Raw genomic sequence first — 71,031 nt, forward strand, 5'->3', positions numbered from 1 at the left:
GTTCCATGTTAGTCTTGTTCATTCTCATCTGGGCAATGGCCTCCGACGATGTTAGTGAAACTCGTGTAATGATAGATAACAGCATCTTTGTACTACAACTAGCGCTTTATGGAACACTCGTGGCGTTTATGACCGGTGTTTATACAGTCGTCTCTCATAATTCCTTATGGACTGCCATTGTTGTTTGTGTCATGTGCTCCCTTGTTGCGGTTGCAAGTAACAAGAACATTCTAAATGGACTGGTTAAAAAGCTCATTCCCCGTACAAGAAAGTTATTAGCAAAAGTTAATTGCATGCACCGTTGAAAGCATTACATATGGATTATGGGGAGTAAAAGGAGAATTACATCTTGATTGGTGATGGAAGCCATACTACCATGGAGAGCTGCAGAACACACAAACGATCCCAATGCAAATTATGGATGTGTTATACCTTCCATCAATTAGCTTGGATTGTTATTCTCGGCTTCCATAAGTCAGTTTTTAACTATTATCATTTAGCATCCCCCCTATACAAATTGGTGAATTGTCCATACTCCATCTGTATATTATGTTTGTGGTGAATTGTTGTCCAAGTGCCTGTTGGTGTCGAGCAACTGTGGGAATTTCATCGTCCACCGGAGGTTTCAATCTTATGTACTTATGGACATCTTGCCCAACTCTTCATTCTATTGCACTAATGTTTTTCCCTTACAAAAATTGGTATACAAAGATGTTTCTAACTTATCTACTAGACTTGTATGGTAACTTGTTTTGTAACACTACTATGATTCTCTTTATTTTAAGTGCTTGTTTAGTATATATGGGAATTTAATTTCTGTAGGAAGTTTTATTTCCTAGGAAATACTTTCCTTATGTAATTTTTAGAAAATGGCCTAACTTTATTTGGTTGACATCAAGGAATTTGCAATTCCCATGAATTCTAATTGATCAAGGGAGGGTTGGGTAATTAAATTCCCACATTATATAGGAATTTCCATTGCACCCATTTTCTCAACTTATTGTCAACCAAACAACTTACCAAATGAGAAAATCATGGGAATTTTCATTGCCTAAATAAATTCCTGTCAAACAACGAGCACTAAAGGTATCTAGTTTTATGACTCGTGTGATGCTTACTTTTTTTTTTTTTTTTGTTATTTTGGATTTATTAGATTCTTATGTTGTCATGACATATCTTTTTTATAGTTAATAATTTTAAAGTGTAAGGGCCTGTTCTCCCCAGCTAATTTTCAGTTTAGTTCAGTTCAGCTCTGATAAGTCATATTTATATATAGTTTTTAGGTTCATTTAGGTTGCATTTTAGAACATTTAGTTTCATATTTAGGTTCACTGTTGCATTATATTCTTAAGTTATAGTTTTCTACTCCTATTCGGTATGTTTTCTTGTTTTTGATGATTTCAGGCATTGAGGACATATTTGGAGTATGATTAGCTAAGCTTGAGGATTAGGAGCATGTGGAAAGAAACTACAATGAACAAGGATCGTATGGATATGTCATAGTACGAGTTTGAGCAAAAACGAAGCGGAAAATCATTAGAAGAAATGTGAAAAAAGAGTCATGTCTACTCTTCTGATCATAACTTTTGATATGCTTATTTAAATCAAGTAATTCCAGCGGATTTGGAAACTAGACTTGAAGAGCTTTCCAACTATAGGTGGCACGCCCCAAGGAGACTTCTGGTCAAGGAGTTATGCCTTTCGGAAGATTGCACTGTTTCTGCTGGAATCTGCCACGCGTACGCGCGGATCACTAATCCGCCTATTAATGATTTAATTAAGACTTTCCTTATCTTGTAAATTACTTTCCTAGTCATATTAGGTTAAAAGATATTATTTAGATTAGTTTTCATTCTTTTTCTCTCTCCTCTCCCCTTTCACGTTATTTTTCATTATTTTTCTAGGTTTTAGTTTTCTCTTTCTTCCTCTTTTTCTCTCTAGTTTTTAGTTGTAAACCCTAGTTTTCATTTCCTTCATTAATTCATGATTTCTTTTAGTTTCTTTCATTGATTTCTTTGATTATGTTTTCTTTCATAGTTTTAGATTTCATTATTTATTTCATGATAGAGTAGTTTTTATATCTAGGGTTTTGGGAATCCATGTTTATATGTTATGATTTGATTGATATTTATTCATGGTTTGATTGGTTATTGATTTCTCTAATTGATTAGTGTTTTATTGTTAATCTTGCAATCTGATCAATTGTCTGATTAAATATTGCTAATATCGAGTCATAGATCGAGAGATAGTACTCTTTAGAGGCTTACCTACAATTAGCAAATCTGATTATGTTGAGCGACCGTACTAGCATATGTTGATTTGAGAGCGTTAGTGCCTGACCAAGGATTAACTTGTGCTCTAGATATATGATTAATTGAACTGTGATAATATTTTGATAGTTTATAAGTATAAACATGGTGAACCATTGCCCTAGATCTTTTTAGTTTGATTTTCGTAGTTTGATTAGTTTAGAACATTAATTCACTTATTCCTGATCTTGTTTAGTTTCTCCATATATTAGAAGCTAGATTAAAACGACCATCTCTCTGTGGATTCGACCCTACTTACCCTACTACATTGTTAGAAGGTTTTGCAGGAATTATTTTTGACGGGTGTACGACAACCTATCAAGCTCCAATCAATTCAGTTCAATTCAATTCAGTTCAGCTCAGCTCAGTTCAGTTCAGTTCAGCTCCATTCTTTTATAACCATTTTGTTAAATGTTATTATTATGTTGGTATAATTTATTTTACTAATTACTCTTATTATTATTATTATTATTATTATTATTATTATTATTATTATTATTATTATTATTATTATTATTATTATTATTATTATTATTATTTATTTATTTTTATATCATTACTATTAAGTATTATTATTATTGTTGTTGTTGTTGTTGTTGTTGTTATTGTTTTTATATATTATTTTGTTTATTATAGCTTTACATATTATTATTACTATTATTATTAGGAGGAACATGGTTTAGGTCAAATCACAAACAAACCCACGTTTTTTAGCCCATAAACCAATCAAATCGCATCAAGATGGTTTATGATGTAATTTTCGCGGTCCAACCCAATCATTATTTTTATTACTAAATATTATTATATTATTAAATCTAATTATTAAAATAGTAGTATTAATTTACTTCTTAGATATATTGTTATTATATATCATCATCAAGTATTAATATATTAATACAAAGAATATAAAATAAATATTATTAATTATCATTATTATCATTAATCTAAACAAAACCCTAACAAAATCAAACAAAATAAAATCTACTCATCAAACAAAACCCTAACAAAATCAAATCAAACAAAATAACAAGCTCACCGGCGACTGCGAGTCGGCTGCTACTGTGCTCCGTTGCGTTCGACTTAACCGCGTCGTTGTCGTATGTCATGTCTGAAGATCTACTCACTGGCAAGATCTACCTGTCGCGGCGTTGCTCGTTGCTAGTTAATACTTAGGGGTTTTTCGCGAAGGAGAAAGAGAGAGAAAGAGGAAGTGGTATGGGTTAGTTCGCGTGTGAGAAAACGCTTCAAATGAAAAAAAAAAATCCAGAAATAATAGTTGGTCAAGTGACCAACAGTGACCCTAAGTAAATCTGCCATTGCATACTACCACATATACAAAGAGAAAACTTACTTCAACCACTTGTGAGTAAAATATATAGGTATACATATGAGTTTTCTTCTGACCTAAATCATCTCATCTTCATATCTCACTTTTCTCTTCTTTTTAATTTTAATAAGGATACATATGTAATTTCAATTTAGACTTGAAAACATGTCAGATTCGAATGTTGGAGTACTATAATCTGAGGGACTATTTTAAGAGAAAGCAGGAATGCAGGATTATATAAAAATTAGTGGGCAGTCCTTCCTTGGGTATACCATCCTTCATTGACTTTACATTACGTCAACAATCACATGAATGTGTAAGATTTAAAAAAAAAAAAAATACATAGGAATCGGGGTATACATAATACTTCTTCCGATAGGGTTGACTTTTGCACTACATCTTTTTTACCTTATTTTGTGCTTTTTACATAAAAAAAAAAGATATAATCATATAAAATCTTGTTAAATCGTCTCCATATATATTCAAAATATGACCTTTTTATAATTTTTACATGTAGCGAATTAGAAATATTATTCTTAAATTATGTGTAGATAAGCATGCTTTGAGGGGTGTGTCAAGCAGTGGCAAAGCCAGGATTTTCACTCAGGGGTAGCATAGTATAACTAACCAAAAACGGTTCATAATATAGAACATAATTCACGTTAACCTACATTTATAACCCTTTTAAAAATACGACACTATATTATTATATGGTTCATAATTCTATATTCTTGTAAAAACTCTACGTACCCTACTACTCTGTCGTATCCCTTATCAAGTCGGAGAATTTTCTCTCTCATATAATGTAAGTTTGAAAAACTAATAATGAAAAACTAATGAAAAACCCAAAGTTGAATTGACAGAGTGGTACAATATAGAAAAAAATTCAAAGCTACAATTCGAAAAGGAAAAAAATATATAGCGTAGAAAATGGAAAAATACATGGGTACTATATAAAAAAAAATCTCTTTATAATATGTGATTTAAAAAGTTGAACCTTTTTATTCGAAATTAGGAGAGTGTGATATATTAATAATTGTTAAGAGTAAAGCCCACATGTGAGTTAGAAATAATTGTCCCACATTGAAGAATTAGAGAGAGAATGACTAACATATAGATTGGTGGGTTACTCCACCTATTACCAATTGATTTTAGGATGGAACCCTGCCAACCTTGTATGTGGTCACTCTCTCCTCCAACATGGGCACGAAAAAAACGAAAAAGGGCAAAAGAAAATGAAAAAAAAAAAACAAAAAATGACAGGTAGTACTCGAATCTGAGATCTCCAGGTTCTGAGATACGCAGACTTAGTGGCTTACCACCGCGCGGCAACCTCATTTATACAATTATATATATGTATATATATATGCTATATTATATATATCTGTTCATTTCGTTTTCTTGTCCCCAGCGTAATTTTTTTTTTTTTAGGGGTCGCATAAGTAGATCCGTCCCACCAAGCAGGATCCAAAGCTCCACCAAATTACGTGCTAAAGCACTAGTACTATTGAGGCAAATGGATCCAAAGCTCCACCAAGCTGCAGCTACAGGAAATCTAATCTTGTTTCAGGAAGCTCTTGCTAGTTGCATTACTACTGCAGCAATAGATGAGTATCTTCTCTCTCAAAAAACTGATATCAACGATAATATCATCCATGTTACTGCCGACTGCAGCCCCGAAGCAGGAGCTTTCATCGTCAGTGAAGTTATGGAGAAAATGCAGCTGCCTCCTTTGGTAAAAGTAGCACTTATTTGTCAGCAGAACAAACATAAGTCCAACCCACTTCACAAAGCTGCAACAAAGGGTCATCTCCAAAATGTCAAAATCTTGATTGAATCTTACCATAAATTCTCAAAAATTACGAACGATGAAGCAAACACAGTACCAGAAACACGAGTGACGGTTGGAGATGCTCCAATGGATGATCTTCCGGCACCATGGTTAGCGGTAAGTTATAATGGAAAAACTCCTCTACATATGGCTATAGAGGAAGGACATGAAGAAGTTGCAGCTTATATTCTATCACAAGATCTGGAAACACTCTGTAAAATGGTAGATTACTTCCGTAAGAGCCCTCTTTACCTTGCTGTGGAGAAAGGGATGGAACGAGTTGCGCTACAGATCTTGACATCTGATTGCTCTTATAGTCTTGGTCATCCCTTTCATAAAACAACTCTTCTCCATAGTGCATCCCAAATCACAGGTAAGCCAGTACAATGCACTTCTTTTGCTTCGATTTCGATTTCGCTTTTGGTTCCAAGTATCCAATATTAGACCTGTTTAAACTTTAACACAGTACCCTACTGGTTCCGTTTTTAGAAAGTTGTTAATGGCAAGTGGAACTGGTTTCATCCAGATTCTACATTTTGTACCCAAAGCTGAAACTGTCAGATCTGGATCCAGATCTAAGTGTAGTCATTACTCATTCCTATCAGTTCGGTTTCCAACTATCTTGTGGTCGTATTTGGATCCTCTAGAGGTATAAAATAACTTTACAAGGTAGAGTTTGAGCAATATCAACCATTGAATAAAAAATCAATGGCTTATATATTCTCTTTCCAAAATCCTTCTTATTTTATCTCATCAAAATCAATCCCTAAATCTTTCCCTTTCCACTAATATGAGCCCTTGATTTTAAAATGTATGGCTCAAATACATTTCTACCTTGTAGAATTTTACTAAAATTTTAGAGGATCCAGACTCCTTGTGGTCACTCCTGCTCAATGATCTCTTTATGCAAAAAACACTTATATGGATCTAATAGAATACTGGTAGTACATATGATTTATGAAAAAAATATCACTATGTTAAGAAATAGTAGTACTAGATATAAATATGTTGTTCTAAATGATGATTATATACTAGAAATAAAGTTTATTATGTTAAATTAATGTAAGCAAAAAAAAAAATTATTGTAAGAAAATGTGATTGTATGAAAAATAAATATCACTATGTTAGATACACCCTTCGTCGTTATTTACTTTTGAAGTCAAAGTTTATCAATTTTGAGGGATTATCTTGATTTTTTTTATAGGTAAAAATATAGTCATATGTAGTCTTATTCGACTCATCTCGATATGTAGATTTATGTTATCGAATTTTATATTTTTACTTAGATGGAGTAAGAGATATTCAAAGTCAAAATAATATCTTGAAAACTGTGTAAAAGAAGATAAATAAAGAAATGAGAGTAGTATATATGAGCAACTATGAGTTGAAAAAGGTGATTATATAAAAAGGAAAAAAAGGAGTTACTAACTTACTATGACACATGTGTGACTTTGGCTCCGTTTGGTAGGGCGTAAAACGTTTTCCCGGAAAACTGTTTTCCTCTATTTTGAGTTTTACATTGTTTGGTTGGCAAAAGAGTGTAAAACCATTTTCCCTTGGGGTAAAATTACTCTCCCAAGGATGGAAAACCATTTTCCTTTCAAAATGAAGGGAAAACTATTTTCCTTCTTTCTCTTGTACACTCCTCTCACTACCTCCTTGCTTCCCCTTTCATTTCCTTTCATTTCATCATTTTTTTTACATCGAACCAAACAACGGAAAACTAAATTTGGAATTGTGTTTTCCATTGTAAATTGTTTTCCATGAAAATCATTTTACACTGAAAATATTTTACGCCCTACCAAACGGAGCCTTTGATCCACATTGATATTAGCATGAACTAGGTCCATACGAGACTAAGGCCCTGGTCTTTTGGAGACAGTTTCATTTCACTTTAGTTTAAGTACTTTCAGTTCAATTCAGCCCAAAATAACATGGCTCAATTAAGTGATTTATTGAATATTTGCTTTTCGAATTTCCAGAACAAGTCGCCAAGATACTTATTGAAAAGCATGCACAACTTTTGAGAGCTCAAGATTCATTTGGCGAAACGTTTCTTCATTGCTGGGCGAGTAGAGGAGAACTACAGCCATTACAATGTCTTCTGAAGGACAACATTCTATCAACTTGGAGTGGCGACTACAAGAATATACTCTCCCTCGAAAATAATTCTGGAAACAACCCACTACATTGTGCTATATATTCTAATAAAGTGGAAGTGGTAAAACGCCTAATTGATGCTTACGTCCAATTATCTGGACCAAATGAAGGAGACTTGAATGATTCGCCATTGGTACATCAAAATTGTTATGGCGAAACACCTCTACATAAGGCAATAGGACGTGGTTGTGTAGATATTGCACTTTACTTGCTTTCCTTGGATTCCAATTTGGCTTCCATTAACATTGTTATAGGCACGAGCCCACTTTTTCTCGCCGTGGAATGCGGATGTACTGAAGTTGTCGATGCACTTATTCGCGGACAAAATGAAATCACGATTTGCGGTCCTAGAGGACAAAATCCTTTGCATATTGGCTGGAAATGCCCAGGTACGAATGTGCGCTTTTTTATCTCCAACAATCCAAACAATAATTTTTTGTTTCGTTTCTTTTCTTTTTCGAATGTTGGCTAAAAAACTGTGAACTAGGAGTATTACCATTCGGCATTCACCAATAAAAAACTGTCAAGTATATTCGAAAAGATATTATCCTATCGATATTTACAATTTGTATTTGCTTGTAGATATAACTTGCCAAAAAGTCATCAAATTTCCCAAAACTTAGGTGAAAGAAACCAATCAAGGCAAATAACATGAACCACATCATAGACCAGCAACGAACCAAATGGGAGTGTAGCTCAGTATATACTAATGTAAATAGTTTGTTACATTCTGTTAGAAAGTAGTTAGAAGGTGGTTAGAGTTTGTTATGTAGCTTGTTGTTTACTCTTTGTAAATAAGCATATAAATACTCTCATAGATTGTAAATATCATTTTGGGAGATGAATACAAAATACTTGAGAGTTACATTTTCTCTCTCTAAGATGATACAGTTCATCTTACATGGTATCAGAGCTAAGCATTAATCGAAGGTTTTTCGATTTTCTTGAATCAATTTCATTAGTTTTGTGAAATTGAAATCATTTTCTTCTCCAGATTTTCGTTTCTACAGAATCAACATTTCTAAAGTTGATTATTCTTCTTAAATCTCCAGAAATTTTCTTCAAATTCTTGAATTCTTCTTATTCTTGAATCATTTTTCCTTGATCTTATCATTTCCATTCTTTTGATTCATTAAAAATGACGGAAACATCTGTTAATTCTGTTTCTCAAAATCAGAGTAGCATTGTAGGATATACTGATAAGTATTTCCTAGGTTCTGGTGATCAACCTGATCAGCATTTAGGTACACATAAACTCAATGGAGATAATTTCTTAACCTGGAATCGAGGAATTCGATTAGCTTTAGGAGCTAAGAATAAGTTAACATTCATTGATGGTAAAACTCCAAGACCTCCAAGTGATTCTGAAGAATTACAAAAGTGGATGCGCAATGATTACATGATTCAATCATGGTTATTGAATTCTATGGATAAACTAATTGCTGAAGGTTTCATTCTTCAACAATCTGCCAATCAGTTGTATGAAGAGATTCTTGAAAGGTATGGCCAATCTAATGCACCACAATTGTTTGAATTACATAAACATCTTTCATCTATTCATCAAGGTTCAGATTCCATAGTTCAATATTACTCCAAATTGAAACGTGTTTGGGATGAAATACAACTGTTAGATGGCTTTCCAGATTGTGATTGTGGTGCTTTAGCTAAATGTTCTTGTGGTATTCTAAAGAAAGTTCTAGCTGCTAATGAGAAACAAAAGTTAATTCAGCTTTTAGTTGGATTAGATAGAGGATATGACACTGTTACCACAAACATATTAAGCATGGATCCTTTACCTAATGTAAATAGAGCTTATTATATGCTGTTACAAGTTGAAAGGCAAACTAGACTGAATATTCAGCAAGACACTTCTCTACAGACTAGTGCATTTAATTCTATGAAACAGTCTGGTTTTCAACATAATAATGCTCATATTCATCCTTCTCAACCTGAGAGGAGAGATGGTAAAAGGATTAAATATGACAAGGCTAGTAGGAAGTGTGATTACTGCAAAAAATCTGGTCACACCATGGATCAGTGTTTCAAGTTGACTGGTGTATATCCAGAATGGTTTCTTACCATGAAGAACAAGTCTCTTCCTCCTAGTTCTACTTCAAAGTTAGCTGCACATGTTGGAGATACTACTGGAGAATATATTGGTGCAACTCCTTTAGATATTGTCCCTTCTGATCATTCACATCAACCTTCTGCTCAAGTTGATTCTGCTCTAGTACAAGCTGTTTACAAGGAAATGCTTAAAATGGTGAAAGGACAACCTCATCAAGCCCCTTCTGAATTCACTTCCTCTGTGAATTTTGTAGGTATTATGTCTGTTTCTACTGTTAATTCAGTTTCAGAATCTCATGACAAATTTGCTTGGATTGTAGATACTGGGGCCACAGATCATATGATCTGGGATAGAAAGTTTATATACTTCTTTTACATCTTTGATAACACCTATCAAAGTTGGTTTACCAGATGGTACAACTAAAGTTGTTTACATTACTGGCATTGTTCATCTTACTGCTAAAATCATCTTGAAAGATGTGTTACTTATTCCTGATTTCACACACAATCTTCTCTCTGTTAGCAAATTATTATCCCAAAATAATTTGCTTGCTATTTTTACATCTTCTTCTTATCACTTTCAGGACCCTACAACTAAAGAAATTCAGGCTATTGGCTCTCAACAGGCTGGTTTATACAAATTCAGTTCTGTGCCTACTGTTTCTTCTGATGTATCTTCTTCTTGTTTTAATAAAAGCTTTCATGTTGGCACTTCTGTTCCTAATTTTAGTACTCTTCATGCTAGATTAGGTCATTTGTCAACTCAAACAATGTCTAAGTTGTCTCTTCCTTATAAGCCTAATAATACATCAGACTTTTGTTGTGAACCTTATGTGTTTGCTAAATCTCATAGTACATCTTTTCCTGTTTCACATTCCCATGCTGGTGCTATTAATTTTTCAGTTAGTCCATGTGGATCTTTGGGGCCCTTATAGGCAACCTTCCTTATCTGGAGCCTGTTACTTCTTAACTATTCTTGATGATTATTCAAGAACTACTTGGACACATTTGGTCTCTTCCAAATCCCAAGTTCCTACTTTGTTACAAGAATTTATTGCCTATGTTGAGAATCATTTTAACACTTCTATTAAAATTATTAGAAGTGACAATGGTACTGAAATTTTTCAACAGCTCAGTCAATTCCTTAGTGCTCCTAGAACATCTCATTTCTTGGCTGCACAGCATGTTCTAAGATACCTCAAAGGAACTCTACATCATGGTCGTTTTTATTCTGCTGATTCAACCTTGCAAATTCATGCCTATTGTGATGCAGATTGGGGTGCTTGCATTGATTCAGCAAGGTCACTTACTGGTTATTGTGTGTTTCTTGGTATTTCTTTAATATCTTGGAAGACCAAGAAACAGAAAGTTGTGTCTAAAAGCTCTACTGAAGCTGAGTATAGGAGCATGAGTCACACTACTAGTGAACTCACATGGATCACTAATCTTCTTTCTGATTTACACATTTCTATTCCTACTCCTATCCCTTTGTTTTGTGATAACAAAGCTGCACAACATATTGTTGCTAATCCTTGTTTTCATGAGAGAACTAAACACCTTCACATTGATGTTCACTATATCAGGGAAAATGTTGCTTCTGGTTTTATTGCAACTCATCATGTTAGTTCTCACCTACAGCTAGCAGATGTGTTAACAAAGTCTCTTGGGGCCTCTCATCATAAGTTATTGATTTTCAAGCTTGGCCTTGTTTTTCCTGATGTCTCTCCAATTCCAGCTTGAGGGGGGGCTGTAGCTCAGTATATACTAATGTAAATAGTTTGTTACATTCTGTTAGAAAGTAGTTAAAAGGTGGTTAGAGTTTGTTATGTAGCTTGTTGTTTACTCTTTGTAAATAAGCATATAAATACTCTCATAGATTGTAAATATCATTTTGGGAGATGAATACAAAATACTTGAGAGTTACATTTTCTCTCTCTAAGATGATACAGTTCATCTTACAGGGAGACCAACTTTGTTTCACTACACATAATTCGAGACACTCCCCCAACACCCCAATTGTAAAACTTAATTTAAACTTAATGATTTTGGAGACGATATTACAGAGGTAAAGAGTGTTATCCGCAACCCCATCTCCTTTTGAAAGTTGATCTATATATAATTATTCTATAAATTTTACATCTGTAATACATGCTTATAAAAGTGAAAATTCTGAAAGATTATGTAGGGTGTGATGACTGATGAGTACACATATATGGTTATACAAGTGAAAAGCTGAAAGATTATGTAGTAAATGAGTCATTGATATGTTGACTCATTGGTAGGAATTAGCATGTTTAATATCAGGTAAGAGCTTTTACGTAATAGAGGAGTGTATGTAACGGACATACTTTTCATGCCATAGATAAGTTGGCACCATATTGAAATATAAATAGGCTTTAATTAAAAAATTATGGTGGCTACTGGCTACATTTTTTGTTGTGCACCTATTGTAGAATTATCCTAGATCTCAAAAAGTGACTTTTAAACTCCTCTCACTATATAACACCCAACAGATTGTTGGGTATATGGCGTGATATGAAGCTCATGGAGGTGTATGGGTGTGGAGATGAGGTTGCGTAGAAGGAAAATGTCATTTGGACATAAGGCTGACTTTGAATATACATATCTCTCAATCTATAAATGATTTTTAGGTGATTCAAATTGGAGGTGATAGCTTGTTCCGAGAGCTTTCCAACGATAGGTCATATGCCCGATTCCGGTGAGAAACGAGAAAGTTATGACTGTTTTACGAAGAACTGACAAAACTGTTTCGTTTCGCCCGGGCACTTTCAGTCGGGCGTGCAAGCAGCTTTGGAAAAGTGAAATCCCGCCCGGTCAGGCGGATTTCGCCCGACCAGCCGGGGCGATTCGGCGTTTAGTCCGAAAAACGTGTTTTTAATGCGGGAGTATAAATAGATGTCCTAATACGTCTTTTATTGGACCCCCTAAATTCAGTATTCATCATTATTCACAGATTAGAGAGAGAAAAGGCTATAGAGAGAGTTCTTGAGCGCTTTTGTAATTTTTCTTGAATATTCATCGATTCCTAGTGCATATTCGTGGTTTTCTACCAGTTCTTGGGTTTCCACGTAAAAGTTCTTGTGTGTTCTTTCTTGCTTTATTATTTGTTGTTCCATTATTGTTTGATATTATTTCTAGATTGATAGTCAATAGAACTTAAACAGATGTCCTCGATATGCTGGTTGAAATGCTGGGTAAAGATCTAATAGAGATGAAGGATGAAGCTGGGAAGGCTCCTCTTGATTATGCAGCAGCAGTAGGTGAAATAAATCTAATGAAAATGGCATTTAATCATTCTGGTATACATAGTGCCCCCTATGCTTGGATTGAAGCCTGCAAAGGCGGCCATATGGATGCATTTCGCATATTCATGAACAGATGTAATTTTAGGCAGCTGTGTATTGACCAAAGAGACACACCACTACACCACATGAAATTGGAAACTAAAGAGGAATACCAAGAATTCCTTCAAATTCCACTCATGGAGCAGCTAAAGAATTCAACTGATTCTGATGGCGCGACACCATTGCATAGAGCGATTGAACGAGAAGACATCGTCCTTGTTGAGCTGTTGCTAGGGACTCCTGACATTAACTGGACCATCAAGAATACCAACGGCCAAACAGCCTTGGATTTGCTTGCAAAACAATGTGATGAACTCCCTGATTGGGTAAGTATACAAATCTTTTTAAGATCAGTTGATTGGAACTATATAGTAAAGCATGCATTCTTCTGCTTCTTTATTTAAGATCCGCATAACAGTTGAGGTCAACTTGGACTTTGAAATGCACTTAATAAATATTGTATCAAGGTAATATATTGCAAATTAGTACGTACTTGGTACTACTTTACAAGTACATCCTACCTCTATTTTAGTATTTTTATTTTAAGATGCAATATTTGACTATTTTAATCTCTGATAAAAACTCAAATATAGTAACATAAACCTTAGACGTGATCATGGACGGGAATGTTTCGGGCCTAAGCCTCGACTAGGCCAAGCTTCGGGCCTACTTATCCTCGCCAAAACCAGCTATTACCGGCTAGGCCAAATTTAGCCCTAAAATTGCAGATTCGGATTGTCCATTGCCCAATATCCGTGCCGGATTGGGTCGAGCTTGAATCTCAAGCTGGTATTTTATCCAAAATCCAGTCTTTTTTGCTGCTGTGATCACCTCTATACTAAATATTATAGCTACTACAAAAAATATCAATATTAGAGTTTTTTTTTTTTGGAGAGGATATTAACTCCCTAGAAACAAAATAAAGTTTCTTGTACAAAAGAAAAAGATACCAATATTTTCAAGGGCCAAGGGGTACTCGTACTATGCATTTTAGTTTTATAAGTGTTCATTTTTTTATCTTCATAACTTCAAATTGGAAGAAATTTAAATCTTGAATAGTTGAATGCCCTCTTCAATCCAATAATAATAAATTAATAATGAAAAAATGCTTATTTATAGAAGTTGTTCTAGGATATATGTAATGGTATAATCTTAACCATTTGTGTATCTCATAATATTAATCATAAGAGATCTATATGAAGTTAAAGCAAACCTTTGAAAAATATGCATGCCATATATTTAGAAATGTAGGGAATATATATGTAGTAATATCTACTCCGGCTATACCTTGTTTCTTGTAGGTTGCAATGTGCAAGCGAATTGGAATAAATCCAAGAATAAAAACCACCTATATTCCACTTAAGACGAACTTAGCAGAGGTAAGAACCACACTTTCAGTAGTTGCAGCCCTTTTAGCAACAATAACTTTTGCAGCAGGATTCACAATCCCTGGAGGCTTTAAAGATGACGGATATGCTATATTTGCAAGGAACGCAGCTTTTATAGTGTTCTTACTATCAGATACTTATGCAATGTGTTGTTCCATGTTGGTCTTGTTTATTCTGATCTGGGCAATGGTCTGTGATCCCGACGAATCACTTATACTCATTGATCGCAGCATCGTCATACTGCAGCAAGCGCTTTACGGAACATTGGTGGCGTTCATGAGTGGTGTATATACGGTAGTCTCTCATAATTGTTTATGGACTGCGATTGTTGTTTGTGTCATGTGCTCTCTTGTTGCGGTTGTAACCAATAAGAGTGTTCTTTATAGATTGCTTAAAAGGTTTGTCCCCTCTACAAGATAATTACTAGTTTTTACCTTGATGACATGCACAATAGAAAGCATTAGATAGGGGGAGTAAACAAAAATCCATCTTGCTTGGTGATGGAAAGTAGAGAGACTAAAACACACAAACAATCCCGTAGGTGTGTTTTGACCCTATTTCAAAACATTGGCATATTGTTCCAATCATCCTTAGCTTCAAATCAAACAATTGGATTGTTATTTTCGGCATCCTAAGCAAATGTTCTTAATATCAGCACCCGCCATATAAGAATTGGTGTATTTTCTCCATTTGTGTGTGATGTCTGTGGTGAATTATTGTAACAAGGTGTTTCCTTTGTGATTGTATTTGCATCCAATATCAACAAGAGAAGACATTTGGTGTATGTGTACACACTTATTTGTTGGTTTTTAGTGGAAATGTTTGGTACTAGCACACATATGGTAGCTTTTTCCGCCCACATTGGATTATCCGCATAATTCTTTGTATTTCAGTGTCTATATTATCGGTTGTTTATGGGTTTTATATGTGAATTTTTTAGTACTTCAGCTACTTGGTTCATCTATGTTAGTGGTGGTGTACCGTATAGTCATCCCTTTTGCCACACAAAAGGAGAAAGTGCTACTAGCTTTTGCTCGATCTTTGTTCAATCTCATTGATGTCCATATGTGAGTGTCCCATATTGGAGAAAGAGGAGAGACTAAACCACTTTATAAACTTGGACGTTACTCCTCCTATCACCAATTGCTTTTAGGATGGAACCTCTTTGCGCTTATAACTACACCAAGGCAACATGCCCGTACCTAATTAGGGTACCATTGCACCAAATCATATTTTTGCTATTTGGTTTTACAAACGATTTAGAGACAATATAGAAATAATGATAAAATAAATGAGTTTTCGATCCGAAATATGGCTTTTCATTTGTAATATGATCCGTTTAGAAATTCAGTCTAATAGTCATATATATTAATTATAAATGTTTTTTTACTTTTTATAATTTACACTTCTACATAATTTAAGATATTAATGCTCAAAGTTGTTTATTGACAAGCATGCAAGTACCAAGGGTAAATATAAAAAAACGAAGGAATATATAATCTTAAAGAATGTGTAATGTATAAATATGTGACATATGAATCGTCTACGGCAAAGTGGTTAATTCATTCATAAGATGGTGGACTTATACTTTGCATTCCATATATATTATTGCCAAGTTGTGAGCATTACTTTAATTTTGGTCCGCACCTTCACTTCCAAAAATGAAATCTTGGAGGCCCTATAACAAATTGCAGGTCATACATGTTCCTAATCCGGCTCTCATTGAGAATGAGGGTTATTTAGTTGATATCTCACATATGCCATCGAGTCCGAGGGATGACAACTAGGTTGCACCAATACGGGTACGGATACGGGTACGGGTACGGGGACGGAAAACGGCAAAATCAAAATTTCAAAAAACGGGTACGGCTTGGATTCGGCAAAAAAAAAATATTTTTTAATGAAAAATATTAAGTTCAAATTTTCCTACATCTCCATTAAATTTTTGTACAAAAATATCAAAGACCTGCGTATGAAACTATTGAGAAAAAGCTTTCCTTCCTATAAATAATTTGATTTTAGGTAAAAAAAAAAAAGCAGTAACATACTAAATAAAGTTGTGCAAAGACCAAAGACAGCTGTAAAGTAGTATAATACACCACTCACTTTCACGTTTCACGTGCCTTTTTTAATCACCTTTACCTTTACCCTTCCCCTTCCCCTTCCCCCACATACTGTACAAAAGAAAAAAAATAAACCAGAAACTGACTTTCTCTCTCCCCTTATCTTCTTTCCTTCTCTCTCCTCTGATCTTATTTTTCTCTCTCCTCTAATCTTCTTTTTCTCTTTCCTCTGACGAGAGGGTTGTTCCGGCCTGCGTTGAAGAAGAAAACCGGCGAGAGGAAACCGGTGAAGACCTTGGGTACGTGGGTGGGCTTAGTGTGAAATACGTACCCAGCCCGTCCCCGCGTTCGAATTTTCCGTCCCCAACAACAGCCCACGTACTTGGCTCAATGGATTCGTTCTGGGTACGAATCCGTACCGTACCCGATACGTACCCGTACCCGGTACGGGAAACGGTCCCTGGGAGCCGTACCCAGGCATCATAGGATGACAATTGGACCACTATGGCTCAACACCGTGAGGTAAGTGTAGATGCCTCAACTAACACACTTTTGAGTCCATATATCCAAGTGCATGACAAACTCTATTGTTTAGATCATCCACTCAAGGCAGATAACGCAAAGCCAAATATTACGAGCATGAAGGAAAGAAGATCAATTCCATGGCGAAGAAGACTGGTTGGACAAATTGCTCTCCAGTCCAATCCTCAGTCTAGAAAACAATTTAGGAAAAAGAACAAAGGTGACCTCCGTCATGTCGGATCAAAACGAAAAAGTGCTACTCCACTCTACTCGGACCTCCCTTACCATGTTCAGAAAAAACATGTTATTCTTGTTTGTTCTTGTTTTAATGTTTGTAGGTATTATAGTCTCAGTCCAGTCGAGGAATCCACAGTTCTAAAGAGTGGTGTTAGCAAAGATGCAAGGATCCTCTAATACACTAGGTTGTATTTCGAGTTTTTTTATTAATGTCCATTTTCGCGATATCAAAAAAATAGTTTTGGTCTTCACAACTAGGGGTTAGAAGCATTTTAGACTGTAAACATTATCTCCCTGAAAAATCAGGTAAACATTCATCAATAGATGGATTAAAATTTAAAAGGCAAATTTCATATTCATCCCCCAGTTCTTCATCAGATCATCACACAGCTCGAAAAAGAAAACAAGTGAAAGAAAAAAGAAAAAGGCTCAACAATAACTATAAACTTCCATAGAAGAAAAAAAAATGTTGTTAATACATTGCCAAAATTTCAAATTGGATTGAAGAGACTTCACTACACTTCCCTTGCCTTTCGTGCGTGGAAATACAAAATTTCACATTCAAGATACAAACCTTTTTTTATCTAAGTGAATGCTTCTTATTAGTATTATTGTCTACATGCTCGTATAATATATTATATATGACTATGTACAAAAAAGAATCACCAAAAATATACTAAACAGGGTTGGAATTTTCCTCCCTGTTTTCTGAACTTGTAGAGAAAGAATGACATAAAAAGCTAACCTTGAGCCTTCAACTGCTTCAATAAACTATGTAGGCTTTCAATTTGTTGACCAAGTTCTTTGGCGCGATCAAGGAGTTGTGAGGAATCCTTTGATTCACCGATGTTTGCAATCAGGGCAGCACATTTGGATTCTGTATCCTCCAGTTCCTTGTCAAGCAAGGTCACAATGGTTCTCGATGATGGATGTGGGCTATTCCCCAATCCATTTGAAAGGCTATGCTCAAAGACAGCATTCTCACCTCGGGTGAGCTGTTTTGGGGTAAAAAATTTATCCAGGCCTTCACTTCCTGCATGCCACGACATATAAATACCAGATCAGTGAAGAAATGAAACAAAGATAAGATGAAATGCTACTCTGACACAGATCCTAATGCTAACCATAGATAATACCCCGTCCTGATTTAATTGTCACATACTCACATTACCAGCTTAAATTACACTATCAGCTTGACATTTATATCTGCAGAAGGGTATTTAAATATGACAAATTTAACTTCACATGATCAAGCACCTGAGTTACTAAAAAAGACTAAGAAGTTAGAGCCTGTAAATGTTCCCTCCCCCCCTACCCCCTACTGCTAAACAACACTGTAGATATCAACTTCAAACTGCTAAGATGTTGACTTAAAAAATCAAAGAGCAGCTTTCAATTAGTGTTAGTCTACTTCACAAGACTCATGATTATCCTTCTAAGGCATGCCTGGATTGAGGTAACCGTCAGAGGGCTGAACTACACAATGGTGGTCACTGGTCGCTGTATTTTAATGTTTGTACTGGAAATAAGAATTATGGAAGATTAACAACTCTTTTGCTCTGTAGTCTGTACCAATTAAAAAAAGGTATTATAAATAAAAACAAACTCTTTCTGGCCAGACGTTGAGGGAATTATTGTTGAGGTAGTATGTAGTCAAAGTTGACTGGTTTAGTAGATCAACAATTCACCCTATACAACCATAAAAGAGAAATTTTTTTTTTAAGGAAAGAGAAAACCTTACTACCCACAAAAATGTACCATAATTTGTGCCAACACAAGCACAATACTCATTGATCTATGTGGTTTACTACCTTCATTTTTTGCATATTAGTGCCTCCGCTTAACAAAGATTTACTCACTTTCCTATTTCATACATTTCACAAAGATTTACTCCCCAAATGCTACCCCCATTCAAAAAACTTGCCCTCATGGTGCTGTTTCATGATAATTGGCATTTCTTTGATGTCTAAAGCTAATGTAAGCCCCTCACAAACATACATTACAACCAGGCTTCTAAGCTACAGCAAGATTTTGAAATCCTTCTTCGCCACATAGCGTGAAGGTAAACAATCATTTGCCTTTCTCTCTCTCTCTCTCCATTTTCTTCTTTTGGGTAATTACAAATTACTCAACAAAGTGTCAATATTTCTACGTCATAGCACACCTGGAACATCATAACCCATACAACAGTACTGATAAGACAATAGCATTATAGCACCCAACCAGTTACACAGCCAAGAGGACTATTTACACTTTTATCAACCTATATATTTGGGACAGAAAATTAAACTGCTGAATAAGAACTTCAGAATATACCAAGGTTATTTAGCTGATTAATGGTTGCTTGGCCTAAAACACCCTCCAGCTTCAGAAGCCGCAAGACTCCAGCAGCTACTCTTCCAAAAGAATCGACTTCAGATTTGCAAAGAAAGGCAAGATGCTGTAGCTCATTCTTGGTAACAACAGCCTCAATCTACAGAGAAATGCGCCCAAGCAGCAATGAGTATGAACGTCAAAAGGCATACAATAGTTGGTTAAAAGCATATATTGGTCAATTAAGATACTTATACCGGTTGTTCAACTGAGAACTTAAGGTTTTCAACCATCCAGTTGCCTAATCCGTCTTCAATATTATCTTCAGAGACAACCACACGAGCCTCAACATTTACTCCTCCCGCTTTCTTCATATCTGCTTCTCTAGTAGCGCTGGCAGGAAACTCCACTGCATCGATGCTTGTTTGGACTTGAGGTTTTAAGGTCTGCAAACCTTCAACGCCAATCTGTGCACATTGCACATCAGTGACCTTACATAAGCTGTGAATGACAAACATGGGATACTGACCTATGCTACTCAGTACTCAGACAGTCAGACTCTCCGAAGAACTATGGCCATGAGTAGGGATCACAGGATCCAAGAGTTGAGTTTCAGATTTTAGGAGACACGAAAAAGATCACAGGTACCTAGATACTGGTCTGCGGTATGACTCGTCTAACATTGTCCTAGGGTTACTTAAAAAAAGATGTAAAAAGCAACCAAACAAAGGGTTAGACAAAATAATCTTACTTCCCTTATAAATCAGAGAAATTACTTTAAATAAAAAAGGCCCGTGTACCCATAAAAACAAACATCTAGAGACTAGAGAAAAAAAAAATTACAGACACTTCGCTGCTCTAATCTTTCGTCAATCCAAGTCTACATAGAGAGCATAGAGGTTGCAGAAAAAGAAAAGAGCTAACAGATGAAATAGACACGTCCTTCATGCAGACAGCAGCATAAAAAACTTCGCCAGTAGAGACTAACAGATGCGACTATCTGTCAATAGAGAAGACGGCAAGAGCAGTGATGGTATTAACAATGAATGAAATAAAAAATGCACAATCTAACTCACTGCACGATCATCATAAAAATTCCTAAATTTTCAATGTTTGATTTAAAAATATCATCTTTAATCAACAGATCTACTCTGCTACCATTCGAATCCTACATTTAAAAACTATATTGCAGCACCATTCTTAGCTATGTACCCTTCTATAGGAAAGGCAACATCAAAGAAAATTACGGCCCGTTTGGTAAGAGGTCATAAATGGTGGAAATGGTAATGCATTATAGTGTAAATTTGTACTAGAAATCCAATGTCATTACATATAGTGATGCTACTCCATCCCAAAATATCCATTTTCTTCCTAAAATGTCATTACTATCCATTACCACTTGGGAAGGTGGTATTGGGTGGTAATGGAAATTTATCAAGGAAAACTCATGTTTTGTGATAAAGTTTCATTCTCATGGTCATTGACATGAGAACTTTAAAAATTTACACTAAAATTCATTACCATTACCACTATTTGTAACCAATAACCAAACAGGCAGTTAATGTTGGTATGCCAATCTGAGATTACTCCCTCTCCTCTTTTTTCCTTGTCAATTCCATAGTCATAAACTTTTAGGATGTATCCCAGACATACCAGCATCATATCGCCCACAGTGTTGTGTGAATGTTGGAACCTAAGGGTCAAGGTGACGAGTTGGCAAAACCAAGAACAATGCTAATCACACAATTTTCTCGTACTATCTTGTAAGAAGCAGGAAACATATACATTCAAAAAACCTTGCAACCAAAACATCATAGGGATATTAATCCTTTTTCCATATTCCATCCTCGCCAATCTGTTGAAACAATACGTGACATACACCAGCTCTTTCTTCTAGACGATTTAGTCCTTCAGAATTGTCATATCCAAAGCATAATCTTTGACCAACACTATTAAAAGATCAGTACAAAGATTGCATATTGACCATCCTTGAATTTTTATTCACATTATTCTTAAGAAAGTAATATTTGCACTTTGACTTAGTTACCTGCAGTCCTCCCTACGAGCACAACTCCCAATACAAGCTTCCTCAATTAAAATTGTAGGACACCCTTTTGGGAAGTCAAAATAACAACTTCCAGGTTCTCAAATGTGCAAATGATTCTCAAAACAAAAAGAAGCAGAATTGACATACAAGAAATAGATGCTTAATTCCGGCAGACTGGTAAAAAATAATCAGATGGATCAGAAGATTAAGCTAAACTACCATTCTGCCAAAATAGACCCTTTACTTAGTTAAGCATCAGTATTTGCATAGAAAAAAAGCAACCAGGGGATTTGCAGAAAACGAGTTTTGGGGAAAACAGAAGACACAGGATGAATCCTTACCGTTATCAGTTCCACTGGATATCTGTGAACGCCGTTGGACTTCACATTGTATTTTGTTAGGTCCTTTGGCTTTGGACTATTTTTTGCCTTAATCTTCAAGCTCTTAAAAGTAGTATGCCAAGACCTATCTTCCCTATTAGAATTTTCACCATTATTAACACATGAGCTTTCTATCATCTCTGCAGCGCCTTCAAGAGCAAACAACCAATTTCTAAGATCAACCGACACATCCACCTCATCTGGCCTTCCCAGGTGAGAGAGAAAACTATCATGGTTAGTATCACATGTTCCATCTGCAAAATGAAAAAGATTATTTACAAAAGGTTTTTAGAAATGCCAAGAATTCAAGCACGACTGCACTCGGATTAGAAGAACGAGGGCAAGTACATATCATATGAGATGAGTTCATGCAAGATTTTCAGTTCATGCACTACAAATAGATTAGTAAGACATTTCTCATACTTTCTTTCACGTGATCCACAGCATGAGATGGTGCCTTGAAGACCTTTGACAATGGACTGCTAGACAAATTCTCCAACCTTTTCAAAAGTCCTTCACTAGGGCCCCCATCAGCCCCAAGAATACCAAACTGATGCAATAAAGCTTCAGAATAGTTCATTCCTCCACCCAGACGAACACCATCAATACAAGCTGACACATTTAAGCTATGACAATCAGCATCTTGAGCTTGGGAAGGAATCACATGCACAATGTTAACATCGAGGAACGGAGAAGCATGCTTTGTCCTTCCCCTTAACTGATTCTGATCTTTTCGCTCTACCCATAATACAGCTCTGAGCTGTGGACATCCATTTGCATTTACCAGAGAACCATTTGTACAGGAAGTTGACATTGCACCATTTGCAAGCGCGGAGTTACCCTCCACATCTAAACAATCCAGTTCCACAGTTTCCCAGCGTATATTAGACGAGATAGCAATGGCACCACCAAGGGTTCGATGACCTACTTTAATAAACAGATCTTCCCCCATGAATTGAACCAAAGGCTTCCCTTGTGTAGTCTTGCAGGAATTTTCCAGAAATCTTAGTTGAAGGCCCTTTATGATAAAGCTCACTGCGGTATCACTGGGAGCCTTAGAAATAAGCTCACCATTCCAAGATTGAGTTCTTTGGATTGTCAGTTTACTGCTCTTTCCTACTAAAGCTATCTTCTCACTTACTTTTCCGAAATAAGCGTAGAGATCCAGGACAAAAAACAACTGCTCAACAGAAGTATTGGAGCAGTATTGCTTGCATGCAATACCAACTCTCACAATACCCCCGGGAGGAGGAACATGAACTAGTAGGCTTCCATCTAGAGTTGCCATAGCTACCTCAATACAGACCTCCTTCACCTCAACACATCTCCACAATCTCAAAGAAGAATCAGAAGAATTTTTCTCAACATCTGCATCATCTGATTTTTCAAGAGATAAACTTATGTATGAAGCTCCAGCAGACCATTTTTTCTGGCTCCCATCAATAGGTTGATCATCCCAGAGGCAGAAACAAGAAGGATCCTTCTCCAACTCAAGCACAGTCATACGTAGTGCAGGGCATTCGGACAGAAACAGATTTTCTATGTGAAGCTTAGCTTGAGCAAACAAGTCCTGGAAAGCAGTCTCACTATTGCAGGCATCATTAGCTGCCTTTGCAGCGTCCAATGGAACTGTAAGATCTAGTTCTTTTAGAGTGAACCTAAGAGAATTTATGGAACAATCCGGCAAGACAGAACCAGTATTGACTGCAATTCCGTCAGCTAAAAAGGAACATATTCTCAAACAGGACTCTTCCTGAAGATGGATCTGCACACAGAGAACCAAAGCTGCAGTTTACACTGCAGAACCATAATCTAACCCAATATAAATTAGAGATATGATAACTGAAAGCATACCATAAGAGGCAGGCAGGCAATTACTGTCTGTGAAGCTAACAATGGAGGAGCCGGCGAGGGCGTCACCTGCAGAGAATGGATGTTTATAAACGAGGCAGCCTCATTCAATTTCCAATGTTCATCTCCCAGAGGATATATTGGAGGTGAAAAGTCCTTTGCTGCCCAAAAGAAGAGATAGAATCAGACCTAGACAATTAAGGTAAGAAAAGTGCCACACACTCACAGAGAAGGGGGTGAGGGACTTTAGAAAAAATTTCCTTTTCCGAGTGCTTTTTCATTTTACATAATTGTTTTATAAGTTCTTTTTTTATATTCTGCCTGACAGAAAATTCCAGGATAGTCCACCACTCATAGGCTCCAATTGCAAACCAAATTAGCCAATAACTAGTATTGGAAGCTTCCTGACTTTAGGATATATAGCTAATACATAATTTGAACAATATTTGGCGAACTTTATAAAAGAAACAGAAAACAGAACCACTGATACCAAAGTCAGGAATCTGCTGAAAGTCGTTTCCTAATGCCTGCATTGATGGTTGGATAAGAGTGCACGGAGGTCGAGAAAATGTATCCCTGCATTGTAAAAATCCACGAACACGTCACATACCCCTTCGTGGAAATAAATTATAACTCACATCTAAACACATATTAAAAGGCATTGCTTATAACAAATGCACGCCGTGTGGTAATCCTCTGTATCAAAGTCCATTGTTCGCAAGACTATAGTATTCTATTGTCTCATAAAACAAATATGATATAAGTTCACATACTACGACTTGAATCCTCAACCTATAACAAAAAATTCTCATATACGAAGTGATTGTTCAACATTAGATCAGAAAATGTCTAAAACTCAAAATCAAAAATCAGCGAAAAATCTCTTTCTAGTTAATAATTACATATAGAGCCTACCTGCAAGTACAACCCAGCCATCCAATTTTGGCTATAATTATTTTATGTATTTGGGGGAGGGGGGAAATCTTGAGAAAACACTCTGCAGCCATACTACAAAGCTAAAGGTAGGAGCTAAAACTCGAAATCTTACAGCCGCCAAGCCTCAAAGAAAAATCTCGAGGATCACCCACAAACTGATTAATCGTAATAGGAAAACAGTCAATAGTAAGTCAAATGAACATGAACACCCCAATATAAATTTATTGAACTGGAATCCCGATGACCTAGTCAAATCTAAAGGTAACTGAAAAGTTGAGAAAGCAAGTATTTCTTTAACGGCAAAAACTTGATAAGATATGATTTCCAAAACTCAAAGAATACACAATGAAATTTAATTCCCACTGATGAGTGATTTGCAAGTAAATGGTCAAGCTAAAAGAGATAATTCACATGAACGTAATCGAGCAATAAAAAAAATATGTAGGCATTAAATGGTTTAGGTACCAAACTATGGTGATTTATAAACCCCAATAAACCATCTGGAAATATGGTATGCAATAAAAGATATTCAGAGACCAGAGATTTCTCCCGGTAAATATTTCTGTAATGCATAAGGCCAAATACAATATGAAGTTAACACAAAAATCAAGGAAATCAGAGGGCGAAAGACAAACAATAGATAGATATGGAGTTTACCTCAAAAAAAGTCCACCAATCATAACTTGGGTCAAGTTTTTGGCATTTTCTCCATCAGATGTACTTGCCTGACAAAAATAGTAACACCAATAAGCGGAAGCCGTAGACAAGTACATCCACAGAAATTCAGTATAAGATTTGAACACAGTAAGTAAAAGAAGACCAGTAGATGAAGACGACTGCTATGGGTTCTGCATGTGAACTTATCTCAAGTGACTTATTAGACATCATTGGACCTTATCAGACTTAGATTTCACCTGATCTTTACACTTGATTTGGGCCTGAAGAACCGTGACTAGATATGATCACCCCTTAAACTTCCTTTTTTTAAGACGAAGAAGATGACCCTAAGATCACATGTACCTTCCTGATTAAACAGCAAGTTTTTAATGTCAAATTTTCCAATTATCGTTGCTTATTTTGATGAGTTGCCATCATTATCCATCTCTTACTTCATTTTTTGATACAGCTAACAATCATTTGCCTCAACACCTTAACACCTCACCCCCTTTCATCTTCACAGTGAGGGTACCCTGCTTTAAAATCCAATACACAATCTCCTGTTTGTGAACTCATTGTACCCAATAATCATGAAGACTTTTCCTATGATTGAGGCTAAACCTGTCTGGCACGATGAGCAGAACTATCCATCTATTACAAGTAGAAGCATATTTGATCACCCATTCTAGTAACACTGTCTAGCTGCCTTGCCAGTATTTTTCATAATTTTAGCATATCTGATAATGGCTATAAAATGCAGTTCTCCAAATCACTCAACCTGCCCTTACACATAATTAAAGTCCTAAGTCTCTGCTTGTTTGAGTGCAAATAGACCCGGGAAATTCAGGTTCAAAGAAAAAAACAAGAAAGAGAAAATACAATGTTCAGTAAAGTCACTTCTATCAAACTAAGAGCCTATGTAATTCAATTACCATGGAGCTGGGAATTGGTCACCAAGGAGATTCACATGTACATCTAATACACAAAGTACTACTTAGCCCATGAGGATCGTCTTCATTTTTCTAAAGCAAATCCTTGGGAGCTGATCCATGAACCAAATGAATTCCCAACGTAGGAAAGTAGAGATGATTGAACCAAACATGGCGTAAGCAACAGACAACTGTCTCTACTTAATTTATCATCCTTGTTGATCAAGCATTTTGCTAGCTTTGGCCATGTGACTTTAAAGACCAAATGTGTGTTTAGGTAATTAAAAAAAATTGGATAGTGTAATGAACTGGGTATGTTGGCAGAAGAATAAAGGAAGAAGATGATGATATTTGATTGATGGAAATGCAAATTACAGAAAATAAAAGGATAATTATCAAGTTTTCGAGTGACTTGACCAGGGGAAAAAAACTCGGTCGCGGTCGCGTTTGCGGGAACGGTAACGTTGTCGCGGGAACGGCTTGTAACGGGCAAATAGAACGTTTCGCGGCCGACGTGGCGTGAATTTTTTAAAAAAATTCACATAAATATGTTTCAACTTTATTTGCACTTTTTAGTTTATGAAGCATTATTACAACATAATATAGTCAAATCTAATAGAATATCATGTTTCATCAACTATATAATTAAATCATAGAACGAATATGGCCAATGTTTTAAAAGAACGGATGTAACTGGGATAAAAGCGTTCTAATGCGGCGAGTTTGCGTTACGGAACGGACAACGCGGCGAGAAGTATGTGAATTTTATTATGGCATTCCGTAACGGGATTTCGCGGAACGGCAAATCCAAAATCCATTACAGAACGGCCGTTTTGTAACGGAACGGGAGAGTTTTAATTCCCTGGACTTGACACACTCCCAAAGCTAACCACTAAAATAAACTCTCAAATATATTCTTCATATCCCCCCCTTAACACTAATTCCTTCTATTTATAGAGTTATTTACTTACTTACTCCCCAAGCTCACCTAATTATATTATACTACCCATATTATCCCTCCCCCTAAACCAATTTATTACAGATAGCTCCTGTTCAAATATGTACAGGTCACCAAAATCCACCAGGGATGACAATTTAGTGTGCTTCTATAGATCCATGGAGTGAGGGTATGGACTAAGACCACACTAGAATGACAGGAAGCCAACGCAAGGCAGCAGGGAGAAGAGCTAGAGAGCAAACAAATGAAAAGCAAGGGGATCGGAGATAGAGAAAAGATTCTACCCACCACCAAACTCAGCAAAGAAGACCAAAAAAAAGGGAAAAGTGAGCTGAAGCGTCAAACAAATAGAAAGAAATAGAGGGATGAAGATTGACAAAATTGTTAGAAAATGGCAGATATTTCAATGTGAATATGAAAGGCACGATTCAACAGAGGATGATCCTGAACAGAGAATAATTTCAAAGGCTAATTTGGAGATAATGATATCTGACTAACATGTGTTCATAAAGATCCAGCAGTGTCTCCATGATTCATGCATCTTATGAGGTAGCACCAATTATCAGTAGTCAGTACTCAGTACATTGTTCCCAGCGAAGTTTGACAGGCAGCTCCTGCAAATAAGTTCTGCCCCAAAGCAGTTGACTTCAGTCCCTTCACACTTTCTTACCAGGATTGGTTTATCTATCATCACAAATACTACTTGCAACCAAGTAAATTAGCAACTTAAACCACTTCCACTAGCTTAACAATTCAAGACCACAACACACAAGAAGAGATCCAGGACTTCCTATTGTGCAGAGGTGAACTAGGATATTCCATCCCCAGCCACCAATATGCAAACTTGGGAGTTGGGATTCCCTTTCTGTTTTACGTGTGCATCTAAAAGCACCAGTCCACTGAGTCTGGAATCTTCTTTATTTTTCTTTGGCTAAGATCTGCTGTAACCGCAATCAAATTTGTGGTCTCTCTGTAAGGAAACTACGCTAAATCTTTTACCAAATAAGAGAAGAATCAGACTCATGATGATCGGAAATTATTTATATGGCTTCAACCGCATTGCCCTTTTTTTTATTTTTTTGGAGGATTCAGATCCCTCAACAAATATCCTTCTGTTCTAATGAGAATACTTAATTCACCACAATACAAGCAATCAAACATATACAGAGAAGTAACCAGAAATAAAAAAGTTAATAAATTTATTGTTCTGATTTTTGGCATCACTTGTGTAATTTTTGAATGTTCAGACCAAAACCACCTTCATCAGAAGTTAGACAAGACCATACCCGTGAAAAGCAGAGCGACTGCATCAACAGTTCAAGCCTAAATTCTGCAAGAAAATTAAAATGCCAGCGTGTCAGATTTTAATCATATACTAGAAGTCGAAGACACTATTGACATCCAATCCATCAGTTATACTATTGACATCCAATCCATGGGTTATACTAGCATTGCAAGCCAGAGATGAGAAAAAGTTGAACAAAGTCTGAATGAAACTGACCTGTGTCTCTAATGCAGAGAAAAACATGATCAACAATTATGGAAATTAATGAACATCCAGCTGCTTCTGTAGATCGCTGAGGATACAAAGGTAACATTTAATAAAAGCTAGACAACAATAATTTTAAACTAGTACGAAAGGTCAGGCAGAACCTTTTGTGCCCTTGGATCCACATCTCCTCTATTAAGACAGACGTATAGTCCCGTCAAGAAGCGAAGAAAAGCTCGTAGTCCTGGTCAACAGAACAGTAGTTAACTACAGAGAGCACGTCAGAATGAAATATAACCAAAGCTTGTGTCTCACTTACCTGGTTCACTCAAAGCAGGACAAACAGCTTCAGTTATATGCAACCTGGCCTCAAGCCCCATAGGATCATTTAGTTGTGTCCTTTGTACAGTGATCTGATGGGAAAACAAACAAAATTTTATAACTGACTTCTTAATGATATCATTTACAGATGCATGCAAATTCAAATGAGAAATAAAAATTACATAAGCCTGTCCCGATATCCCCTCGAGAAAGCGCTCTCCACCAAAAAAAGAACGTTTTGCTCCATCATCATCTCTCTTATTTGATCCCTCTTGAACACGGACATCCATAAACATGTCAGGGTGAGGAAGGAGATCAATGGACAGAGATCCCCATTCAAGTTTCTGGCAGATAAGAAAAGAGAATAAATTGTGATTCCGTGGGTTGAATAAGTATCAAAAAAGAGAAATTTATGGATATGTTAAAGTTAACACAGGAACTGAAAAAATAAGACAACAATATAATGAAACTGAACACTTAATATCATAAGTTGAAACATGCAAGCTGGCTTATTTACTTTGAAAACATAGATGAAATCCTTGTTGCTGGAGAAATCTCTTGCGTCTTTAAGATTTACAACCTGACAGAAAACAATTGGATGTATAAATATTTGCATGAGGTAAGAAAAAAACAATAGAGGGTACCAGTCCACTGACCTCCCAGTTCTCATTAGTAGTGTAAAGTAGAAGGTTACGAATAGTAATGGATGCCATAGGAGGCGTCCTACAAAACATAATACAATAGTGATATAAATATACAGCCATCAGCTAGAATGTGAGGGTCAAATGCAGCTCGATTTTCCAGTATTACGAATATTCGCAAACGAGATTTATACTAAAGACAAAAAAATAACATTACCATGTTGCTCCACCTTGACGACGACCAGCTCCTCGAGTTTCAAGTAAAAGGTTGACAGTTTGTACTTCTATAGTCATCCCATCAGCAATCTGATGCAGCAAAGATAGTAAGATATGGAGGAAACAAGATGTGGTTTCTGTTGGTAAGGCTGATGGAGAAACGCAGTCAGGAATTCACTAATGCTCATGGCGAAAAATAATCTATACTAATATAGTAAAAGGTGTTCTTAACGAAGGAATGGCGCCATGTAGCGCTTTCCCTTGGGTTGTTTTACTACATGTGATCCATATACAACAAAAACAATAGTAAATGCATTATATAGGATTTGATCCCATGACTTCAAGTTTATATACTAAAGTCTTAACCACTAAACCAAATGATATTTGGTGATATCATTTTAAAGTAAAATATTATAATGAAAACTATAAGTTCCTGGGACATGGCCTGGGCCTACAAACTAGTTGTCCATTAAAAGAAGCTTCTTCCACCAAATGCACGCACAATAAAGCATGACAATTGTCAAAGTTGAAGCAAAACAGCTACTCAATAATGATAAAAGCATGAATAAAACTTGGAATGCAAGTTTTGTAGGTTACAATTTTCAACCACGTTTCTTGCGACTATCAAGAAGACAACAATCATTCGAGTGAAAAAAGCAAAAGAAAAGACATTAGAGAGGAGAGGTCCTAGACCAAAGGGATTACTCCTCGACGTTGACTACGCCAATTATAATATTACCGCCTCTAGCTGGTTGGTAACAGGGATAGACGTCAAATGCTAATTTTTTAATCAACGCATTCCACTATTCTTCGCTCTCTCAGATCTCCTAAATTTTTCATGGAAAGTGAAATGACAGGTGATAAGTGATTATAAAACCATCCTTTTTGATATAAAGCACATGATGGTAGTCCTCACTTCCCTCAGCTGTAGCCAAGTGACCCTACTAAACAAAGCTACGTGCAATCTGTGTAGAACATAGACACGCTATGTGGAAGCAGCACTTTATGGTAAATAGTAGGGACTAGATTATGATCCAAAAAACAACGACCTCAATGTCGAAGATGTACAAAGATCCATCCCATGTTGTCTCCACCACTAATATGGACTTGTTACCATTGTCAAAAGTGATAACAGATAAATACACAAAGTCCTAGGGATATTTGAGGCGATTGATAAGTATAAACCAGATGATAAATCTAACAAGATGAGGTTTGCTTAAACATACATAAAACACGAGAAAACTAGAGCTTATTTACACTGCCAAATGAAAAATCTAGAAGAAGAAATTGACAGTGACATATTTGTCCTGTCAGCAAACATCGATGAGATGTCGAATCAAAAGATAATTATGCTAATTCTTCTACAGCTACCACAAGTTTCTTTTAGCATCCATATATTATAACGCAAACCATTTGGATCTCACATAAGTCAAAAGGATCATTCCCATATTTTCGTTATCATGCCTAGTACAGCAAGGTGAACCAAAAGTACTAGATGTTCCTACAGTAAAGCAGACTAGATCCAGTACATGTATGCTGCAAATATGGTTTTTGTGTACTCGACAGTCAACAAGGTTATTGCAGGGAATATGGGTTCTGTGTATTAGACAGTCAGCAAGGTTATTGCAGCAAATATAAGTTTTGTGAATCAGACAATCAACAAGGCTTGCATTAGGGATAGGAGGTCGCCTGAACAAAAATGACAGCTTCAGAATGCTCAAGTCGTTCACTGACATTTAACGAATGTGTGTTAAGACTAAAGACAGTACACAAAAGTTTAGGATCAAGAAAAAAGCAGCATTAACATATCGCAGCGCATTCAAGCTATGTTCATTTTTCATATATGATAAAGCAACACGATTATTGTCACCTGCAAACACTTTTCTGAACTTGTCACAATTCACAACTTAGTCTTATTCTATTTGTAAAATGAACTTGGTCAGGGGCGGATCCAGGATTTTGAATTTGGTGGGGCACCAAATTACAAAAGAAAAATCATAATATCATATTTTAAAACAATGCATCACTTTAATTTTCACAACCTTAATAAATAATATTAAGTATTCAATACTATCTCCATTTTTAGTATATTTAACATATTGACTTTCACATTCATCAAGAAATGCAACTTTTATTTCAATTTGTTACTAAAGTTTATAAGAAGCTGATATAAATTTATTTAATGTAAATAGAAATCAAAACAAAATTTTAAATAGTAAAACTTATTTTTAAGTATTTGTAAATAGATCTTGCTCATAATTAATATATTTGAATAATGTTGAAAGTCAAATTGTTGCATTTATTTGTAAATGAAAGAAAAAGTAATCGTTATATCACAAACAAAAAATGGTTAAACTTAGAGCTATAATTCACGAAGATGGATACTATTTAAAATATGAAATGAAGATTCGAAATGGCGAAGAAAAAAATGCTAAATAAAGAAGAGAAAGAGTAAGAAGTAAAAAAGAAAAAGAAAAAACAGAAGAAAAGAAAAGAAAAGGTATCAAGCAAACGAGAAAGAAAAGAAAAAAAAGGAAAGGAAAAAAGAAAAAGGAAAAAAAACGAAAGGAAGAAATGCGTGTAGTAGGGGGAGTCGAACCTGGGCCGCGCAACAACTAACAATTACAAGTTACTAAGAGAACCACTGGACCAAGTTGCATCATATGCAATTGTTGTGTGCGTTTTACTTTTAAGCTATTGTAAAAATTCGCTTGACATTAAAAGTCGAAAGAATCCGATTTTTTTTGGTGGGGCACGTGCCACCCAGGACCCTTAATAGGTCCGCCCCTGAACTTGGTAGTCCTTATCTAAACTAGTTTAACCTGAAGCTTTGTTTATAAGGTGAAAAGATTAAGGCCACAAAAACCAGCAGCTCACAAGAAAAAAAAATTTACCTTATCAGCAAATCCATAACCGCTCCCCCTTCCTGAACTACTAGTGGATTGGGCACTGCAAAAACATACTTAATTATACTCCAAACATGTTTGCAAAAGCAAACTATAGGTCACATACAAGCTATAGAAATGCATCACTTGTTTTAATTCGAATTGAGAAAGCTATGATTATACCTGCTGTTACTTTGACACGTATCTGCATCTGCATTCTCTTCAAGAACCAAATCAAGCCTATCTATCTGCACCACAATTGGCTCTACTTGCACATTGCTTACTGACGGTAGCTACATTCAAAACAACCCCCAGAAAAGAAATCGAAAATAAAAAATCTCAATCTATAAAGTTAAAAGGAAATTTCCAGTAATATACATTTTACACGTACATAATTTCCCCCTATTCCACTCCCTTAATATCTATCTCAAGCATTACCAATTTACCATTCAAGATACAACCTATATTCCTTTTTAATCTACACAGTTTGACTTTCACTCTTGCCAAATCAGAACTTTGACCATTAATATCTTCAACTACGATATGTCAAGACGAATCTAACAACTATCCACTTTACTATGTTTATCCTTCCGTATAAATCACCGAAATGTAGGAACAATGTGAAAGTAAAATTTAATCAAAATTTCCATCATCAACTCAAAATCATACTCAATTAAAACCAGAAAACAAACTACATACCACAATTTCCAACTTTCCTACTTTTGCCGTCGTAACATTAATCGCCGGCGGCAATCCAAGACTCGAATGCAAAGCATCTCCATCGATATCTACAATTTAGATAGAATAAAACCAAAATCAACCATTAAAAATCAAAATCACACAATTAAACGAAACAAATCTCAAAACTCATCACATTTATAGTTCCTACATCATAAACTCTAGCTCAATTCAACAAATCACGAAACAAAATTCAAATCATTTGCATAAAATTGGGAAACCTAAATTGGAGAGCTGAGCAGTGCGTCCTTGCAACTTGAACTGATCTCTAGTGAAAGATTTCAACCAGTATTTAAGCGTATACTCCAATGCTCTTGCAAGTATCGACTCCATTATCTAGAAAGTTCCAGAAGGTTTTGTATTTGGAGTGGTTTTCCGAGATCGGAAAACCGGGAATGAATGCCGGAAAACCGGAAGTGGATTTAGAAAGTGATTTGAGGTTGTGAATTGTGATGGAGGAAAGAGAATAATGGAGGTTTGATTGGGTTTGTGCATGGAGAGATTGGAATTTGGAGGGAGTGTTGTTGTTACTTGTTATTGTTGTTAATGTGTTATTGCGCACATAGAGTGCGTGTGGGGGAAAGGAAAAGGGAGGAGAGAGAAAAATGAGGTTGGCACGTGTGGTGAATTGAGGAGAAAGTGAGTGGCACGTGTACACGTGGGAGAAGGGAAAGGGTATCGGATCTTGGGTGACAGTGTAAGAATGTCAGAGGTACGGGACATAGTGAAGACTATAGAGCCGCGCGCGGGGTTCGAAGGTGGCCTGTCGGATTCTTCAGAAGTTATGTCGGCCGGCCTCATCAATTATGTACTACTTTGGGGCCGCTTTTTGGAAACTTTGGGGCCGCTTTTGGACTTTTTTTTAGAGGTTCTCACACAGCGTCACTCATTTATATTTAGAAGGAGTGATAAATCACTAATAATTAGAGAGCAATCGCCCTCTAACAAGGACTAAGTAGCAATAACAAAAAGTGAAAAGGTTTCACTTTTCAAAAACAAAAAAAAAAAGCAAAGCAACTGTACACGAGGTAACATTAATTTACCCTCACTTCACGCTCCTTCTGTGAGAAGTAGTTGTTCCTTCTTTTTTTTTACGGTCAATTATACTCGGCTATTTAAGAAATACTTCTGCGTGTAGCCTTAGTCATAGAAGTCTAACATTTATCCAAAATCAAATCATCCACACTTTTACAAAGTACAACTGTCATTATTTTAGCACAGTAATAAAGCAAAGCAACTGTACACGAGGCACCATTAATTTACCCTCACTTCACGCTCCTTCTGTGAGAAGTACTTGTTCCTTTTTTTTTTACGGTCAATTATACTCGACTATTTAAGAAGTAATTCTGCGTGTAGCCTTAGTCATAGAAGTCTAACATTTATCCAAAATCAAATCATCCACACTTTTACAAAGTACAACTGTCATTATTTTAGCACAGTAAAAAAGCAAAGCAACTGTACACGAGGCAACATTAATTTACCCTCACTTCACTAGGTTATGGGCCAAGTAAATTATAATAAGAAGGTAATAATAATAATAATAATAATAATAATAATAATAATAATAATAAATAAATAAATAAATAAATAACAATAATAATTGGTGGAAGCATTCCAAAAAAAGGTAAACTAATAATGGATCGGACAACCCCAAAAAAAAAGTGAGTAAACTGATAGAAAGTAGAGGGGGTTTTACGAAATAACTTAATTAGGTTTAAAAAGTGGTGTTGTTGATTGTTCTCTTATTTTAGAATTTTGGGGATGAATTGTTCAAGATAAGATGTAGATGATAAGAATGATTCGAAGAATCAGAAGATTTGATGTGTATTTCTCTGCGGTTTTGATTCGACCCGGTTGCGTTGCCACCTAAACCATTACCCTGTGTCCATGATACGCCAGCTCACCTTCCAGACACGGCGGTCGTCTGCCGCTGCCACCCTCACCTTCTGTCATGCGCCATCCTTTTATGTTTCTTATATTTTCTTCCAAGAGTTGGGGTTGGGGACGAGGTGTCGCAGGGGTGGCAGGTTTGGGTGGGGTGGGGGGGTCGGAGTTTTGAGGGTGGGGGATGGGATGGTGGATGACTATTAGAGGATAAAGAAAACAAAATTTGGGAGAACAAAATAAAATAAAAGTTCGTTTTACCTGTTGTAGTAGGTAATTAACCTGCTGGAACCAAATTTGGCAAAAATGATACATAGTTGGGACTACTCAGAAATAATCTTTAGTTGGGACCGGAAATGGCGGAACGCCCATAGTTGGGACTGTTCCTATCAATTTTTCCTAAATACTAATGCATATAGAATGGAAGATGGAAAAGTGAAAAAAAGATCATAATAATAATGACAGTATCATAAATATAATTACTTAAATATAAAACTAACCTCTACTAATAATCGAAAATACTGTTTAAGAGAAAAATATACCTTTTCATCCATCATGACCATATCAAGACTTATCAAACTTTCTCCTTTTTTTATGGTACGTGACCTCAAATAGTCTAGAAACGCGAACCTTGATTTTCCAATAGTTTAGTAGAATCAAGTTCATGGAGAAAAGAATAAAAATCTGACATATAGATATATGTGAAAAAACAAACCTGAATAATTATGTATACAATAATTATTCTATGAATAAAATAATTAGTGAATTGCATAATACCTTTGCAATGTCGTTGATAAACTTTCATTTGATTCATGTAATGCCACCATGGTATGTTGTAGGTTCAAAATTGTAATTATGTATTTTTATCTTTATATAACTCAATTTTGAAAAGTATGATTTTCAAAGATATAGTTGATATTGTCCCACATATATACGTTATTTTTATAGTTGTTTTTACATGTAATTAAAATAAAAAATAAATAGTACGTTATTTTTTCATCCAAATAAATAAATTTTCAGAAGTTGTAAGACTATATTATATATGAATCTTATTCCGAAACATGTTTCGAGCACTCCCCAGGTAAAATAAAATTTATAATATTGCGAATTTATAATAAAAGTTATATAGGTTATTTATCTTCAGAACATAATATTCACTTATCCAAAACACCTTATGTGAATTTATATCCATATTGAATACTATTTTTTTAAAAAAAAATTAATAATAAAAAACAATAAAATGACATGCTTAGATGGAACTCTCTATAATATTATAAGTTTGTTTTTTAAAATCAAACTCTAATTTTTTCATCATCCAAAATTCTAATATATATGTAACTTTATTGCTATAGATTTTAGTTTTTGCTGTAACAATAAATTTTACTTAATAAATTTTGTTGCAATACTAAATTGTTTTGGTTCAGTGGAGCAATTAAGGTTGAAGTTTTGGAAAATAATATGTCTAATTCTGTAAATTGGACCTATTATAAAATGCTATAATTACATGCTGTACACTATACTTATAGCTTAATTATTATTATATTTATATATAAAAAAAGACTAAAAAATGTCTTACCATTCATCTAATTAAATATGTTCTCATTTTGAAGTATATTTCAAGCACTCTCCAATTGTAAAAATTGATAATGTTTTGAATTAGGTAGCAAAAAATATATTTAATGGGTTATGCTATATGCAGCCCTTAGGGTTGCATATAAGACATAAATACACTACTTAAAATGGAAATAAGTTGTGAATTTATGAAAATTTTTAGCATCAACCGATGTAATAAAAATGATCAATTAATGCAACTTATTTCCATTTTAGCTTCTTATATACATCCCTTAGGGATGCATATAGCTTTCCCCATATTTAATTCACATAATATAATAATTTAGGTTGTTTATTCAAAACTAAACGTAAATTTCTCCTTATTTAAAACTTCTTTTATATATTTAAATATGTGTAGAACTCTATTTTTTATTATATTTAAAATAAAAATTATTAACATGACAATCTTACGTGGGACTATCTATTCATAAGTTGTAGAACTATATATGTATATAGATCTTATTTCGAAGCATATTTCGAGCATTATCTAATGGTACAAAAATTATAATATTCCGAATTACGTAGCAAAAGTTATGCACACAAATTATATAATACAATAATTTAAGTTGTTCAATCAACTCAAAATTCTAATTTTTGCTTATCCAAAACTCATTATATGTATTTAAACATATGAAGAACTCTATTCTTGTAAAAAAAAAAGATAAAATAAAATTGATGACATGACAATCCTAAATTACATAGTATAATAATTTAAGTGGTTCATTTACACGAAACCTAAATTTTCGCTTATCCAATGCTCGTTATATGTATCTAAATCTATGAAGAATTCTATCTTTGTAAATAAAAGAATAATAAAATTAATGACTTATCAATTCTATGTAATGCGCTCTATGTTTGATTTTTTTTTTTTTTGAAAGAAAAGGGATTTCATTAATATTTCGCCAAACGACACTTACAAGTCATTTCTGAAAAACATAAAATTCTAATAGAAATACATATCACCCTAGAAATGTAAACATCGCAGATTTGACTTAATTTTGCCTTAATAAAAATCTTCATCTGAAGCAATGCAATCTGTGAGTTCGCTCTGGTTCGGCATACGATCTGCAGATGCGGAAATTTTGGAATGAACGTACTCCAATAGTCTTCCATAATTTTACAGAAGTTGTGAAACCCTAATTCTTCATGTTGAGTCTCGAACTTCAACAATGAGAATAATTTCTCATACCTAAAAACAAAAGAACCATACTCACAACTCCCATAGGGGAGAAGGAGATTTCCAAAACAGAAACTAAAAACCCCATAAAAGGGTTTGAGAAAATCTCATAAAGAGATACTAATTTATTGAACAAAACAAGAAAATGAACTAAAAACTGAAAATAAAAGGGAAAAAGGGGCTTAATATGGATGAAAACATCCATGGCGCCCCCCTAATTGATGAAGAAGGGATAAGGGAGGCTAGGATTTTAGAGAGAGAAAAGGAGAGGAGAGGCTAGGATTTTTTTTTTGAAAAATATATTAGCTCTATGTTTGATTAATCATGACCTTAACCCGATTTTTTTTTTTTTTGACCTTCATAAGATTCTCTAATAGACGTGTAGGGAGGTTTTAGTTTCAAGTTCAACAACTCAATTCCTATTCCCCTCAAATAAAAGACGTAAACATCGAGTCTCTTAATAATATTTAATAATCTTCTCTCATCAATTCTTTTATCTTCTAATTTTCCCCCCCTTTTCTATTTTCTTCCTTCATTATCTAATCATCAAAAAAAACAAAAACAAAACTGTTCCGTTTTCATCTTCCTCACTTTCTCTCTCTAAAACCTTCTCACACACGCAACTCATCAACTTCAACAAAGGGCAAAGAACCTTTCTATCTTCTCTACTAATTATATGATCGAACGTTTTTTTTAGTATATGATTTGATTATAAACTTTAATTAAATTAATTTCATCACTTATTTTTTTCTTCTAATTTTTTTTTTCAACCGTAAGTAAATACTGTACATTTGTTTATATTTATATTACCGATAATTATCTCTTCATTTTTTTTTACAAAACTATTTATATATTGGGGAAAGTAGAGTACATCTGCAGTTTTTGATGCTTGGAAATTGTGCTGTTAATTATCTGTTTTTGCTTAATTAGGGTTTGGTTAATTTTCAGTAATTTTGCCGGGTTTTTTTATTAATTTGAATTAAATTGGGGGAAGTTGTGTGAATATTGAGCTATAAAACATGAGTTTGTGATCAAGAAGAATTATATTATCCCAATTCAGTATTGTTACTGTTTTCTGTGAGAGGGGTTGATGAGGAGTGAAGGGAAGAAATCTCAGGGAGGAGTAGCAGCTGCTGCTACTTCTTCGGGCCGGGCGAACGGGTTTATTCCGAATTCGTTCCGGGCTATTTCGAGTTATCTGAGGATTGTTTCATCTGGTGCATCTACTGTGGCTTCGACGGTCCGATCAGCGGCTTCGTCGATTGTGTTGGATAGAGATGATGATGCCCGTTATGATCAGGTAGTTTGTCTTTCCTTATTTTGTTGTGTTGATTGATGTATTGTAGACTTGCAGTGGGGTAGATTATGCAACTTTAGTTGAGTTATTTATATGATCAATTTGAATATTATAGTTGTTAAGTGATATATTTTTACTTGGTATTTATTATTTGCAATTGTGTAACAATTTGTGTGGAAACAGAAATGTATGAGAAAAGGGAAGTTTGTTGTATTAGTTTTCTTGTTTACAAGTTTTGAGGTGAAGGAGATGGTAATGACTGATGAGGGTTAGAGGGAAGTTGTGTACTTGCTGGGCTGACAGTTTGTTGGTTTTCGATCTGATTTATGGCGGTTAAAGGTCAGGCGCGGATAATGTGAGTTGGAGTGATCATTTCTTCTAAGACTTGGGCACGCAAGGACATTTTACAGATAGCTAGGCGAATTTACTGCTGCTTTTGGGTTTTGCAGCACTGCAATTTGAAGGGATTTGATGAGTGCCTTTTTTTTCTATTGAGTGGAATCATAATTATGGGGCTGTTACGCAGGGTGGTTTTACAGCTTGTCAAGTACTGAGGTTGGAAGATGGTTATAACTTATAAGTACGGAACTAAGGATCAACTTAGTGCTCTCTAGTTTGTTGCTTTCTTTAGTTGGAGGGAAAAGATTTCCTGGTTCTAGTTTAGTGATAATGAGAAACAATACGGGGCTGTTTCTTCGGATGGTTTAATTATAGCAATATGAATACGAGCTTCATTCATTTGATGTGCTTTTGCAGATTATTTCGATTTCTGATTATTCTTTTTAGCTGAGTAACATAGACTGCTATATATTGGGAGAATGAATATGGAGTTGATTTATTGTCAGGTTTCTTGACTGAAGTCTATGCTATCGAGTATGATTTAGTGGTTTAAGACGGTAAGTCGGTAACACATCATTGTTTGAGCTATGTGAACTATAGATGTAGCACTAGTTGATGATAATTTTAATGATTCAAGTGGCAACATTCTCTTATTTATAGAATGTTGTTTAAATAGTGAAAACAAGTTGGAACAGAGCTATTCACGGTCCGGTGATGCTTGAGGTGACAGTTGAGGTTATTTTTTGATCAGACTTTCTGCCAAGCATTGAACTGTTTTTTGTTCACATCGTAATCCTTGAGAGGATTTATGTTTCGTCTCTAATCACTGGCATGAATGCTAATTCTCACGCGTGTGGAGATATGCTGTCAAAAACAGAATAGTGTTAGCCAATCTGCTGATATAGATGGAGCTGATGTATCTCTGATACTTAGACACCCAATGTTGCTCTCAAATGGTCTCTCCAAAATTTGACATTACAGTGTGAGATCTCTATTGTGGAGTCCTGATGTGACTGAAGTTTTGCCACTTGAAAATCATGCATATTCTGTTTCAAGAATACTTTACATTGATTTCTGAATGTGATGTGCCATGAGAACATCTTCGTCTATGATCCTGGTAGATGCAAAAGAGTAAGAATATTGTAGTGCATTGTGCAGGCTGCAGAAGGTGGTGAAAGATGACTTGGGCAGAATAAGACTATATGAACTTTATGGGTTATGATAATCAAGAGATGTGTATGGCCTTGATGGGAACTTTTATTATCATTATGCGGATTGAAGGCTGTGTCTTTTCTCTGTGTTTTATTGTGGAACTTAATTAAATTTTATGTGGACTTCATCTTGTTTGAAGTGTTGAAAATCAAAGGCTCTGCTATGCTCTTTGGAGCTTTAACTTATTACTGGCTGGGTTAGGGTTTGAGATGTGGGGCAATCAGGAGATGGTGAGAGCAAAGGAGCTTTAGCTTAATTCATACTTCCTCCGTTCCATAATAAGTGAAACACTTCTCTAAAAAAGCTCTCACATAAAAGAGAGAAGTGTTTCATTTATTATGGAACGGAGGAAGTATATGCTTAACAACTTTAATTTCCTGCATAATTGTGAGCTTGGTGCTCTATGATATGTTTCCTGTAGAAAGATTATAATGGACATGGACACATGATATATGCATGGAAAGGAAGCTAAACATCCATAAATATCACACCCAGGATTCCTCTTAATCTGTTACCTTATCGTAAAAACTGCTTTGTGGCCCTTAATCTCCAGAAAATGAAGAAATGGGGAAAAGAGATTTAATTTCATGAAAAGGGTGCTTAAGTAATTTGTTTAAGTTGACCTTGTTCATCTGGGTCCCCTTTGCACCTTAACCATATGTTCTATACTTCCATGCATGAGATCCCTGATCCTGATTAATACACAAGTAGCTCCTGATTCTTTGACATTCTCTTTGAAAAGCTAAAAAGCCCTTAATCTCTAGAAATGCAAGTATTAAAGATCAGAGTTTCACCCTTTTGTAAAGGCTGTATATATCTTACGCTCAATAAGTGGGTCTTTGATGGGGTATGCTGTGCGCTAAATTTTTGCTAGTTGTACGTTACCCACACATACTGCCTCTGTTCCTGGATTTGTTCTCACCTTTCCATCATGCTGCTATCCCAAATGTTTCTTCATATTCTAATTATAAGTCCCAGACAAATACTATTCCCTTCATCATATTCATATCTACCCTTTCCCTGTTATAGCAACACTTTCTTTTCTCTTCTTCTCTGTCTTGCTACTTTCAATTCTTTTAAAATGTCATTCTTAATCTTCGTATCAACTCAAGTGTGAAAAACTAAGGGCCCGTTCGGTATTACTGTGGTTTTTCTATTTTTTGGTTTTTTTTATTTTCAAAGTCATATGATATGTCTTATAATGAATAAAATATTAGGTTAAATTTATTGGGAACATGATGATTTTGGAAACTGACAACTAAAAAGTGAAAATCACTTTTTCTGGTTTCCTGTTTTTGGTTTTTAGTTTTCAAAAAAACTGAATACTGAAAAAAAAAAAAAATTGATAACGAACGGGCCCTAAGGGATGGAGGGTGCGTTACATGTAGTATACACAAGTGAAAAGGTTCTTGCAGAGTTCTATAAGTTTTAGGTTAGCTTTGCCTGAATCTTTATGTGGATTTCGCCATTGCCTTTAGAGAATCGAGCGTGGCACATTTTTATTCATTTATCACAACTCACATAAATGTGTTCATATTAGAATGTGTCATGCTTAGTTTTAAAAAGCGCGCCTAGGCCAGGGGCGAGTCAGGCACACTGCATTTGCCACTTATGTGGAAATGCGAGAGAGATGAGGAGATTTGAGTTCAAAACCGAAAAAACAAAATAGAATTTCTTGTAAATTAAAACTCACCAGGCTTTATGCTATAAATTCGACCAAGATCCCTCATTTAATTGCATAAAATTGCTTCAATTTAAATCGAAAACCAATAAGCCCCAATTTGGCGAAACCCTGATTTCCTCTGGTAAAAATTGACAATAGGATGTGACGTCGGTTTTCATGACAGACACTGCCAACTGGAAATTTTCCGTGGTTGCCGGCGCTTTATTCCTCAGGTAGCCGACGCCGGTAAAGGTTTTTGCAGGTGTTGTCGATTAACTCTTTTTCTTTTTGTGTTCTTCTTCTTCGATCTGGTTTCTGCCCATATCTTGAACATTTTTTTTTGTTGTGGTCCCCACTGGGAGTAAACTTTTACGTGAAAGTAAAGGATTGAGAGCCCTCATTTCTGTTTTTTCTGTTCTTTTTTTGTTGAATGTACTGTGGGGCTAGCTCCAGGTCACGGCCAAAGTTACTCTGATCAGATTTTTATTTTCAAATAATAACTAACTTTCTTTTTTGAGAAAAATATACTTCACAATTAGTATGTTCTTTTTATGCATTTTTAATGTATTTATCATATTGTTTGGAGTATAAATATGTTCTACAATTGATTTTAAAGTGTTTTGGCACCAAAAGTGCGCCTCACCTACAGCATGCGTGCGCCTTTGCCTTGCGCCTCCCTTTGCTTCGCGCTTTGCGTTTTGCACCTTGGTGCGCCTTGCGCCTTTTAAATTAAGGTGTGATGACATGAGCTGGAACTAGATTTATTGCTTGAGTAAGGACATTACATTGAATTGCTTCACAAATTCATACTCCCTCCTACTTCAAATAAATGTCTTGCCAGGCTTGGGAACACATTCTATATATCTTAGTAGGAAGTGTAGGCTTTTATGTAGACAGTTTCAAAGTAAGAACAAGAAAAATGATGAGAAGATAGTCGGTAGGGGTTCCATAGTGTGTGAGAGAGATGGGGTTATGGGGGTTCACACATGAGATTGGTAAAGGGAGTGTGTGAGGGAGATGGAGTTAAGGTAACTGTAAGTTTATTTCTGGACTTTTTTTTTTGAAGCGAATTCATTTGTGGACCTTTAAAATGCAAATAAGTACTTTTTCTCCTTATTAATGTCACCAAATTATTTTTTTGCTGCTTTCTTCTGAATTTTGGCAATAACTTCATAAATATATATTTGCACAAATGAAGGTACTTTGGGCTGGGTTCGACAAGTTGGAAGTTGAGGGAAACATTGCACGGCAGGTCCTGCTGCTGGGTTATCGATCTGGTTTTCAGGTATGGGATGTGGAGGAAGCTCACAACGTTCATGACTTGGTCTCCAAACATGACGGTCCTGTTTCATTTTTGCAAATGCTGCCAAAGCCACTGCCAGCTATGGCATCGGGAGACAAATTTTCTGATAGTCGTCCTCTGCTGGTAGTGTATACAGATGGATCTCGTCTTCTGGATGGAAAAAGTGCTTGCAATGGAAGCAATCCCAATTGCAGTGGTCCTGGGAATGGCCCCCATGGCCCTTCTAGTATTCAATTTTATTCTTTAACTTCTCAGTCTTATGTACATATTTTAAAGTTTAGAACAGTTATTTATTCTGTTCGGTGCAGTCCGCGGGTTATAGCTATTTCTCAGGCAGCTCAGGTAATCATCTGTTCCTTTTTAGATCTTCTTCTAGTATTGCAGAAGATAATGCTTAGGAATACTATTGTTTCATTTTAGGTGCACTGTTTTAATGCTGCTACCTTGGAGAGGGAATATACTATCCTCACGAATCCTGTTGTGACTGGCTATCCTGGTTACAGTGGCATAGGCTATGGACCACTTGCACTGGGTCCTAGGTGGCTGGCATACAGTGGGAATCCAATAGATGTGTCAAAGGCAGGTTGTGTCAGTCCACAGCATTTGACACCTTCAGCCACTTTTCCCAGTTCAGCACCAAATGGCAATCGTGTGGCTCAATATGCAGTAGATTCTAGCAAGCATCTTGCTGCAGGAATTGTGACCCTGGGGGATATGGGTTATAAAAAGCTGTCCCGGTATTGCTCGGAGCTACTACCTGATTCTAATTACTCAGTTCAATCTGGAAATACTGGAAGCAGAGTCAATGGCACTGTTAATGGGCATCACAGTCATCTGCATGACCTGGATAGTGCTGGAATGGTGTGCTTATTTAATTGTTAAAGTTGTTTGTCTTGCTTCTAAGCTTTTTACATTTAGGATTCATAGTTATAATGGTTTTGGGGGTATATATGCTTTAGAATTGGATATGCATATTTTTCATACCAAATAAAAAAGACTCCCAAAATCTTCTCCTCTCATACTCCAAGTACAAAAATTTGGGTGATTATGTACTCCAATCTTTTTGCTGATTAATTATAGATGTTTCTTGTATTTTTGGTTTGTGAAATTTCCAGTTATTGTGCTATCTAAATGTTTCAATACCATTTGTTTCTCAGGTCATTGTGAAAGATGTTATCAGTAAATCAGTGATCACCCAGTTTAAAGCACACAAGAGTCCTATTGCCGCATTATGTTTTGATCCCAGTGGGACCCTGTTGGTGACAGCTTCAGTTCAGGGCCATAACATTAATGTTTTCCGCATAATGCCTGGACATTCTGCATCCAATACAAGTGGATCCTGTTTGCATCTTTACAGACTGCAACGTGGTCTTACCAATGCGGTGAGGCTACTACTTCAGTCCATCTTTCTTTGGCCTTAGCCACTCTTGCCAAAATGATGGAACATTTCATCCTTTTCTGATGGTTATACCCCTCCATTGTCTGTAGATTATACAGGATATAACTTTCAGTAACGACAGCCGCTGGATCATGATAAGTTCCTCTAGGGGCACAAACCATCTGTTTGCTATCTCTCCTTTTGGTGGTACCGTGGATCTTCAGTTTGCAGAATCTAATGCTAATAGTAATGGATTTAGTGTTGTGAACAATTCAGTGGTTCCAAGGCTGCCTAAATCTGCTGTTCAAATGTTAAATCAGAACGATCTTTTTGTTTCTGGTCCACCTGTTACTCTGTCTGTTGTTAGCAGGATACGAAATGGAAATAACGGCTGGAAAGGAACTGTTAATGGTGCTGCAGCTGTTGCAACAGGCAAGAATAGTTCTTTCTCTGGTGTTGTTGCTGCAGCTTTCCATCTTTGCAAAGGCAATGACGTGAATGTTGATGCATTTGCTATGAAGTCTAAGTACCACTTGCTGGTGTTCTCTCCTTCTGGTAGTTTGATCCAATATGCACTGCGAGTTTCTCTTGGGCAAGACACATTAAATGCCGTTTCTGGAGTAGGTCCTGTTTATGGATCAGCTCCAGGCAATGATTCAAAATTGTTAGTTGAGGCCACTCGAAAATGGAATATATCTCATAAACGGAGGGAAAGAGAAGATAACTTTGATATTTATGGTGAAAATGGTACATCAGAATATACCAAAATATTTTGTGAGGGGACCAGAAACGGATATCGTGGTAGATCAAAGTTAAGTGCTGAAGAAAGAAATCAGCTTTATATTTCTGAAGCTGAATTGCAAATGCATGAACAGCAGGTTCCACTTTGGGCGAGACCTGAGGTATCTTATGGCATTTTAACTATACACATAATGTATAATCCGTGTAGATGCTTTATCTATTTCATTTAATTGTTACAGATTTACTTTCAGTCAATGATGAATGATGCCATCAAGGTAGACGGAGAAAACACTGGAGGGGAAATGGAGATTGAACGGATTCCTGTACGTACATTTGAAGCTAGGTCCAGGGATTTGGTTCCTGTTTCTGATTATGTGGATACTCCCAAACCTCTACCGGCCAGGTAATCTGTAGTCCTTCTATCTGTCTCCTTGTTTTTATGCTCTCTATATGGGGGTGGTGGACGGTGGTTTCTGGTGTTATTACCCGAATCAACTGTAAGCATGGTAATTTCCAGAAAGCAAGTTTTTACTATCTAACATGTCATGGATGTTTTAGAGGATGGAGGATTAGTGGTTATCTTGTCAAATGTTCAAACTCCGACGAAATATCAAATGTTTGGTTGGACCAAAAACACTTTAGAAATGATTTGACATGAAAACATTTTTCCAAAGTAGAACATAATTTAGAATTTACTTTGTTTATTTGGCTCCCTATACGAAAAGTTAGAGAGAATAGGAAAATTGAAAATGGAGGGAAGATAATGGATGGTAGAGAAGGGCATGATATAGAATAGGAAAATGTTTCATCCTTTGCTTTAGAAAGGCTCTACTGTTGGAAGGACTATTTCCCACCCTTTGAAAATTAAATTTTACCTTTTAGATTGGGAATTTGCTAATCACTTTTTTATTTTTCTCCATCCAAACACTTTCTTAGTTGGTTTTGTTAATGAATGTTGTTAAAAAATATACTACTGCCTCCAATTGTTGTTAGTTCTACTTTGATTTTCTCGTTTTTCGATGTACAACTTTGACCATTTATATCTTTCGTAAATTTTGTAGAAAGTTTATATTCTAAAAACACATATGGAGGAAAAATTAAAAACATATTTCCTCATTTCTTTTTTAGTTTGCACTGCTTTGACTTTCACGCCTGCAAATGCATACCTTTGACTAAAAATATGGAGGAAAAATAATACTTCCTCCGTTTTTTTTAGATGTTACACTTTCTATTTTAGGAAGTTTTATATTAGATGTTACACTTTTATTTTGGATAATAGCTTATCTCTCTCTCTCTCCTATCACGTGTTCACATGGGACCCTTTTGTTTTTCATTCTCTCTATCTCTCTCCTCTCCAAAAATTACCTAGGAGTCCGTGATTTGAAAAGTGTAACATCTAATAAAAAAACGGAGGAAGTATGTATATTGTGAATATATATACATTGACGCAAATCTAACAAGATGAGAGTAAAGTATGTGAATAATGTAAAAGTCACATTGTTGCAACTAACAAAGAGATAAGTGTGTTTATATGAGTATAGAGATACAGGTTATGGGGTATGTGATCGATCACAAGTCAAATTAGAACAATTAATAACAAATAGAGGGAGTATACTAATGTTAGGAGTATATTAATTGATGTTAAGCAGCTTTTCCTTGTCCAGAGTTGCTGCTGCAGATAGCAAGTTTGAATCACAGCAGCTGCCTCAGCTATGTAAGGTGCCTCAAGATGGGACTCTTTCAACCGGTAGCAAGGCACATGCACTCAGCCCGTTGACTGACATTGGTGTGGAACTCATTCTTGGCATTGGAGAAAACAAGGATGGTTCACGTAATCTTACAGATGCAACACTGGGCTATGTAAATACTAATGACTGCCCTGAAAGACTGTCGTCTGAGCTTGACATTGTAAATAATAGAGATAGAGAGAACCCGAAAATAGAAGCCCTGGTTCAAGTTTGTAAATAAACTATAGTGAAGCCTTGAAAATGGAGAATCAGTTTGAAGGCAAAGATTGAGAGTTTGATATAGAGAGGTAAATATGTATATGTTTTACTTTTGTGCTTCATCTCTCTGCTGTTTTCTTTTTCCTCTGCATTTTGCAGCCTTTTTTTTTTTTGAATAGAAACTTTTAGATTATCATTAATTGTTTTGCTTCATCTTCTACAGGATGCGGCAATTCTTTTATTCTCAAGGTGTTTGATAAGTTGTTCATGTCAATATTCATGGTGATTTCTTTAGAGAAGTAAGGCGTAACATCGTGGATAACTATGTTAAATGTTGTGATGTTGAGCAGTTTCGTTTTTATTGGATTTGTACATAATAGTTGGTCTTGTCAATAATATGCACTCTGTACATAATTGTACCTTGTTTAAGGTCTTTTTTTAATGATTAATTCTAATCTGACTACGGAGTTGTCATTTTCATAGTTGGAATTTGTGACGAGGTTCTTACTGGACTCTGAAATTGGGAAGTCTCTGCCTGTGGTTGGTTTATGATGGTACTTTTCTTTCATTTTACGAAAAGTCTTAGCCGAGACCGTCTCAATCAAGCAGTCTTAGTCATGTACTTGAGATGGCCAACCACAACGACGGTCTAGTCGACGTCGGTTGGACCACCGCCAAATTTTACATCATAATCGGATTCTTCTTCTCTCTCGTCTACTATATTCCTTTCATCCTTTCCGGTTCTTATCGCCTAGACCAACCACTATACCACTGCCATATGCATGGCTGCCGATTATAAGCATATATTTTTGCTACCCCAGTGCCATGCCCCCCCCCCCTCTCTCTCTCTCTTCATCTCTCGTCGGAAGCCATTAAATTTGGGTTGAACCACCTGAGAGGAACAAACGAGGAGAGAAAGTAAGGAAGGAAGAAGATGGAGGAAAATGAGGAACTCATATTCAAGGTTAGCGCGCGAAAAGGCATAAATGAGTATGGTGAGCAATCCACCATGCTCATATTTCTTCCCTTCATAAGCAAAAGCAAAATACAGGATTAGCAAACCATGCAAATGCAATAATGCAACATAACCAATTACCAATATAGATTAGTCCATAAGAAGAAAAAGGCTAAAAAGCAAACTATTATGAAAACCATAAAGCTAGTAATATAGTTACCTTCTTACTAAAGCATACTATTTCATCAGGCCAAATAGAGTGAAGTGTCATTTTCCTTTGTAGAAGCTCTGTTTCTATCAAAAATCTAACATAAATAAACTTCCTACGATGAATATTTATCTCTTTTAACCATAAACTTCCACATAAGCCCTTTGTATATTCTGAAGAAATGTAGAGTTAAAGAAAAGCAAATTGCCAAACAGCTCCTTCTTATCTGCTTCTTGTTTTACTATTATCCATCCAATCTTTCTTTTATCTCTTATAAAATTAAGACACAAAATCTGTCACGTTAATTTTGCAAGTCCCATGTCTCCATCTTCCAAACAACCATGTTATATGATTTTAAAACAATGGTCAAATATGCAAAGATACACAGAATTTTATATATGAATCCCACATGCTAAGCAAAGTTAGGTAACTGATAGGAACCTTGAACTACAACCTGAAGAATTTTCCTTTACACAATTCCTTTGTTTTTACATGTTATTACATTTTCAATGCATTACATACTCTCAACTTGAGTGTTGAGTTCTTCCCACATGTCAAAATAGCAAATAGAAAAACAAAAGGAACTAACTTTGGCGCGTTTTCCTTAAGATTTATTAGCTCAGGGGCCAGGGCTAGATTTGTATGTTCTGTGTTCTTTCATATCTTTGATCATTTCAGGTAGTGATATTGCAAACTTGTACATTCACAAATCACAATGCAGCTTCATATTTCGCCGAGTTTAAGGCATGTAACTGTTTTTCCTGGCAAAGGAGTCAGAGAGTTCATCAAAGTAAAAGCTGGTTCAAAGCGGTTTTCATATAGGATGGTGTTGTATTCCCTCCTGTTTTTCACATTTTTGCTGCGTTTCGTGTTTGTGATGACCGCTGTGGAAACAATTGATGGACAAAGAAATTGTTCTTCATTAGGTAACCTTCTTTTTCTAGCTTACAAATGTGAGTTTTTTGAGATTACTCTTTATTTGTTAATGATATGTATATGACTGAATATTAAACAACCAAGCTAAACAAACTATTAGTACTTATCTTATATTTTCAGTTATTTGATCTTTTTCTATTGATATAGGTTCATATACTAAACATGTTTGATGATGTTACTTGTTAGGTTGCTTGGGGAAAAGATTAGCGCCAAGGATTCTAGGAAGAACGTCTCCTTCAAGTGTAATCTCCTTTAAAACAAATTAATCTAATTTTATGGAATTTATTCTGGTAATATATTGTATCCTAATGAGACTAGAAGTTTTAAGATTTATCATTATAATCTACTTACTGCAGGTCCCAGAAGTGTTATATGAAGTATTTGAAGAACCAAGTCGAGTTATTGATGAGAAAAATCCGGGGTCAGATATCCCTCAGTCACTAGAAGAGTTTATGGCTGAAATGAGAGACAGTAGACCAGATGCCAGGACATTTGCTCTCAAGCTAAAAACAATGGTAATTGGTAAATCATTGCATAAACAGACATAATTCTGATTCCTGTCGGTCTTTTCATGATAATCTCGATTATGGGTTATTCTTGTGAAATTTTAACTTTACGCGCATAATTGCTATCAGAACAATCAGATGAGGAGAAACAATCAGTACTATTAAAAGCCTAATATAAACCTTGCAAGTAATTTTACAGGTGAACTATCTTGAACAAAGGACACGAACAGCCAAGATTCAAGAATATTTATATCGGCATGTAGCATCTAGCAGCATTCCAAAACAACTCTACTGCCTTACATTAAGGCTAGCAAATGAACACAGTATGAATTCAGCTGCTCGTCTTCAGCTGCCAAATCCGGAACAAGTCCCTTATCTAGTAGACAACTCTTTCTTCCACTTTGTTCTAGCCTCTGACAATGTATTAGCAGCCTCAGTCGTTGCAAATTCTCTTGTTCGTAATTCTCTCAAGGCTGAGAAGGTTGTTTTACACATTATTACTGATAAAAAGACCTACGCGCCTATGCAAGCTTGGTTCGCATTACATCCTTTGACACCTGCTGTCATTGAGGTCAAGGCATTGCACCAATTTGATTGGATTAGTAAAGGGAAAGTTCCTGTTATGGAGGCCATGGAAAAAGATCAAAAGGCTAGGTCACAATTTAGAGGTGGATCTCAAGCAATTGTGGCAAGCGATACTGAAAGACCTCATGTTATTGCTGCAAAGCTCCAAGCCATGAGTCCCAAGTATAACTCCATCATGAATCACATTAGAATACATCTCCCAGAGGTATATTCATTTTTCCTTTTACCAATTTATGATGCGTTCTCTTTACCTTAAAAAGTATTCGTTGTTGATAAGGTTTAATCAGGTATAAACATAAGGTGATTATAGAGCTTATCAGCTCCAATAAGGACTAATAAGTTCAGTTTATATCAGTTCTTAGTTGAAGGTATTATTAGGGGTAGTATTAGAAGTTCACAGTTCTCTGTTTCATGCATGACTTCCAGCTGTTCCCGAGCCTGAATAAGATCGTCTTCCTCGATGATGATATCGTAATACAGACTGATCTGTCACCCTTGTGGGACATTGATATGAATGGAAAGGTCAATGGAGCAGTACAAACATGTAGTGGAGATGATAAGTTTGTAATGTCAAAGAGACTCAAGAACTATTTGAACTTTTCTCATCCTTTGATAGCAAACAACTTCCACCCAGAGGAATGTGCTTGGGCTTATGGCATGAACATCTTTGATTTGAAGGCATGGAGGAATTCTAACATTACTGATTCCTATTATCAGTGGCTTCAACTAGTAAGTCTGATGATATTTAACAAGTTAATTACTAGACTAATTACCAGTATATATTACTGACTGATCACATTATATGATTTTATTTTTTACACAGAATTTGAAGTCAGACCTAAGTTTATGGCAGCTAGGCACATTACCACCAGGACTAATTGCATTCCATGGTAACGTTCATGTCATCGATCCCTTCTGGCATATGTTGGGTCTCGGATACCAAGAAAATACGAGTCTCATAGACGCCGAAAATGCTGGTGTTGTCCATTTTAATGGAAGGGCAAAACCTTGGCTTGATATAGCTTTTCCACAACTCAGGCCATTATGGGCTAGATACATAAACTTCTCTGACAAATTCATCAAGGGTTGTCATATTAGAGATGCTTGAGAATTACTTTTTTGATGAAATTGAGGTAAATACTCTTGTACATGAACTATGGGTGCCAGAAACCTGTGGAACAAAATGCAAGATGAAGAGGCAGAACAAGAAAGAAGTTATTTTTTTTACTTAAGATAAGGCTTCCTTAGATTAGGAGCTCTTTTTTTTTGTTCTTTTGATTTTTGTGTATACCCTCTTCTTATATTCTTTCAGTCTATAAATAAAGTACAATAATTTTGATGCATCATTCAGAGAAAATGTTTAGAACATGCAACCATAATCAAACATAATAATAGCTCAATCAACTTGCTTTCTTTCCTGTTACATTAGAAACTAAGTCCTTCAAAAATTTAGCTGATTTTGTGAGAGGTGAATTAACTGCCATAAGATTATACAAAACATTCTCAACTTCGATAATCGAAGGCCGAGTTTTGAATCTCGAAACCACCTTGAATTGATTTGCTTCTCCTTCTTCTTCTTCCACTAAAACATTCCATTTCTCTCCACTCACTATGCCATCTCTAACATACTTAAAAACCACTCCATTTTTCTTACTTAAAATCCCTCTAACTTCCAATCCTAGGAATGCATAAACCACATCAAATGAACCAACAAAACTACTCAAATCACCAAAATTGCCCTCTTCCTCAAATGCCCATTTGGGGTTAAACAACACCAAAGGGGTTGAATACAAACTGTCACTAGCTAACTTCATAACTGTCAACTGTGAAGAATTTGGCGCCAAAAATACAGCCACATCAGCAGAATTCAAAATTCTGTTATCAACTGTCATAACAGTAGTAAGCTCTATGTGTTCAACTAAGCCAAATTTAAGACCTTTAAAAGCTTTTACTCCACTAGCCAATGAAGTGGGATTAGGCCAAACGAACAACATTTTAACTGAAGAGCCCTTTCTCTTGAGTTGAAGGTCCCCAAAAACGTCGAAAGCGAGTTGGGTGAGTGATTCAGGGGAATCATCAATCAATGGTATTTCAACTCTAAATCTTGGTTGCTTTTGTTTCTTGATTTTGCCAGTGAGTTTAGGATTGTTAAGCGGCTTTTGTAAGGCGGTCGAGAGGCTAGTTTTGGCTTGGAGAATGGCATCTTCTTTGGAAGTTGGTGGTGAAGGGGAAGAAGAGTTAGAGAGGGAAGAATGAATGGAGGGAAGTGAGTGTTTTGGTATGTTTAGAGGTTTCTTAAAAATGAAAGTTTTTAAGACAGGATGATATGTGTGATTGGGAAATGATGGAAGAGAATAAAATGGGATTTTGGAAGGAGAAAATGGGAGAGGAGTATAAGGAAATTTTGTGGTTTGAATGTGGATTTTGAGAAGGTTGGAAGCCATTGAAAATTGTTTCTGAGTTGATGTTTTGAATTTTGAAAGGGGTGTTAATGTTATCATCAATAGGATCATAATTCATAAGAAAGTGCAAATATTGGTATAAAGGATAAGGTGGAGGAGAGGCTTCTCAGCCTCACATTTAAACCTTTGGTTTTTGTGGCCCTTTTACTCAACAATATTGTGCTTATAAACCCATTTATCAAATCTGGCCAAGTTGTAGCCCATGAAAAAAAATGTAGTCTTTAAATAACTACACCTTTTATTATACATCTAGATGTATACTGTACTGTGAGTGTAGTACATTTAAAACTATTTCTTTTGCTCATTGTTCATTTGAAAACTATATATGAGCAAAATTTGCATAATAGAGAGAACTCCGAATAAAGAGAAAAAAGAACTTGAGTATACCATATACATAATATATTCGGGTGTACAAGAAATGTTGTTTCTTACATAAGAAAACCTAGATGTATAATGTGATGCTGCTAAAGTTTATGGACCAGTTCCCAAAAAAAAAAAGTTTGTGGGTCAGCTTAGTCATTTAATACATGGATGACGCATGTGAAACTTAGTAAAGACATGTGGGTGATTTACTTTGCAAGGATGGAATTGTAATTGTTTGATAGTTGGCTAAGTAGTGACTAGTGAGCCATTTTTTTTTTTTAAAGGATTAGTTCGGTTGTAATTTTTATTAGCTCGCACCTCTGTTTTCAGCTATAGTTCCTCTCTACTTGCTGAAATCATGGTTCTTAGGAATGGATTTGTATCATCATTATTGAAAAAGCCTTTTTATATAGGACCGTCTAATAAAGCGTGTAAAGCAATCAACAGCATACGACTCCACTTTTTAAAGGGTCTAAAAGTCTTAATTTCCACTTGTTATAAAGAAAGGAATTCTACAATGCACAATTACTTAACTACTCAGAGAGAAAAGTTGTTGAATGATTAATAACTAAACTAAAGTAAACTAAATGGCAAGAGATGGGAATTTATCATATAATAATTAAAGGTCTACGGCGTTTGAGCGGTCCACCATGCTTATACCAATTAAGAGGGTTCAGAAAACTAATAATACTAAGATATAGGGTCGAGCAATTAGAGTAGGCGTTAATCTTATCATCTTATGGTCGGGTCTTAACCCTCTCAAGACAACATATGTAGTCAAGTCACATCATATAAAATTCATCCATTCTGATTTACAATAAGAAAGCAATTAATTTATTATAAATGCAACACTTCCTCCATTCTGAATTGAATAAAACTCTTCTTTTTTATGTGAAAGCTTTTTAAGAAAATTCTTTCATTTATTTCAAAACGGGTGAAATATATTAATAAACATTAATACAATCATTACCTGTGCATATTGTTAATCATAACATATTATTGCATGCAGGACAACATATTGTTAATCATAACATATTATTGCATGTAGGACACTAGTGTAATTGATTAATTTAGTATCAAACACACTACTCCCTCTGTCCCATAATATAGTGCTTGTTTCTTTTTTACACGGTCTCCAAGACGTAACTTTGACCTTTAATATCTTCAATTTCGTATTAATAAAAAATATAAAAAGTTAACATTATGAAACTATACATTGAGACGAATCTAACAAGATCCCACATGAATACATTTTTTTATATATACAAATGAGAATATTCGGTCAAAAATTTTAAAATTTGACCTACCAAAAATGAAGTAGGCACTATATTATGGGACGGAGGGAGTAATAAGTAATAACGCAGCCCATGCATATAAAATAATTTCATCTGCCATCGTGCAAGACTTTTCCAAGTTATTGGTAATCGCTGATTTTGGGCAGAAAGCACTCCAACTTAGACCAAAGAAGCTTCGAGTTGTATCACGCGACGCGTGCTTACCTATCATTTGCTGCTATTTTACTTTGTCACGTCCTCAAACAACGAAAATTCAATTATGGCACCAACCTTTTTTACCAAAAACAAAACCTACCCCCACTATCTACATTAACATTAGTACTAGATAGCAACCACACTTACCTCATCTTCAAATCTAGAAAAGACCCATGTAAGATTGCATAATATATGTGGAAACTCTACAAATAAAGTTTGCACATTTTTGTAGTGCAGTTTCACCGACCATTACAAGGCAAACCAAAACTTTCGGATTCAGCAGGTTCCAACTAGGTAAATGTAGATGTGATAAAGAATAATGCATAGTTAAGATGTGGGATCAACAGATAAATAGATGACAGATTTTCGAGATACCCCGAAATGGCAACATGAGTGATGTACAGTATTTCAAGACGGAGATAGTACAATACATGTAGCAAAGAGGAGCAGTTTCGTAAATGAACAATATATTCGAGTTGTGTTCCTCAGTTGAGCAACGACTTGTCACATAAAACTAAATTTATAATGCCAACGCCTTAATCACAATAAGACAGGATCGGCTACATGAGCCAAACCTTAAATTTATTATAAACATGAACTTGAATTTCCAATAGAAGCAAGTCAACATGACATTGCATTTACTTGTTCTTCCAGCGACCTTATAAAGGTTCAAAGAATCGCTTACATTCAAAACAATGAAGCCCAGGTAGAATCTAAGACTAGTCAACCAAGGGCAAAAGAACCAATTTACAGGATGGGATGGATAAAACAGGAGAAAAAATTACTAATTCAGACATTTTTACACTTTCATTTTTAACCATCAGAAGCGGCATATTCATTGAAGTTCCACTGTTAAGATACACATTCCACATCTCATCACATGTAGTTTGTTAGTAGACTTCAGCACACAAAATAGTGCACAGTCAAATGGCAAATTGACAATTGAACCCAAAAAGAAGAGAAAGAGAGGGAGGGAAGGGAGAATCATTAAGGCATGATAGTAAATCTGAACAAAGGCCTAAGGACATAACCAATTAAGCCACTGGTGGACGGAGCACGTGATCTTGTGATGTATCGACTGAAGCTGGAGGCATGAACTGCCACATGGCAACTCCTGGGTATCCCATGAATGGCACCAACTTGCCCCCCGGAGCTTGAGCTGGGGGAGCAAAAGCAGCTGGGATAGCAGTTGGGCCTGGAAGGTATCCAGGTTGGGTGTTCATGGTCTTCAGCTGCTGCTCTAACTTGTCCTTCTCGGCTTTCAGCCTCTGCTTCTCATCTCGGAGCTCATTCTTCTCAGTCTACAGAGAACAAAAGGCAAATTTAGCCACTTTGGAATAACTACCAAAAAGGTAAGCTGCAAGAGAAGTTCTCTAGTGACTAGAAATGGTAGAGTATACAGACCTTCAATTCCTTGATCTTCTCCTGTAAACTCGAATTTGAGTCCTTCAACTTTTGGGCTTCACTCCTTAATTGAGTCACCATTCGGACAGCATCAATTAAAATGGCTGCCTTGTCGGTCTTGGGGGTTCTACCAGGTTCCAATATTGAACCTAATTCCATAAACCTACACATGATTTTATAACATTATTTCACACACAAGCAAACTAGCATATGAAGTATATTACAAGCAACAAGCACCCCAATACCCATCATGCATCCTGCAGTAAGCAATTCAGACACATAGCTATCTCTATTCAACACAAACCAGTAATTAACAGACATACTCGAAACAATCATAGAAAAGAGGAGCGAGAACTAACTTGTCATTAAGCCGGTCCCTACGTGCCTTCTCCCTGCAAGCTTTGGAGCTAGATGGAGCACATGATTCAGATCTTCCCCTGTAATATGGGGAAAAGTCAGCTTGTGACAAGTGAACAAGATAAGACGAAGCACTATCATTATCCCAAATACCTTACCATAACAACATTCTCTAGGTGCCTCACACGAGGCTCCCAACAAACAAACATAGTGTTGGTTAGTGAGGAAAAAAAGGGAAACGCCAAGCCATAAATAAACAATATATTAGTTAAGCCCTAAGTCAGTAAGTGATCTGATACTATCTGCTTAGTTATCATATCATCATAAACTAAAATAAGATGCCACTTAAACTCCCTCGCCATGGCAAAAATAGCACTAAACTGCAAGGAGGGCAGACAATCACAAGACCACAGTCTATGATGCTGATCCAAGCATTCATATCAGTCTATCATCGTCAAGGACAAAGAATTTATCAGTTTGATCCATTCTTACAGACTTATTTGATCTTTTCTAAAATAATCTATAGGTCATACCTCAAATAGCTAAATAACAATTTTCTCCAAATATCAGAAACTGCAGAATGTCAATCAATTATCAAAGAGCAATATATCTATAAAGATAGAAAGAGGACACAAACTATACCTCTTTTTTGAGTTATTCTCCTTGAGGCCCTCTGAATCACCATAAGTTCCATCTATATCCGCACTGAATAAAACAAGCAAAAGCTAAGAATCAGAGAACACTTATATATAGAGTGCAGAACACGAGCGTACTTCAGAAAGTTATAACCAACATCAGTTATATCATGTTTGCATAGACCAACATGAAAAACTGTTTATTAAACCTAGATTGTACAGTTTCAGCATTCTTACTAGGGAACAAGGAGAGATTTTTCCCAAAACAAAAGCTAAACTTATCCCAGGAGCAAGCACTTCATCTTGGGTCAAAGTGTGCAAGATGAATTACCAATGTGTAACTTCATAATTCAAAGTAGAGATGGAGATATGAAAGCCATGTATCTAAATCTTCAGGTCAAAAACAGTTTTCAATAGGTATATGCTATAAGAGAGCAACTTATCATAATCCATTTCTATTGATAATTTTCACCTAAAATTTTGGATCCAGAAATTCAGTTCTCCCCAAATATACACAACAGTCAAGTCACTTTTATCATACTCAAATTCTTCACCTATCTTGTCCAACTCATGTCATACCTGTGTCAACATGGGTATGATCCTTCAAAAACAGAAAACCTAGAAAATTCTAGACATTTCTGTCGGACACCGTCAATGAGTCAGGACACTTCAAGTAGCCTAACTAATCGCCAACCAGAATCTTAGCAATGTACCGAATAAACCGAAATGATCATTAGCTACATTCCAGAGAACAACACAGAGTGATGTCTCCAGAGATATTCCACTCAACAATGTAAAAACATCAGTTCAAGCTTGTTGAAGACGCAGCAAATGTATATAAAGATAGAAAGATCAAACAAGAAAACCCCAGCTCCCTTGTAAAAGTAACTACTCCACTAATCCAAACTATTCAAAAGACACTATTAAATCAGCTAATAATTGCATCATTCATCCATAGTCCATACAACAATAACTAAACACAATAAACTTGTATCATCCAGAATTCCTATTTTACATACGTGTTCAAATAACAAACATTACTGAAACTGATATCAAATACCCAAATTATCAATATTGCAACCCTATAATTAGTTTGATCAAGTTCAATAAAAGGGCAAAACAAAACAAAAAAAATCAGTAAAGAGGCACAATCAAAAGTAACAAAAAATCCCAAATTAATCATCCAATCAACAAAAACACCCCATGAAACAATAAATACACAAATGGGTATTTCCAAAAGTTTCAATCTTTACCCAAATAAACCCACAAAATCATCAAGTGGGGTCCCAAATCAAAACCCTAGCCTCACAAAAATTCACAAGAAAATCACCCAAAAATTAATTACGAAGAACACACAAAAAAAAAGGGTGTACCTGACATTAATTGGAACAGTCAAAGCTTGCTGCAATTGACAATTATTGAAGGCAGAATTAGGGGCAGCAAAATTGCAATCAGGAACAGAGATCTGAATTTCATCCATATAAGAATAATCATACAACCAATTAGGGTTTTCTTGAGAAACCATCTCCGATGAGTCGCCGGAAAATTCCGGGAAGAGGGTTGAATTTTCCGGTGAGTTTAGGAGAGAGAAAGAGAGGGTTTTCGGGGGTAGGGTGGAGAGAGAAAACGGTGGAGAAGAGGTTATTTTATTTTTATTTATTAATTAAGGGGTAAGTGATTTGATAATAATAATATAATTTTGTACTTATTATGGATTGGAAGTGTCAAAAAGGAGATGAGAATCTGTTGTTGTTTGTGAATTGTGATTTGTGAGTGTTGATAAAAGAGTGGAAATTAGGGGAATTATTCTAATTTCTAGCTATGTTTCGGATTCTATTAAACATCAACCATTTATCACTATCCATAAAAGAGGAACTTTCGTTGAGAGAACGTGTCCTCCCCATGTTCATGGGCTTCTAAGCCCATCCTATCAAATTTTCTGTATAAAAAGTATTATTATTTTTTTATTTGTAGGTATATGATACATCCAGCTTCTAAATAAATTGAAATATTTCTCTATTTTATGTGAGAACTTTTTAAGATAAGTGTTTTATGTATATATACAAACATTATTATTAGTGATCGAGAGTGATATTACATAAATTCGTAAACGTATAATAACATTTTGGAAATGAAATTGATGTTCGTTGTTAATATTACAAATATAAAAATCGAATGATGAAATCATACATATTTCCAAACTTTGTTCTATTTAGTGAAAATCCTACTTTTTTTTAATGGTAACAAAAATATCATTAGGAGTACCCGCGCTCGAGGGAAAATCCTAATGCGTCGGTTACAAGGATAGAAGAAATTGAGGAATTATAACAAGGAGTAACATTAAAATAAGTAACTAAGTGAACAACGCTGGCTATCCAGTCAGTCGCTCGATTAGCTTCACGAAAAATATGATTGAGGTGTCAGTTATCAAAATTCTGGAGATGGAATTTGACATATTGCACAATGATGCTATTTGCCAAGGGGGTTGCCAAATACCTTTGATTGCATTTATGAGTAGAAGATTGTTGCCTTCAACAATGATGTTTATTTATGATGTTTAACTGTATGGCGAGGATTAAACCTTGGTGAGAGTTGTTGCTTCTGCCACAAAGGCTGAGGCGAACCAAGGTTGAAAGCTTTGGCATGGATGAGGTCGCCAAGGTAATTACAGATGATAAAACCTGTGTTGCTGACGAATTTCTGAAGGAACCACTACATATATCAAACTTTATCTATTTAATTGACTTAAACTTATTGTCGGCAGTTAATATGGTTGTTCATCACGGATATTTGAAAATTTTTGATCGAATCGGATTATCATATATTCTCAGGTATACAAAAGTGTCCTATTGAATTCCCATGCTTCGGATGTTTGAAACTGAAAAATTCCAACTCGTATCAGAAATTTCGGCCACTTGATAACCCCACCAGATATCCAAATGACCGGATAGGGTCGACCAGATCATATATGTATGCACACCCTAAGTATTACGTATTCTCTCGGTCCCATGTTAATCGCAACAAACTCTTGTGCGTAGAGTTTTAGGACGTAGATAGAGTGACATATATAGTTGATATTTATATTACGGGTAAATTTGTGGGTCCTGTATTCAGGGATGTGCGTGTATGAGATTAATATTTTACACTAAGCAATAAAATTTTACTAGATTCATCCTAAATTGGAAGTGTTGCAATTAATATGTACAACTATTTATGAGAATTATTGCAACTAATATGGGATGGAGGGAGTACCAATTAATTAGGATTTATTCATTATTGTTTTTTTGGGTTATCTTTTTAAAATCAAAAATATGAAAATCACAAAAGTTTTCTTCATTTTTTTAATATTTTCACTTGTGTAGATCCCTCGATATATAGTACTTCAATCAGGATCTGGGTCCTACTTTGAATCATAGGGGTTGGTAGGATCGAATCGACGGGATCAGATTATATAGGATCATAAGATCTTACAATTGGGTAAAATAGATATAATTATGCTAGATTATGGTGAACCTCATGTTAAAAATTTAAACATATTAATGAAGACGTATTTCATTAGAAAATAGTTATAGTTTTTCAATACTATAAGATTGAAGTAGCATTCAACTAAAATCTAGGAAAAATATAATATGAGAAATTACTTTCTGTTTTTTAACGATAGAATCGGATAGTCGAATCATATTAGGATTGTAGAATCGTATTGAGATCCTACCATGTGATTTTCTGTGGCTGGGGAGGATCGATCCTCTAAAATTAAGATCCTACGTAAAATCGGGAATGATGAAGTCTTTCTGAATCATAAAATCGTAGGATCATAAGATTCCAAAAAAGGGATTTTAATAGCAATGGTAAAAATTTATCATTTCTCGCGTCTCTCTTTGACATCAACATGGCTAATACTTCATTGTAAGTCTTAAGACACCATAAATAAAAAGAATTACTTATTAAGTAATTAACTTGTATTTTTTTCTTCTTTGTTTTATTAATGAAAGTTGCATTATATTAAGACATGCACGATTTACAAAAATACGTGATGTCATAAAATATGCAACTATTTTCTCTATATTACAACGTCATTTGACATCAATGTATGACGTAATAATAAAATTTCTTTTTCATTTAGAATAACTTTGAAGTGGAGCCTACTTTAATTTCATCCATCCAACCAAAATGTCAATATTGGAGGATTTTTTCCTTGCCCTAGCTAATAAGGGAGCGAAAGGGTGGTAGAATAGTTAAAAAGAGTCACAATAACCATATAGGGACATACATATATAATTTCTCTCTTTTTAGTGTAAAGTGGAGTTGAAAAAATATCAAAAGTGAAAGGAAGTTATTGGCCATCAAATGATTATAATATATAAAAAATATGATGTTTATGGCAATTTAGTGGCTAAACGTAAGCGTTTCACATCCTTTTCTTTTGATTGGTATTCTAATGCACAAGTTCTCTTAGCATGTGGTCCATTGAAAAAAGAACTTGATTCTCACATAAGAAAATGCCAGGACTCTAAGTTTCAACTTTAGTCAAAAAGTACTAATAATCTTCTGTCTCATCCTAAGCAAAAATCAGAGTATTCTTTTCTTCATAATCTCTTAAATAATACTACCTCCGTTCTTTTTTAGTTGCAACGTTTGACAAATTGTACTATTCATGTTCTCTTATTTGACCACATTTATTGATTTATATGTTAAACAAAATATAGTCATGTGGGGTCTTGTTTGATTCGTTTTGATGTAAGCTTTCATAATATCAAATTTTTATAATTTTTACTTACATACAATTAGAGATAAGACGATTTGAAATTGTACATTGACAAGCGTGAAAGTCAAAACGTTGCAACTAAATAAAAACAGAGGTAGTAGACATTTCTAATGGTAATAAAATAGTAATGATGTATTTCAACTAGGTTTGCTAAGTTTTAATTTGTGAAAACACCATGTCAGGGAGAATGTGAATATCTCAGCATGAGTTCATGTCTAGTACTTTCGCGCTAGATTACAAACTACTTGCTTTTTATCTTGAAAACAAGATTGATTCCATGATAATTACTTCTATCACAAATCATTGATTGAAAACATGAAACAAATGGGTTTTTCTGTTAGACTATGAAAGACTACCTACTATATTCAAAGTTACAAGATAGAATAAGGACTAAAAGATAAAGTTATAGTAAAATTAAGTAGAATTCAGTAAAAATTAATTATGTTCAACAAAGGTAAGTTTTAATAAGTAAAAGTTAAATTTTGTTAAGATTAGATCAACAAAAATAAGTATTTATAATGTTATTTTTGGTAACATTAGCTAAAATGCAACCGAAGTACATATTTGTGAAACTAATATGACAACTGGTTACACATAAGTTATTTGATACTACCAATATTTTAAGTCGTTGAAAAGTTGAATATAGCTTTTTCTGAAAGAAAAAATGGTAAAGATGGAGAAAGGAACGAATACAACACGCAATTAACAGGAGCTACTCACTTTAGCTTCCCAAGTTTGATTACTTTAATTACCTAAAGTTTATTTTACCTACTTGTCAAACATTCTCAGTCATATATAATGTCTTCTCGTGATATAAGTTATTATAGAATGACGGAGGGAGTATTGATCAACTTATCTCTAATAACTTCTCGTGACTCGTGAGAAATTGAAAGCCAGCCCTTCAAAATTGTAGATACAAAAATATACACCTAAAACAAAATAATGTCTCTCGTAATAGTAATATTCCACTCAAAGCTATCATAAATATATTCCCTATAAGATTTTTCCATAAAAATGTATTAAACTATTAACTTAATATAAACGATATTTTCACTAGGTATCCCTGTGGTTTCACAAAATTCACCGGGTACCCATCTTGTTTCAAAAATGCACCAACTGTCCCTAAAAGATTTGACTGAATTGCACCAAATGCCATTAATGATGAACGGCATTAAACTACCGTTAATGCTTGTTTGCACAATTTCCTTAATGTTGTCTTCTAGCTTCCTCCTCTTTCTCTCTCCTCCATCCTTCCTCCATTTCCCTCCCCTAGAATTTTCTCTCTCCTACGCCCAAGAACTAGTCACCATTAATGGAGGCCAAATTTGTGCTTAATTAATCTCTTTGCTTCTTACTAGTTTGACCTCGAAATTCTAAACTCCCAACTCTCCTAAAAATTAAAACTAAAATTAAGAAAAATCACCCCAAATCCCAATCCTCCCAACAATTTCAAAACTTGAGTTTTCCGCTCTCAGCGCACCGCACCGCACCGCCACCACTGTGCACACCACCCCCTCTTCACTCTTCTCACGGCATCACCACAACACCACCACTGTGTGCACCACCCTTTGTGCACCGCCGCCCTCCGAACACCAAAAACCCTCGCCAATCATTCACCATTTAAGCCCTAATTCCCTAATTTTATTTCCCATCAAAACCCTCTTTTCAATTGAATTTATGCAACAACAATTCACAACCTTAAGGAATTACTGCTGAAATAATTTTATTTTTAATTAACTTTTTTGGTGGGTAATCGAATCCTGCTGAAAATCAAATCAGGATTTGTTTCAATTGAATTTCGTAAAGAACTAAATAAAAAAAAGCTTCGGGATTGATTAGATGAATCCGACAATATTGACGATGGTGATGGTGGAGGTAAATCCTTGAGTTCATCCAATGTTTCTCAATTTGTCTCGAATTTGTCACCGATAATGGTGATAGATCTTGGGCTAAGCTTTAATGCGGCCACGAATTTCATCTGGGTATGTGCTTTTGTGAAGTAATTTGAAATCTGGGTTTTTAGCTTAACTTTTTTTGTTGCGTGATTGATGCAAAATTGTGGGCTTTATGGGGAGGGGTGCTGGGGGTTGCGGGGGAGGGGGTCGCCGGGTGGGGAGGGGTGCTGGGGGTTACGGGGGAGGGGGAGGGGGAAGGGGAAGGGGAGGGGAGGGGTGGTTTTCAGGCTTAATGTATGGGTGGTTGGGCGAGGGGTAAGGGGAAAGGGAAGGAGTGGTCTTGGGAGCTGGGTGGTGGGAGGTTGGGCGGGGGTGGCTGGACAAAGAGGAGGGTGGGTCGACAAGTGGAATGGTCGAGGATTTAACTTTTTTTTTTAGGAATGGTTGAGGATTTAACTGATTAGGTTTCATTAGAGATAATTAGGATTTAATTAGCATTAATTACAATAACTAGGTTATTTTGGAGTAATTAGGTTGATTTGCCTTTGATGACTAACGGGAACTTGACGCCGTTAGTCACCAAGGGTATTTGGTGCATTTTATCAAAATCACAAGGACATTTGGTGCACAACCTGAAACAAGAGGGATACACGGTGCATTAAGTGAAACTTCAGGGGTACCTGGTGAAAAAACCGTAAAATAAAGGAATACTTACCAATTAGGTTGGCGTGAGTGGTTAAGGGTCTCTCGCTCCTTAACCAAGGTCTCGGGTTCGAGCTTTGAGTATGGAAAAAATCCCAGCTGGGAGAGATGTTGTCCATTGAGGTACCAATAATGCAAACTCCCGCATGAAATTAGTGTACTCGCCAAAGACGGTGGGAAACTCCTCGAGACAGGACAAAAATATATAAATAAAGGAATACTTATCCCAATAGTCCTAAATAGTTGAATTGTGATACTTTGTAACTTGAAGGAATTACTTGAATATGAAAGGACCTGTAATGGAGAACAGCTTTTGACACTATCCTTTACATATATATTCTTCTTGCTACTTTGTAATTGACCCTAGAAGATTTGTTTGTCTTCTACATGGAGCTACGATACATATATTCTTCTTGCTCTTTTATAATTGACCCTAGATCATAGCTTCTCTGTTTATTTGTGCATTCGACATGAACCTTTAGAAGAAGCTCCTCCACACATGTGCCAACCTTGTATAGGACCCCTATAAGGTTTAGTGGGATAATATGTTAGGTTTTCTTCATACAGTGACATAGATGTATACAAATATGGTAAGTATTATGTGCATATTGTGCCCCATATATAGGTCACCAAACAATATTCTCATTTGGATGCTTGGGGAATTTTGCATGAATACTTATACTAGCGGAGTCATGGTAGTCATTTGATAAGACAAACCATCGTGGTATAAGTTTAGAGTTTATACTAAAGGATACTAAACTTTGCATAAAGTTGCAGTTTCCTCACCCAAGTTTCAAAAATTGCAGTTTACTCATTCAAAGTACAACTCTGTCAACATGGCTCACTAACTACCACTAACTTTCTAATATCTATACTAATATATTAAAAGGCGTGCGTAAACGAGGAACGGTGCCACGTGGCGCTCTTCCTAGGGAGTTTTAGTTCATGTAATCCATGTACAATAAAAAAAAATTAGAAATTGCATAGTATAGGTTTTGATCCCATGACCTCATGGTTCATGTACTAAAGTTTTAACCACTAGACCAAGTTGTATTTAGTGTTATCATATCAAAGTAAAATATTAATAAATGAAAATTTTTCTTACCCGGGGCATAGCCCGGGCCTAATAACTCATTTAATTATAATAATGAAACGCACAAGAATCTAGGGAGGTGTAATGATGGCGCATTTTAATCCCCACACTTTTTTTTACCCATTATCCTATCAAGTCTCTTTCTCCTCATTTTTTTTTGACGGAAAAATGATAACTTTTATTAATTACTCCATCAAATCTGCAATGTGTATATTTATTTCTAAAAGTGGACTTATATTAGCAGTATACTTAACTTCATACACCTAAGGGGTTTCAGTAGCTATATACTCAACTCCATACACCTAAAAGTGAACTTATACTTAACTCCATACTAAATATACACTTTAACATTAATATATAATTAGCAGTAGCAATTTCAATTAGAACATCTTCCACCCACACACACAGATCTTCAACCTCCATGCAATCATTCTCATCCATAAAATGCATTAGTCCTGTTGATGAAGTTGAATTTTGGGGCCGAGGAGGAGAGAGATCAGGGGGAGGGGGGCAACAAGCTAAGAAAGAGAGGAGGGAGATCAAGAGGAGTGTAGTGGGGGTAGCACAGGGGATGGAGGAGAAGGTGGTGGTGCTGGTGGCTGATCGACGACGGTGCGCGCGGGGTCTAGGCGACAAAGGGGAAGGGGCAGACGGGTGCTGGTGGTGGTGGCCGAAGTTGTGGGTAGTTGGTGTTTGAAACTTTCTGATTTTTTAGGTGGAAATGAATAGTGAAATTAGCATACTATTTATAGTAAATTGTTGGAATTAAACTTTATTAAACTGATTGATACTTAATGTTGAAGAATACTTGGGTATTAAGGTGTTCTAGAATGTCTTGGGAAACAAGGAGAGAAAGCTTAAGGAAGAAGATGAATTCTGTGGTCATCATGGTGATTTTCCATTTTTGGAAAAATTTTAATTCTTTTGCTATTAATAAAATTAGTACATACTTTGCTACTTTTTTTATTATACCACTAAGCTTATTTTATCAAATACTTGATTTATTTTGTTTCAAATATATTAGAGAAGTGATTAATTAAATAAATAAATTTTAAATAATTTTTTTAAACTAATTATTAATGTTAATCAAGTTTAAATTTTCGGGATATTACAAAGAAAGAGAAGTAGGCGTTAATTGGACAATTTTGGAGAAAAAACACATTTTTTTTGAAGCCATATAAATAGCCAGATTAAGTCACTGTTTTTGGAGCCATAAATAGCCAGATTAAGAACATCAACTTCATTCTCCGCCAAATTGCAAATTTTCAAGCAATTTTCCTTTGAACTTTGTTATTGGTTAGTTGATCATTTGATTAATTTACAGATCACCAGAACTCAATTTTCTGTGAAGACTTCGACATTTACAACAGAATGTATACATTCAGCACCTCAACATCTCATATTTGAGGTTCATATAAAGACATAATTTTTTGATTTTGATTTTTTTTCCATTTATTTTCTTGGTATGTACATATGCCTTAGCTTTTTGTAATTGAATATATTTAACTGGAATGGACAAATGAATGAGGCTGCACAAAGCTAGCAAGCCTCTTTTGTAACTCTTGTGGGTTGGCTCCTACAACCTTGTCCAATACGACCCCATTCCTCATCATCAAAAAGGTTGGCATGGCCTTTACTCCCATCTTCTTTGCCACACCCTGGGAAAAAAAAAAAGAATCCAACAACTTATTAAACTTGTCATCATTTGCAAAATTATGAAAGGTTAATATTTAATTTAATGAAATAAAATGTTACGTGGTACTTAATACTTTTCTCATATATTATCCTAATATGCACTTAAAATCAAAGGCAGCTAAGGCTATGTGTAGGATGAGCAACTGCACAGGCCTCCAAAATATAAGGGCCCAATTCTATTAGTTGTTCGCCTAAAGAAAAAAAAACTAAATCTAATTACAGACTATTCATTTTCAATTTTATTTAGTACTGTATAATGTTGGATGCAAATTTAAAGAGATTAATTCCTATTTGATATTTTTCTTCTTCTTTTCCTCCTATTATCCAAAAAAACCATTAATCAATTTTCGATCTCTTCAATTCACCAAAAAATTTAATCTTTATAATTTATTTTAGCACAGGACCCTTATTTTACGAGATGGTCTCGGTTAAAATCGATGAACTTTATCCTTACAAGGGTGTGTTCTCCTCACCTTAATTTTTTTATTGACTTATTTTATTTTATCTTTTTTTTTTCTTGTGAACTATACTAATTTTTTCTTACTTTTATCCGAACTTTTTTTTAACTTCCTCTTTACTTATTCAGAACTTTTCTTATTTAGAATTTTTCTTTCTTTTGAACCTATTTGTTAAATAAGAAAAATAAGGCGAAGTGAACAATAACATCTAGATAACTAAAATTTATTTAAAGAGTTCTTCAATTTGAAAGGGAGATAGTAATAGTATTTGAATAGTCACCATCACTTCATCCACATCGACTGAGAGGAAAAGGGTAGACGGGTTGCTCAAGGCCAAATCTTGAAAGCATGGGTTCATTGCCAATGAAGGAATGCACCATGTAGTAGTAAAATGCACCACAACCTGCATTTTGGATTAAGTATATTTGGCAATGGTTGGTTAGTCAGGATACGTACAACTACCATAGCAACCACCTTCTGTTGTTACCAAACAATCAATGCATACAATGATACAACTAGTAGTTTCATCTGGTCAAACAAGGCCTATTACCATGAAGAACAGTCATGCTTATATCATGTTTGAAATGAGGAGATAAATCAATAAGACATATAGCAAATTATATCATAGAACTAAAGTGCAAATCATTTCGGACTACTTTTTTTCACAGGGTTCATCTAATGTCCAAGTTCATATATAGATACCACCTCTCACATCTTACGCTATTAATTAATGGTTTAAACTCAACACGTATCTCTAACGTGGTCTATTTGTTAAATAGTTTTATATTATGATGGTAATGATACTGAAATCATGTCGAAGTTGTAAGAAAAATCCCATATTCGTTATTTAGTGATGGAATCTCATCCTCTAAAATTTGGTATATTTTACAAGTAGCTACCATCAAGCTACTAGATCTCCAAACCTATATCATGAGTTCATATGAGAATGCATACTTATATAAGAAATGAGAATGAATTTTACGCGATATAATTCTTATGAATAAGTGATGTAACTATAATGAAAAAGTTATATAACTCTAAAAAATGAATATTAGAAAAAAAATTCAAATTTTTTTTTTTTATTTTAGGATGTATAACTCTAATGAACAATTATTGTAACTCTAGTCCAATCTTGTGGTTGAGATTCGTTCTCATTTCTCATATAAGGAGCATTCTCGTTTGATCTTGTATGGTTTTGTAGTTTATTATATATGGTAATTAAATCTCGCTTCAAAATATCAAAATAAAGAAATTAAAAGATCATTGATGTTTTCTCTTTTGGCATAGGACTTATTTCTAACAACCAGTTTTTATATATTAGTTTTCCAAGGGGTAAAGAAAAAAATCATTGAAGATTTAAAAAGACTAAAATCAGCAATTAGTTAAAGTCACTTCAAAAAAAATACTTTAGAAGAAGAAGATGTGAGTGTGCAGAAAAAGACTCACAGATAATCCTAGCTTTTTGGCTTGAATTATGAAGAATTCCCATGATTTTTCCGAGTATACCTGGACAACTCTTGACTTTCTCATTACTTTCTTTTGCTCACCCATTTTTCTTATTAACAAACTTCTTTTTCTCTCTCTTTCTCTTCAACTTTTTTTTTGTGCCTCAAAATTGTGAAATTTATAGTCCAATTAGAATTAAAGATTTCCCTTAATTGGTATCTTAATTATCTTGAACGAGTCATTATTCATCTCTTAAAAAACATCGAACAAGTCTATAATTGATTAGTCCACAAATGTGATGTCAATCTGATTAGGTTTGTTAATTATACAAAATCGTACAAGTACCAGATTTTGTTTCTTCATAATCAAAGAAAATATTTTGTTTATATTATAACTTAGCTTGCAAGCAACATCTAGCTGCTAGATCCTTTTGTTCTTATAATGAACCAATTAGACACTGCGTCAATTTCTGATAAACAATAAATGATTTTTCTTCATGTCTCACTACTTCTATTACTTTATTATTAGTTATATTGTAATAATCATTCATATCTGAAGCTTGAAGTTTATATTGACTTTGTAACATTATTTTTTTGAGGGGAGACTTTGTAAGTTGTAAACATAAATATATACGCAACCAGCAAATGCAATTAAGGAAGGAAAAGTTATATTGTCGGATGGTTTTGTATTCGATCATATTCTCTATGTTAATTAGTTTATTGTCTGTTTTTCAGCTTTTAGAGCATCATAAATAATTTATTATTTTCAGTGACAAGTTTTTTTTGTTTAGACCACACTTTGAAGAACCTGATTGGAGTAGGGACGCGTTTTAATGGAGTCTATATTTTCACACATGTTCGTGCTCATGGTTTGCTAGCAAATAGTATTGTTTAGG

The 71,031-nt window shown here is 35.3% G+C and overlaps 7 protein-coding genes across 10 annotated transcripts; 3 read left to right on the forward strand and 4 right to left on the reverse strand.

Annotated features, from left to right (window-relative positions):
• Positions 1-5,020: 5,020 nt before the first annotated feature.
• LOC104907083 (uncharacterized) lies at positions 5,021-15,056 on the forward strand. The gene is made up of 4 exons (XM_048642694.2): positions 5,021-5,840; positions 7,450-8,016; positions 12,880-13,385; positions 14,361-15,056. Exons 1-4 carry the CDS (start codon positions 5,153-5,155, stop codon positions 14,865-14,867), a joined length of 2,268 nt encoding a protein of 755 aa, XP_048498651.1. The 5' UTR covers positions 5,021-5,152; the 3' UTR covers positions 14,868-15,056.
• Positions 15,057-17,698: 2,642 nt separating this feature from the next.
• Positions 17,699-34,350, reverse strand: LOC104907084 (hypothetical protein). 2 transcript variants are annotated; one of them, XM_048642693.2, is made up of 20 exons: positions 33,852-34,350; positions 33,592-33,680; positions 33,076-33,185; positions 32,902-32,956; positions 30,009-30,097; positions 29,807-29,873; positions 29,668-29,730; positions 29,333-29,494; positions 29,149-29,242; positions 28,994-29,073; positions 28,842-28,917; positions 28,627-28,670; positions 25,454-25,521; positions 24,342-24,436; positions 23,864-24,021; positions 22,433-23,774; positions 21,971-22,263; positions 19,840-20,049; positions 19,586-19,742; positions 17,699-18,302 (listed from the first exon to the last, which is right to left on the reverse strand). In XM_048642693.2, exons 1-20 carry the CDS (start codon positions 33,961-33,963, stop codon positions 18,010-18,012), a joined length of 3,657 nt encoding a protein of 1,218 aa, XP_048498650.1. In that variant the 5' UTR covers positions 33,964-34,350; the 3' UTR covers positions 17,699-18,009. The 2 variants fall into 2 exon arrangements, with proteins under 2 accessions (XP_048498650.1, XP_010694256.2); XM_010695954.4 differs by having other exon boundaries at positions 24,351-24,436; positions 33,852-34,347.
• Positions 34,351-38,813: 4,463 nt separating this feature from the next.
• LOC104907085 (autophagy-related protein 18f) lies at positions 38,814-48,663 on the forward strand. Of its 3 annotated transcripts, none has more exons than XM_010695956.4 (8): positions 38,814-39,602; positions 44,012-44,458; positions 44,537-44,977; positions 45,274-45,498; positions 45,605-46,396; positions 46,487-46,638; positions 47,885-48,270; positions 48,405-48,663. In XM_010695956.4, the coding sequence occupies exons 1-7, from the start codon at positions 39,393-39,395 to the stop codon at positions 48,201-48,203; spliced, it is 2,586 nt and encodes an 861-aa protein (XP_010694258.2). In that variant the 5' UTR covers positions 38,814-39,392; the 3' UTR covers positions 48,204-48,270; positions 48,405-48,663. The 3 variants fall into 3 exon arrangements, with proteins under 3 accessions (XP_010694258.2, XP_010694257.2, XP_010694259.2); XM_010695955.4 differs by having other exon boundaries at positions 38,815-39,602; positions 46,475-46,638; XM_010695957.4 differs by having other exon boundaries at positions 38,818-39,602; positions 46,475-46,638; positions 47,900-48,270.
• Positions 48,664-49,064: 401 nt separating this feature from the next.
• Positions 49,065-52,717, forward strand: LOC104907087 (probable galacturonosyltransferase 12). Its single transcript, XM_048642696.2, has 6 exons — positions 49,065-50,270; positions 50,467-50,522; positions 50,637-50,795; positions 50,986-51,576; positions 51,798-52,100; positions 52,195-52,717. Exons 1-6 carry the CDS (start codon positions 50,060-50,062, stop codon positions 52,477-52,479), a joined length of 1,605 nt encoding a protein of 534 aa, XP_048498653.1. The 5' UTR covers positions 49,065-50,059; the 3' UTR covers positions 52,480-52,717.
• Positions 52,718-52,747: 30 nt separating this feature from the next.
• On the reverse strand, positions 52,748-53,933 carry LOC104907088 (hypothetical protein). The gene has a single exon (XM_010695960.4). The coding sequence runs from the start codon at positions 53,882-53,884 to the stop codon at positions 52,772-52,774; it is 1,113 nt and encodes a 370-aa protein (XP_010694262.2). The 5' UTR covers positions 53,885-53,933; the 3' UTR covers positions 52,748-52,771.
• A 2,357-nt stretch (positions 53,934-56,290) lies between these two features.
• LOC104907089 (transcription factor ILR3) lies at positions 56,291-59,852 on the reverse strand. Its single transcript, XM_010695961.4, has 5 exons — positions 59,456-59,852; positions 58,090-58,152; positions 57,450-57,527; positions 57,091-57,253; positions 56,291-56,987 (listed from the first exon to the last, which is right to left on the reverse strand). Exons 1-5 carry the CDS (start codon positions 59,605-59,607, stop codon positions 56,721-56,723), a joined length of 723 nt encoding a protein of 240 aa, XP_010694263.1. The 5' UTR covers positions 59,608-59,852; the 3' UTR covers positions 56,291-56,720.
• A 7,802-nt stretch (positions 59,853-67,654) lies between these two features.
• On the reverse strand, positions 67,655-70,293 carry LOC104907090 (thioredoxin-like protein CXXS1). The gene is made up of 3 exons (XM_010695963.4): positions 70,137-70,293; positions 68,971-69,093; positions 67,655-68,195 (listed from the first exon to the last, which is right to left on the reverse strand). The coding sequence occupies exons 1-3, from the start codon at positions 70,239-70,241 to the stop codon at positions 68,040-68,042; spliced, it is 384 nt and encodes a 127-aa protein (XP_010694265.2). The 5' UTR covers positions 70,242-70,293; the 3' UTR covers positions 67,655-68,039.
• Positions 70,294-71,031: the final 738 nt, after the last annotated feature.

Source organism: Beta vulgaris, chromosome 4, assembly GCF_026745355.1.
Source record: "Beta vulgaris subsp. vulgaris cultivar EL10 chromosome 4, EL10.2, whole genome shotgun sequence".
NCBI classification, from domain to species: Eukaryota; Viridiplantae; Streptophyta; class Magnoliopsida; order Caryophyllales; family Amaranthaceae; genus Beta; species Beta vulgaris.

Bases quoted from the DNA above. Each gene is read 5' to 3' on its own strand.
- LOC104907085 (XM_010695955.4), top strand. From the start codon at position 39,393: ATGAGGAGTGAAGGGAAGAAATCTCAGGGAGGAGTAGCAGCTGCTGCT. The intron at 39,603-44,011 runs GTAGTTTGTCTT...GCACAAATGAAG, and splicing joins ATGATGCCCGTTATGATCAG to GTACTTTGGGCTGGGTTCGA. The intron at 44,978-45,273 runs GTGTGCTTATTT...TTTGTTTCTCAG, and splicing joins ACCTGGATAGTGCTGGAATG to GTCATTGTGAAAGATGTTAT.
- LOC104907087 (XM_048642696.2), top strand. From the start codon at position 50,060: ATGCAGCTTCATATTTCGCCGAGTTTAAGGCATGTAACTGTTTTTCCT. The intron at 51,577-51,797 runs GTATATTCATTT...CATGACTTCCAG, and splicing joins TTAGAATACATCTCCCAGAG to CTGTTCCCGAGCCTGAATAA. The intron at 52,101-52,194 runs GTAAGTCTGATG...TTTTTTACACAG, and splicing joins ATTATCAGTGGCTTCAACTA to AATTTGAAGTCAGACCTAAG.
- LOC104907088 (XM_010695960.4), bottom strand. From the start codon at position 53,884: ATGATCCTATTGATGATAACATTAACACCCCTTTCAAAATTCAAAACA.
- LOC104907090 (XM_010695963.4), bottom strand. From the start codon at position 70,241: ATGGGTGAGCAAAAGAAAGTAATGAGAAAGTCAAGAGTTGTCCAGGTA. The intron at 69,094-70,136 runs GTGAGTCTTTTT...TCCAAAATGCAG, and splicing joins CCAAAAAGCTAGGATTATCT to GTTGTGGTGCATTTTACTAC. The intron at 68,196-68,970 runs GTGACTATTCAA...TTTTTTTCCCAG, and splicing joins TCGATGTGGATGAAGTGATG to GGTGTGGCAAAGAAGATGGG.
- LOC104907083 (XM_048642694.2), top strand. From the start codon at position 5,153: ATGGATCCAAAGCTCCACCAAGCTGCAGCTACAGGAAATCTAATCTTG. The intron at 5,841-7,449 runs GTAAGCCAGTAC...TCGAATTTCCAG, and splicing joins TAGTGCATCCCAAATCACAG to AACAAGTCGCCAAGATACTT. The intron at 13,386-14,360 runs GTAAGTATACAA...TGTTTCTTGTAG, and splicing joins GTGATGAACTCCCTGATTGG to GTTGCAATGTGCAAGCGAAT.
- LOC104907084 (XM_048642693.2), bottom strand. From the start codon at position 33,963: ATGGAGTCGATACTTGCAAGAGCATTGGAGTATACGCTTAAATACTGG. The intron at 28,918-28,993 runs GTTCTGCCTGAC...TTGTATCCTCAG, and splicing joins TGGATCCAAGGGCACAAAAG to CGATCTACAGAAGCAGCTGG. The intron at 22,264-22,432 runs GTATGAGAAATG...TTCATTTTGCAG, and splicing joins TGTGGATCACGTGAAAGAAA to ATGGAACATGTGATACTAAC.
- LOC104907089 (XM_010695961.4), bottom strand. From the start codon at position 59,607: ATGGTTTCTCAAGAAAACCCTAATTGGTTGTATGATTATTCTTATATG. The intron at 57,528-58,089 runs GTATAGTTTGTG...CCCATATTACAG, and splicing joins GAGAATAACTCAAAAAAGAG to GGGAAGATCTGAATCATGTG. The intron at 57,254-57,449 runs GTTAGTTCTCGC...AATCATGTGTAG, and splicing joins AGGGACCGGCTTAATGACAA to GTTTATGGAATTAGGTTCAA.